The sequence below is a fragment of the Ranitomeya variabilis genome, chromosome 6, assembly GCF_051348905.1.
Source record: "Ranitomeya variabilis isolate aRanVar5 chromosome 6, aRanVar5.hap1, whole genome shotgun sequence".
Taxonomy (NCBI): Eukaryota; Metazoa; Chordata; class Amphibia; order Anura; family Dendrobatidae; genus Ranitomeya; species Ranitomeya variabilis.
This window is the reverse complement of record NC_135237.1, coordinates 45,250,587-45,322,675: the sequence shown is the minus strand read 5'-3', so window position 1 is coordinate 45,322,675 and position 72,089 is coordinate 45,250,587. Positions and strand designations below refer to the sequence as shown.

Genomic DNA, 72,089 nt, shown 5'->3' with positions numbered 1-72,089 from the left:
TCCATTAATACTGTAGGATACTGGTATCCATTAATACTGTAGGATACTGGTATCCATTATACTGTAGGATACTGGTATCCATTAATACTGTAGGATATTGGTATCCATTATACTGTAGGACACTGGTATCCATTAATACCGTAGGATACTGGTATCCATTAATACCGTAGGATACTGATATCCAATATTCTGTAGGATACTGGTATCTATTAATTCCGTAGGATAGTGGTATCCATTAATACTGTAGGATACTGGTATCCATTAATACTGTAGGATACTGGTATCCATTATACTGTAGGACACTGGTATCCATTAATACCGTAGGATACTGGTATCCATTAATACCGTAGGATACTGATATCCAATATTCTGTAGGATACTGGTATCTATTAATTCCGTAGGATAGTGGTATCCATTAATACTGTAGGATACTGGTATCCATTAATACTGTAGGATACTGGTATCCATTATACTGTAGGATACTGGTATCCATTAATACTGTAGGATATTGGTATCCATTAATACTGTAGGATACTGGTATCCATTATACTGTAGGATACTGGTATCCATTAATACTGTAGGATACTGGTATCCATTAATACTGTAGGACACTGGTATCCATTATACTGTAGGATACTGGTATCCATTATACTGTAGGATACTGGAATCCATTAACACTGTAGGATACTGGTATCTATTAATACCGTAGGATACTGATATCCAATATTCTGTAGGATACTGGTATCTATTAATTCCGTAGGATACTGGTATCCATTAATACTGTAGGATACTGGTATCCATTATACTGTAGGATACTGGTATCCATTAATACTGTAGGATATTGGTATCCATTATACTGTAGGACACTGGTATCCATTAATACCGTAGGATACTGGTATCCATTAATACCGTAGGATACTGATATCCAATATTCTGTAGGATACTGGTATCTATTAATTCCGTAGGATAGTGGTATCCATTAATACTGTAGGATACTGGTATCCATTAATACTGTAGGATACTGGTATCCATTAATACCGTAGGATACTGATATCCAATATTCTGTAGGATACTGGTATCTATTAATTCCGTAGGATAGTGGTATCCATTAATACTGTAGGATACTGGTATCCATTAATACTGTAGGATACTGGTATCCATTAATACCGTAGGATACTGATATCCAATATTCTGTAGGATACTGGTATCTATTAATTCCGTAGGATAGTGGTATCCATTATACTGTAGGACACTGGTATCCATTAATACCGTAGGATACTGGTATCCATTAATACCGTAGGATACTGATATCCAATATTCTGTAGGATACTGGTATCTATTAATTCCGTAGGATAGTGGTATCCATTAATACTGTAGGATACTGGTATCCATTAATACTGTAGGATACTGGTATCCATTATACTGTAGGATACTGGTATCCATTAATACTGTAGGATATTGGTATCCATTAATACTGTAGGATGCTGGTATCCATTATACTGTAGGATACTGGTATCCATTAATACTGTAGGATACTGGTATCCATTAATACTGTAGGATACTGGAATCCATTAATACTGTAGGATATTGGTATCTATTAATACTGTAGGATACTGGTATCCATTAATACTGTAGGATACTGGAATCCATTAATACTGTAGGATACTGGCATCCATTAATACTGTAGGATGCTGGTATCCAATATTCTGTAGGATACTGGTATCCATTAATACTGTAGGATACTGCTATCCATTATACTGTAGGATACTGGTATCCATTAATACTGTAGGACACTGGTATCCATTATACTGTAGGATACTGGTATCCATTAATACAGTAGGACACTTGTATCCATTATACTGTATGATACTGGCATCTATTAATACTGTAGGATGCTGGTATCCATTAATACTGTAGGATACTGGCATCCATTAATACTGTAGGATACTGGTATCCATTAATACTGTAGGATACTGGTATCCATTAATACTGTAGGATACTGGCATCCATTAATACTGTAGGATGCTGGCATCCATTAATACTGTAGGATACTGGTATCCATTAATACTGTAGGATACTAGTATCCATTAATACTGTAGGATACTGGCATCCATTAATACTGTAGGATACTGGCATCCATTAATACTGTAGGATACTGGTATCCATTAATACTGTAGGATACTGGCATCCATTAATACTGTAGGATACTGGTATCCATTAATACTGTAGGATACTGGTATCCATTAATACTGTAGGATACTGGCATCCATTAATACTGTAGGATACTGGCATCCATTAATACTGTAGGATACTGGTATCCATTAATACTGTAGGATACTGGCATCCATTAATAATGTAGGATACTGGCATCCATTAATACTGTAGGATACTGGCATCCATTAATACTGTAGGATACTGGTATCCATTAATACTGTAGGATACTGGCATCCATTAATACTGTAGGATACTGGTATCCATTAATACTGTAGGATGCTGGCATCCATTAATACTGTAGGATACTGGTATCCATTAATACTGTAGGATACTGGAATCCATTAATACTGTAGGATACTGGTATCCATTAATCCATTAATGCTGTAGGATACTGGAATCCATTAATACTGTAGGATACTGGTATCCATTAATACTGTAGGAAACTCGCATCCATTAATACTGTAGGATACTGGAATCCATTAATAATGTAGGATACTGGTATCCATTATACTGTAGGATACTGGCATCCATTAATAATGTAGGATACTGGTATCCATTAATAATGTAGGATATTGGCATCCATTGATACTGTAGGAAACTCGCATCCATTAATACTGTAGGATACTGGAATCCATTAATACTGTAGTATACTGGTATCCATTAATACTGTAGGATACTGGAATCCATTAATAATGTAGGACAGTGGCATCCATTAATACTGTAGGATACTGGAATCCATTAATAATGTAGGATACTGGCATCCATTAATACTGTAGGAAACTCGCATCCATTAATACTGTAGGATACTGGTATCCATTAATACTGTAGGATACTGGTATCCATTAATACTGTAGGATACTGGTATCCATTAATACCATAGGATACTGGCATCCATTAATATTTTAGGATTCTGGCATCCATTTATACTGTAGGATACTGGAATCCATTAATAATGTAGGAAACTCACATCCATTAATACTGTAGGATACTGGTATCCATTAATACCTTAAGATACTGGCATCCATTAATATTTTAGGATACTGGCATCCATTAATACTGTAGGATACTGGTATCCATTAATACTGTAGGATACTGGTATCCATTATACTGTAGGATACTGGCAACCATTAATTCTGTAGGATGCTGGTATCCATTAATACTTTAGGATACTGGCATCCATTAATATTTTAGGATACTGGCATCCATTAATACTGTAGGATACTGGTATCCATTAATACTGTAGGATACTGGTATCCATTAATACTGTAGGATACTGGAATCCATTAATACTGTAGGATACTGGCATCCATTAATACTGTAGGATACTGGAATCCATTAATACTGTAGGATACTGGTATCCATTAATACTGTAGGATACTGGTATCCATTATACTGTAGGATACTGGCATCCATTAATACTGTAGGATACTGGTATCCATTAATACTGTAGGATACTGGTATCCATTATACTGTAGGATACTGGCAACCATTAATTCTGTAGGATACTGGTATCCATTAATACTGTAGGATACTGGAATCCATTAATACTGTAGGATACTGGAATCCATTAATACTGTAGGATACTGGAATCCATTAATACTGTAGGATACTGGTATCCATTATACTGTAGGATACTGGAATCCATTAATACTGTAGGATACTGGTATCCATTAATACTGTAGGATACTGGTATCCATTATACTGTAGGATACTGGAATCCATTAATACTGTAGGATACTGGTATCCATTAATACTGTAGGATACTGGTATCCATTAATACTGTAGGATACTCACTCCACAAAAGCTTACCAATATATGCCTCTATTATTCTAGCAAATGTAACACACATTAATCCTGAAAGATTCTCACCCCACATAACTAATACTATTTTAAGCCTACCACACACAGAAATACTGCAAGATACTTCACAAAACTAAGATGACTACAACCTAACCACTGCCTGTATCATATCCTCACTCCACAAAAGTATTTACTGTAAGCTTATCAATTATATTCATCCATTATTCTAGCAAACTAAACACAAGACTCATCCATTAATACTGCAAGTTACTGACCCCACATGACTAATATTATTTCACATGCAGTACAGAGTAAAAAACATACTACAAAATACTCCTCCCACAAAACCATTAGTTCCACAAGTTAATCCCTGTCCTTATCTATGACTCCTAGAAGATACTCACCCCATGGTCACTACAAGCTGCTGGGTCCAAGTCCTTCAAGTTCTTACCCATCGATACTTCAAGCCAACACCTGCACTTAATCATTAATCCTAATATTATCATTCCAATGTACACATCCATCATTGAAGCGAGACATGGTACTGATACATTCACACTGCATTATACTCTCCCCACATAGCTGTCATTACTATGAGCTTCTTTCTCCAAGTCCTGAAACTCCTGGCTCATTAATGTATCAATGCTGTAACTTACTTCATGCAAACATTGTCCTACAATCCATTCCCAGCACTTAATTCTGCCAGGTACTGGCCTCACCGATGATTCCTCTTATTATCACTGCACATTTCTATCAATACTGTAAGCTATTATTATTATTATTTATTGTTATTTTTCGCCATTTATTCCATGGCCCTTTACATGTGAGGAGGGCTATACATAATAAAAACAAGTACAATACTCTTAAACAATACAAGTCATAACTGGTACAGTAGGAGAGAGGACCCTGCCCGCGAGGGCTCACAATCTACAAGGGATGGGTGAGAATACAGTAGGCGAGGATAGAGCTGGTCATGCAGCGGTTTGGTCGATCGGTGGTTACTGCAGGTTGTAGGCTTGTCGGAAGAGGTGGGTCTTCAGGTTCTTTTTGAAGATTTCGATGGTAGGCGAGAGTCTGATGTGTTGTGGTAGAGGGTTCCAGAGTAGGGGTGATACGCGAGAGAAATCTTGTATACGATTGTGGGAAGAGGAGATAAGAGGGGAGTAGAGAAGGAGATCTTGTGAGGATCGGAGGTTGCGTGTAGGTAAGTACCGGGAGACGAGGTCACAGATGTATGGAGGAGACAGGTTGTGGATGGCTTTGTACGTCACGGTTAGGGTTTTGTACTGGAGTCTCTGGGCAATGGGGAGCCAGTGAAGGGATTGACAGAGGGGAGAGGCCGGGGAATAGCGGGAGGACAGGTGGATTAGTCGGGCAGCAGAGTTTAGAATAAAACACAAACAAGAAAAAAACGGCTGTAAAGCGTCATGGAAGGTGCTGAACGCGCTCATTTTAAACAAAGAAGGCTGCCGGTTAACAGCGGTAAGGTGCAGGGGCCTCCGGACAGGTGAGTATATCAATATTTTTTATTTTAATTCTTTATTTTACACATTCATATGGATCCCAGGGCCTGAAGGAGAGTTTCCTCTCCTTCAGACCCTGGGAACCATCAGGAATACCGTCCGATACTTGGTGTCCCATTGACTTGCATGGGTATCGGGTATCGGAATCGGCGAGATCCGATACTTTGCCGGTATCGGCCGATACTATCCGATACCGATACTTTCAAGTATCGGACGGTATCGCTCAACACTACTTCTGGTTAGTAGGGAGGTGATATCTGGTCCAGAGGTGTAGATCTGTGTGTCATCAGCATAAAGGTGATTCTGAAAGCCATGAGATTCTATGAGCTGTCCCAGACCAAAGGTGTAAATGGAGAAGAGCAGGGGCCCAAGGACTGAACCTTGCGGGACCGACAGATAAGGGGCGAGTTGAGGAGGTGGTGTGTGAGTGGGAGACCCTGAATGTCCGGTCTGTTAGGTATGATGAGATCCAGGATAGGGCCAAGTCTGTGATGCCAAGGGATGAGAGGTTCTGTAATAATAGGGAATGGTCCACTGTGTCAAAGGCAGCTGACAGGTCGAGGAGGAGGAGGACAGAGTAGTGTCGCTTGCTCTTGGCGGTTAAGAGGTCGTTGGTGACCTTAGTTAGGGCAGTTTCAGTGGAATGGTGTGACCGGAAGCCAGATTGTAAGCGGTCAAAGAGGGAGCAAGAAGAGAGATTGGAGGACAGTTCAAGGTAAACGTGTTGTTCCAGTAGTTTGGAGGCATAAGGGAGAAGTGATATAGGGCAATAGCTAGATACAGAGGATGGGTCAAGAGAGGGCTTTTTGAGGATAGGTGTGATGGAGGCATGTTTAAAGCTTGAGGGGAAAACACCAGTTGTTAGTGATAGGTTGAAGAGATGGGTTAGGGTTGGGATGAAGACTGTGGTGAGGTTTGGGATGAGGTGGGATGGGAGCGGGTCAAGTGCACAGGTGGTGAGATGCGATCTTGAGAGTAGAGTGGAGAGTTGATCTTCTGTAATGGTGGAGAAGTTGGTTTTGGAGGTAGAGGGCTGGGAAGTCGGGAGGAAGGGCTCTGGGGGTTCTTGACCAAAACTGTCTCTGATGCTATCAATCTTCTGTTTGAAAATTGAGGCAAAGTCTTCAGCGGAGATAAGTGGGGAGGGAGGAGGTGCTGGGGGACGGAGGAGAGAATTGAAGCTGTTGAATAACTGTTTAGGGTTGTGAGACAGGGAGGATATGAGAGATGAGAAGTAGGTTTGTTTAGCTGTGGCAAGTGTGGTCTTGAAAGTAGTGAGGGACTGTTTGAATGCGATGAAGTGCTCATTGGAGTGGGATCTTTTCCATCTGCGCTCAGCAGCCCTGGAAGCTCGCCTCAGTTCTTTGGTCAGGCTGGTGTGCCAGGGCTGTCTGTTGATTTTGCGAGCTTTGGTATGTGTAAGTGGGGCAGCAGATTCCAAAGCTACAGCTATTGTGGTGTTATATACAGCGGCAGCGTCATCCACATTGTGTATGGAACTTATGTCTGTGAGAGGGAGGAGGGATTCAGAGAATGAATGTAGGTCAAGATGTTTAAGATTTCTGCGAGGGTGTGAAAGTTTGTGGGGTGGGGATTGTAGACATGGAGTGGAGAGAGATGAGAATGTGAGAAGGTTGTGGTCAGAGAGTGGAAGAGGTGAGTTAGAGAGGTTAGATAGGGAGCAGAGGCGGGTGAAGATGAGGTCCAGTGTGTGACCATCTTTGTGAGTGGCTGCAGAAGACCATTGAGTGAGGCCAAAGGAGAAAGTGAGAGATAGAAGTTTAGTGGCAGCTGAGAGGGAAGTGTCAATGGGGATGTTGAAATCGCCCATGATGATAGTGGGGATGTCCGCAGAAAGGAAATGAAGTAGCCAGGTGGTGAAGTGGTCAAAGAAGGTGGTGGCTGGCCCTGGGGGGCGGTAAATGGCAGCCAGTTGGAGGTTGGAGGGGGAGTAGATGCGCACAGAGTGCACCTCAAAGGAAGGGAGGGTAACAGAGGGTGGCAGTAGGATTGGGGTGAAGGAGCAGTTATCTGACAGGAGAAAACCAACTCCTCCGCCATGCTTGCTGCTGGGGCAGGGTGTGTGAGAAAGGTGGAAGCCACCGTAAGAGAGTGCAGCAGGGGAGGCTGTGTCAGAAGGGGTGAGCCAGGTTTCGGTGATGGCGAGGAATGAAAGTTTGGTAGTAACAAAAAGATCATGGATGTAGGAAAGCTTGTTGCAGACAGAGCGAGCGTTTCACAGAGCTCCTGTTAGTGGGACAGGGGAAGCGGTGGCTGGGCGAATGGGTATAAGGTTAGATTGGTTACGGAAGTTTGTGATGGAGCGTGGGTGGGAGGTAGAAATGACTGTGGGAATATGGTGAGGAGGACCAGGATTTGGAGAGATATCACCAGCAGTGAGAAGGAGCAGAGATAGTGTTAGCAGGTGGGAGCAGGAGAGGGCGTGAGGGGGCTGCCTGTGCTTTGAGACAGAGGATTGTATGTTAAGGAACAGTTCTGAGGAGGAGGTGAGATGGATGGGGAGGATTGAAGAGGAGATGAACAGTTCCTTACTTGGTGTGGGGATTGGGGGAGGTAGCAGAAAGTGAAAGATTATAGGGGTAAAAGTGAAAACAAACTGAAACATTGTTTGCAGTGACTGGCCAGTTCCCTTCAGGTTCAATTCAGGTTTTAATTCTAATGTAATCCACACTTTTAGAACACACTTCTAGGGATCACACTACAGACTAAAGTCATGCAGACTTTTGCTATGCAATATATGGAAAACTAAGTGCGTTCAGGTGTGAAGCAGAGAGGAGTGGTCTCTATTCGCTAGACTAAGGGTACTGTCACACAGTGCAATTTTGATCGCTACGATGGCACGATCCGTGACGTCGCAGCGTCGTATGATTATCGCTCCAGCGTCGTAGACTGCGGTCACACTTTGCAATCACGGCGCTGGAGCGATGCCGAAGTCCCCGGGTAACCAGGGTAAACATCGGGTTACTAAGCGCAGGGCCGCGCTTAGTAACCCGATGTTTACCCTGGTTACCAGCGTAAACGTAAAAAAACCAAACAGTACATACTTACATTCCGGTGTCTGTCCCCCGGCGTTCTGCTTCTCTGCACTGTGTAAGCACCATAGCCGGAAAGCAGAGCGGTGACGTCACCGCTGTGCTCGCTTTCCGGCCGGCAGGCGCTCACAGTGCAGAGAAGCTGAGACGCCGGAGGACAGACACCGGAATGTGAGTATGTACTGTTTGTTTTTTTTACTTTTACGCTGGTAACCACGGTAAACATCGGGTTACTAAGCGCGGCCCTGCGCTTAGTTACCCGATGTTTACCCTGGTTACAAGCGAACGCATCGCTGGATCGCTGTCACACACAACGATCCAGCGATGACAGCGGGTGATCAAGCGACGAAAGAAAGTTCCAAACGATCTGCTACGACGTACGATTCTCAGCAGGGTCCCTGATCGCTGCTGCGTGTCAGACTGTGATATCGTAACGATATCGCTAGAACGTCACGAATCGTACCGTCGTAGCGATCAAAATTGCACTGTGTGACAGTACCCTTAAGTATTATTCCTGAAACCTAAACTCTGAGCTCATCTATTATTTTACCAAACTAATTACTGTATTCACATTAATCCTGCAAGATATTCACAGCATCAATAAATCCTGTAGTGCTGTATTAATGGCTAAGTATTTTGGTTATGTTGCAGTATTAATTACTAAGTATTGTGGTTATCTTGAAGTATTAATTGCTGCTAGTTATTGTGGTTATGTTGCAGTATTAATTGCTAAGTATTGTGGTTATGTTGCAGCATTAATTGCTAAGTATTGTGGTTATGTTGCAGTATTAATTGCTAAGTATTGTGGTTATGTTGCAGTCAGGGCCGTTTCTTCAACAGGGCGGGCAGGGCGGCCACACGGGGCGCCGTGGGGCCGGGGGGCGCAGGAGAGGCCTCGGGCCCCGGTGGTCCCCTGCCCGCTGCTGCTGCTGTTTAAGGGCTGTCAGGGGCGCGGATGCCGCGCTCAGTGCTGAGCGCGGGCGCGCCCTGCCCGAACTCAGCTGCAAATCTGACAGCTGAGCGGTCAGATCATCGCCTCGCGTCGCCGCGCCCCCCCCCCCGCACCGCACATAATGGTTGCGGCCACCTCGGCGCCGCCACTCACCTCCGCTCCGCGCTGGTATGTGGAAACATTTAGCTCCTGCTGATTTCTACTTGGCACCAGGCGACAATGCAAAGGTGTCAGTGACAGCGACATGCCCCAGTTATCTGCCTCTTCTCTCAAAAGTGACTGCCCCGATATACTATGCCATTCACATGCCCCCCAATATACTGTACCATTCACTTGCCCCCAATATACCGTGCCGTTCACCTGCCCCCAATATACCTTGCTGTTCACCTGCCCCCCAAATTACTGTGCCATTCACCTGCCCCAATATACCGTGCCGTTCACCTGCCCCCAATATACCGTGCCGTTCACCTGCCCCCAATATACCGTGCCGTTCACCTGCCCCAATATACTGTGCCATTCACATGCCCCCAATATACCGTGCCGTTCACCTGCCCTAATATACTGTGCCATTCACCTGCCCCAATATACTGTGCCATTCACTTGCCCCCAATATACCGTGCCATTCACCTGCCCCAATATACCGTGCCGTTCACCTGCCCCCAATATACCGTGCCGTTCACCTGCCCCAATATACTGTGCCATTCACATGCCCCCAATATACCGTGCCGTTCACCTGCCCTAATATACTGTGCCATTCACATGCCCCCAATATACTGTGCCATTCACATACCCCCAATATACTGTGACGTTCACCTGCCCCCAATATACCGTGCCGTTCACCTGCCCCAATATACTGTGCCATTCACATGCCCCCAATATACCGTGCCGTTCACCTGCCCTAATATACTGTGCCATTCACATGCCCTAATATACTGTGCCATTCACCTGCCCCAATATACCGTGCCATTCACCTGCCCCAATATACCGTGCCGTTCACCTGCCCCCAATATACCGTGCCGTTCACCTGCCCCAATATACTGTGCCATTCACATGCCCCCAATATACCGTGCCGTTCACCTGCCCAAATATACTGTGCCATTCACATGCCCCCAATATACTGTGCCATTCACATACCCCCAATATACTGTGACGTTCACCTGCCCCCAATATACTGTGCCGTTCACCTGCCCCAATATACTGTGCCATTCACATGCCCCCAATATACCGTGCCGTTCACCTGCCCTAATATACTGTGCCATTCACGTGCCCCAATATACTGTGCCATTCACCTGCCCCCAGTATACCGTGCCATTCACCTGCCCCAATATACCGTGCCATTCACCTGCCCCCCAATACACTGTGCCATTCACCTGCCCTAATATACCATGCCGTTCACCTGCCCCCAATATACGGTGCCATTCACATACCCCCAATATACCGTGCTGTTCACCTGCCCCCAATAATAATTATAATTTATTAAAAAAAGGGAAGATACAAGCCTGCTCTCTATTTATTACTCAAGCCCACAAAAATAATGTTTATTATTTTCGGTGCCGGGGGGGGGGGGGGGGGGGGGAGAAATTTCCTACTCTCGCCCTGTGTCATTTTTGGGCTAGAAACTGCCCTGGTTGCAGTATCAATTGCTAAGTATTGTGGTTATCTTGCAATATCAATTGCTAAGTATTTTGGTTATGTTGCAGTATTAATTGCTAAGTATTGTGGTTATGTTGCAGTATTAATTGCTAAGTATTGTGGCTATGTTGTAGTATTAATTACTAAGTATTGTGGTTATGTTGCAGTATTGCTAAGTATTGTGGTTATCTTTTAGTATTAATTGCTAAGTATTTTGGTTATGTTGCAGTATTAATTGCTAAGTATTGTGGTTATGTTGCAGTATTAATTACTAAGTATTGTGGTTATATTGCAGTATTAATTGCTAAGTATTGTGGTTATCTTGCAGTATTAATTGATTGTGGTTATGTTGCAGTATTAATTGCTAAGTATTTTGGTTATGTTGCAGTATTAATTGCTACATATTGTGGTTATCTTGTAGTATTAATTACTAAGTATTGTGGTTATGTTGCAGTATTAATTACTAAGTATTGTGGTTATGTTGCAGTATTAATTGCTAAGTATTGTGGTTATCTTGTAGTATTAATTACTAAGTATTGTGGTTATGTTGCAGTATTAATTACTAAGTATTGTGGTTATGTTGCAGTATTAATTGCTAAGTATTGTGGTTATCTTGCAGTATTAATTGCTAAGTATTTTGGTTATGTTGCAGTATTAATTGCTAAGTATTGTGGTTATGTTGCAGTATTAATTGCTAAGTATTGTGGTTATGTTGCAGTATTAATTACTAAGTATTGTGGTTATGTTGCAGTATTAATTGCTAAGTATTGTGGTTATGTTGCAGTATTAATTGCTAAGTATTTTGGTTATGTTGCAGTATTAATTACTAAGTATTGTGGTTATGTTGCAGTATTAATTACTAAGTATTGTGGTTATGTTGCAGTATTAATTGCTAAGTATTGTGGTTATGTTGCAGTATTAATTACTAAGTATTGTGGTTATGTTGCAGTATTAATTGCTAAGTATTGTGGTTATGTTGCAGTATTAATTGCTAAGTATTTTGGTTATGTTGCAGTATTAATTACTAAGTATTTTGGTTATCTTGCAATATTAATTACTAAGTATTGTGGTTATGTTGCAGTATCAATTGCTAAGTATTGTGGTTATGTTGCAGTATTAATTGCTAAGTATTGTGGTTATGTTGCAGTATTAATTACTAAGTATTGTGGTTATGTTGCAGTATTAATTGCTAAGTATTTTGGTTATGTTGCAGTATTAATTACTAAGTATTGTGGTTATGTTGCAGTATTAATTACTAAGTATTGTGGTTATGTTGCAGTATTAATTGCTAAGTATTGTGGTTATGTTGCAGTATTAATTACTAAGTATTGTGGTTATGTTGCAGTATTAATTGCTAAGTATTGTGGTTATGTTGCAGTATTAATTGCTAAGTATTTTGGTTATGTTGCAGTATTAATTACTAAGTATTGTGGTTATGTTGCAGTATTAATTACTAAGTATTTTGGTTATCTTGCAATATTAATTACTAAGTATTGTGGTTATGTTGCAGTATCAATTGCTAAGTATTGTGGTTATGTTGCAGTATTAATTGCTAAGTATTGTGGTTATGTTGCAGTATTAATTACTAAGTATTGTGGTTATGTTGCAGTATTAATTGCTAAGTATTGTGGTTATCTTGCAGTATTAATTGCTAAGTATTTTGGTTATGTTGCAGTATTAATTGCTAAGTATTTTGGTTATGTTGCAGTATTAATTACTAAGTATTGTGGTTATGTTGCAGTATTAATTACTAAGTATTGTGGTTATGTTGCAGTATTAATTGCTAAGTATTGTGGTTATCTTGTAGTATTAATTACTAAGTATTGTGGTTATGTTGCAGTATTAATTACTAAGTATTGTGGTTATGTTGCAGTATTAATTACTAAGTATTGTGGTTATCTTGCAGTATTAATTGCTAAGTATTTTGGTTATGTTGCAGTATTAATTGCTAAGTATTGTGGTTATGTTGCAGTATTAATTACTAAGTATTGTGGTTATGTTGCAGTATTAATTACTAAGTATTGTGGTTATGTTGCAGTATTAATTGCTAAGTATTGTGGTTATCTTGCAGTATTAATTGCTAAGTATTTTGGTTATGTTGCAGTATTAATTGCTAAGTATTGTGGTTATGTTGCAGTATTAATTACTAAGTATTGTGGTTATGTTGCAGTATTAATTACTAAGTATTGTGGTTATGTTGCAGTATTAATTGCTAAGTATTGTGGTTATCTTGCAGTATTAATTGCTAAGTATTTTGGTTATGTTGCAGTATTAATTGCTAAGTATTTTGGTTATGTTGCAGTATTAATTGCTAAGTATTTTGGTTATGTTGCAGTATTAATTACTAAGTATTGTGGTTATGTTGCAGTATTAATTACTAAGTATTGTGGTTATGTTGCAGTATTAATTACTAAGTATTGTGGTTATGTTGCAGTATTAATTACTAAGTATTGTGGTTATGTTGCAGTATTAATTGCTAAGTATTGTGGTTATGTTGCAGTATTAATTGCTAAGTATTTTGGTTATGTTGCAGTATTAATTGCTAAGTATTGTGGTTATGTTGCAGTATTAATTGCTAAGTATTTTGGTTATGTTGCAGTATTAATTGCTACATATTGTGGTTATCTTGCAGTATTAATTGCTAAGTATTGTGGCTATGTTGCAGTATTAATTACTAAGTATTGTGGTTATGTTGCAGTATTAATTACTAAGTATTGTGGTTATGTTGCAGTATTAATTACTAAGTATTGTGGTTATGTTGCAGTATTAATTACTAAGTATTGTGGTTATGTTGCAGTATTAATTGCTAAGTATTGTGGTTATGTTGCAGTATTAATTGCTAAGTATTTTGGTTATGTTGCAGTATTAATTACTAAGTATTGTGGTTATGTTGCAGTATTAATTACTAAGTATTTTGGTTATCTTGCAATATTAATTACTAAGTATTGTGGTTATGTTGCAGTATTAATTGCTAAGTATTTTGGTTATGTTGCAGTATTAATTACTAAGTATTGTGGTTATGTTGCAGTATTAATTACTAAGTATTTTGGTTATCTTGCAATATTAATTACTAAGTATTGTGGTTATGTTGCAGTATCAATTGCTAAGTATTGTGGTTATGTTGCAGTATTAATTGCTAAGTATTGTGGTTATCTTGCAGTATTAATTGCTAAGTATTTTGGTTATGTTGCAGTATTAATTGCTAAGTATTTTGGTTATGTTGCAGTATTAATTGCTAAGTATTGTGGTTATGTTGCAGTATTAATTGCTAAGTATTGTGGTTATGTTGCAGTATTAATTACTAAGTATTGTGGTTATGTTGCAGTATCAATTTGCAAGATAGCTACTATACCTCTATGATAACAGCGCAGCTTCTCTACCCACATCAGCACTATAAGGTAATTACTGATAGCTCCTGCCAGCTCCTCGTGATACATATCTGCCAGTACTACACATGAAGCATTGCACTCATGTATTATCCCAGGGAGCTAATCTCTGTCCTCTTTCATAAACCCTTTGTAGTCATCATCAGTGCAAGATACATATTCCCCCAATAAGTCTTTCTAGTGTATGGCTTTAGTCACACGTTGTGTTTTTGCTGCGTTTTATTTCAGCAGGCAAAACCTGCTCTCTTGGCAGTAAAGAAGTGCCTTACAGAAAGCAGGTTTTCTTCATTTTTTTGTTTTGCTGCACATTTGCTGCGTTTTTGTTGTTTCTTGTGCTTGCTGATAAAGTTTAGTGGCCCCCAAAAATTATGATACAACTTTCTTAAGGTTTTTTGCACCAAAAACGCAGCAAAACCTGATACCTGATACTTTCTATGGGTGAAAAATGCTGAAAAAAATGCTTAAAAAAAAGCTGAATGAAGTGAAATGCTGCAGTTTGCAAAATCGCAGAAGTTTTCAGAATCAGTCAGAAAAAAACCCCAATTTGCGTGCATGAGATTTCTGCTTTTGCTGGTACTGTAAAACGAAGCATACAATTTGCACGCAAAAAAAGCAACGTGTGAACATAGCCTATCATTGTACTTAAATATCGCAGTCCACTATCTGCTCCACGTGCCTTATGCTGCTGGACTTGCTTCACTCATCAGCCACACATCAAACTTTCAGCGAATTCAACCGCACATCCGATCATTGCTCTCATTAATGTACTGACTGGAGCGAACAGTTTAGCCCTGCATAATAATCACTATGTGTCCCTAAACATGCATGATAATGACTATCCATAGTCCATCCATATCCATCCATCCATCCATCAGTACTGCAATGGTCCATCAATCCTACACACTAAATCCTACTCTCACCGATCCATACTTTGAGCTTATCACTGCACTGCTCTCATCCATCACTGCTGCCAGCTATTCACTGTACTCCTCCATTAGTGCAGCAGCCTACCCACTACACATAGCCTCCCACTGCACTGATCTAACATTGCTGCAAGCTCCTCATTACACACAAATAGCTGCTAATTATTGCACTCATCCATCAATACTGCAGACTAATCAGTGAAACCACATCAATCAAAGCAGTGCACTCACCCAGCAGTGCTGCCAGCTACTTACTGCAGCCATCTATCAGTGCACCAAGTTACTCACTGCACTGGATCTATAAGGTCCCACATTCAGCACCTCTATAAGCGCTGCAGCTAAATTACTGGACATTTCCAAAACTGCAAGCTAATTAGCATCCATATGTATCAGTTCTGCAAACTCATGATCTATCAGTGCCACAAAGTAATCATTGCAGTCACCCAGCAAAAAATAGAAGCTTAATGAATCCTATTCATAAGATAAATGTATCAGATGTTCAACACAAAAATATGCAGTGGAAAGAAACACAGTATTTACGCTATGTGGGAACATACCTTAAGGCCTCTTTCACAGATCCTGATATTTCTGATACTAGAAAAACCAGTACCGGAGTTATTCGTGTCCGTGTGTGACATACGTGTGGCATGCGTGTGCCCGTCAGTGTGACACATACCGGCGTCTGGGAAAATAGGTACAGTTCAGAGGCACCAGGTACTAAAGACAACTCGGATCATTGCCTCCTGGTCCCTATGAGATCAGCGAGACCAGGAGACAATGATGGGAGTTATATTCAGCACCTGCTGTGTACATCGTGTGTAAAATAAATAATTTTAAAAAAAGGATGACGTGGGCGCCCATGCAATTTTCATAACCAGCAGAGTGAAAGCCCACAGCTGGGGGCTGATGTTACTAATCTGGGAAGGATAGAGTCAAAAATGCCAATAGTTACAAAAGTAATTTGAAACTTTATTGAATAACTTATACAACCTTACTTATACAAGCAGCCTAACAAAGGTATTTACCCATATCGTGACACAGACCGGCACCACCGTGCTCTCTCCCCAACGATATGGGTAAATACCTTTGTTAGGCTGCTTGTACTCTGCATGATCTTTCTGATTCAGCATTTGGGGGATCATTTTGTGACTACTATGGGTTGGTTAGAGTCCTCGGACCATTATTAACTAGTTGGCTGCTACAGGTGTTAGGCAACCAATAGGAGTTGCTGACTCTTATACTCTCTTTGGCTGCAGTGTGTCCAACATTATATTATCCACCACCCTTTTGTGGCGCCCTATATATATCAAATGCTATAGTCTAGATTCATCTATATATAAACAAGCCAAATGTTTACCATGACCCATGTGTGCTGACTAGGTGCACCGTGCCTCATTTATCTTGGAATGTCATATCTAGTACTTTATGGTGTTACAATATTTATTATATTGCTCATGGCTTTGTGCACATTGTGTGCACTATATTGATTTTATGGTTGTATAAGTTATTCAATAAAGTTTCAAATTATTTTTGTAACTATTGGCATTTTTGACTCTATTTTCTCCGGTTTTGCAATTCATTGTTTGAGTCGTTTTTTGCCTTATACTCTAAAAATGCAATTTAGCATTAATATGCAATTACATGCATGGTAAAAGTTGTACTATAATTATGTTTTGGGGACTATTTGTATAATCTGGGAAGGAGGACAGTATCCCAAAAGGTTCCCAGACTATTAATAACAGCTCAAAGCTGTTTGCTTAGCCTTTACTGGTGAGTTTACGGGGACCTCAGAAAAATAATTACGTAGTCTCCCCCTATAAATTGTAACCAGAAAAGGCTGAAGAGACACCTGTGGGCTGATATTAATTGCCTGGTAAGGGGTCAGGGATATTGGCCCCCTCCCAGGCTAACAATATCAGCCCTCGACCACCCCAGAAATGACGCATTCATAAGATGCGTCAAGTCTGGGGCTTAGCTTCGCTCTTCCCACTTACCCTGGTGTAGTGGCAAGTGAGGTAAAAGGGCTGGGGTTGATGTCAGCTGTTTTATGGCTGCTGACATCAAGCCCATGGGTTCGTAATGGAGAGGCATCTATAAGACGCCCCATTACTAAGGCTAAGTTCACATTAGCGTTCGGGGGCTTTGCGGAGCGCTGCGTACATCCTCAGCTAAGCCCCACATACTTCTGCATGCGTCCTGCGTACCTATCTTTAACATTGGGTATACAGGACATGCGGATGTATGCAGATGCATTGCTTTGACGCTCCCGCCAACCACATGGGAACACAAGTGTACGCATCCTCATACATCCACAAACATCCGCATGTCCTGCGTACCCAATGTTAAGGATAGGTACGCAGGATGCATGCAGAAGTATGCGGAAGTAGGCGGGGCTTAGCAGAGGACGTACGCAGCCCTCCGCAAAGCCCCCTAACACTAATGTGAACCCAGCTTTACTTCATAGTCATATAGCAAAAAATACACAGCCAGATTAAAGTCCTTTTATTGAAAGACACAGACTCCTTTTATTTCTCACCTGTCCAACGACAATCCATTAGTCCCACGAAGAACTCGAGCTCTGCTACATCTGGACTACTTGGCTAAGCAGTGGCATGATGGGACTACTCAGCCATGAATTCAGGACACACTGAGCTGAGCTTGGAGCGCAGCTTTAGTGACGAGCATAGAGGTTACCGCCGGTAACTGCCAGCTGTTCCCACGCTCAGTTCAATGTGAGTCGATCGATGAACTACGGTAATCTTCATTACATCACCGCTAGCACCGTGATAAATTTCTCACAGTAGTTATAGGACAACCCCTTTAATAATTTTCCATTATAAAACAATTATGAATTTGATACTGTCCCAAAACATTCCTGTTAGCAAACAATATAACATTTTAATTACTCCCTTATGTGTTTTCCAATATATTATATTGTCAAAATATTAAAGACTATTTAAGAATATAAAAAAGCTGTGATTTCATTAGCCAGTATGTTACTTCACACTTTATGAAACTTATTCAATGTTGCTACTCATTTCTTATTGTTATCATGATAGAGCTTAATACAGTGAGGATGGATTTCCCTTTGGTGAAGTTCCCACAATGATTTTTCTCTGGTGATCACCAGTGACATTATACACAGGAGCTCTGTACACAGTATATAGTGTAAGTATATTGGTAATACAGTGTACACCAGTGATATTATACACAGGAGCTCTGTATATAGTGTTAGTGTACAGGTAATACAGGGTTTCCCAGTGACATTATATACAGGAGTTCTGTATATAGTGTACAGGTAATACAGGGATCACCAGTGTCATTATACACAGGATCTCTGTATGTAGTGTCAGCAGGTAATACAGTGATCACAGGTGACATGATACACAGGAGCTCTGTATATAGTGTCAGTGTACATTTAATACAGGGTTCACCAGTGACATGATATACAAGAGCTCTGTATATAGTGTATAAGTAATACAGTGATCACCAGTGACATTATACTCAGGAGCTCTGTATGTAGTGTCAGTGTACAGGTAATACGGCAATCACGAGTGACTATACACAGGAGCTCTGTATATAGTGTATAGTGTACAGGTAATGCAGTGATCACCGTGATCACCAGTGAAATTATACACAGGAGCTCTGTACACAGTATATAGTGTATAATGTCAGTGTACAGATAACACACTGACTCACTGGTCACGTCTATAGTTGAAGTCCTTCATCCTCGCTTTTCTCCTTCATCCAGCGCAGACCGCCATCACTTCTTTCAGCCAGGACTCATCTCTACATAAAATAACAGTTATCTAGAGCACCACTTCCAGAGCACATTCCCCAATTTCTTCACTTCGCAGCTGAATACAGACATGCACCTACCATTAATATATAAATAGTTATTATTCAACCCACCATTCCAAAAATAAATTGTACTCTACCACTGTACCCTCACTAACTATACATAGCCACTTTCCCCAACCAATATATAAATTCATTAGAACCCTCAATTTATTACCAGTCACACTCCATCATCCTCAACCCCCCGCTCTGTACCTACCACTCCCCCAATTCATTATATTTACATGCACCCGTTTGCCCCAATTCATTATGTTATGTCCACTCTCTTCCACACTCACCCTCTTTTCATCCTCAATTACTCTCCCTCACTCCCAATTCATCATCATTTGTTGTCTTCCACCCTCAATTCATCATTTGCTTTTTTCCCCACACTCAATTCATTATCATTTGCTCTCCACCCACCCTCAATTCATCACATGCTTTTTACCCACCCTCAATTCATTATTATTTGCTCTCCCACCACCCTCAATTCATTATCATTTGCTCTCCCCCACCCTCAATCCATTATCATGTGCTCTCCCTTACCCTCAATTCATTATAATTTGCTCTCCCTCACCCTCAATTCATTATCATTTACTCCCCCCCACCCTCAATTCATTATCATTTGCTTTCCTTGCCCCATCATCAATTCATCATTTGCTGTCCCCCACCCTCAATTCATCATTTGCTCTCCCCACTCCCACTCCCAATTCATCATTTGCTTCCCCCCACTCCCAATTCATAACTTGCTCTCCCCTCTCCCAATTCATCATTTGCTCTCACCCTTTCCAATTCATCATTTGCTGTTCCCACTCCCAACTCATCATTTGCTCTCTCCCCCGCTCCCAATTTATAATTTGCTCCCCCCCACTCACAATTCATCACTTGCTGTCCCCCAAGACCATTTATTTAATTTCATTAAAAAAATAAAGTATTCTATACTTACCTCTCAAACGCTCCCCTGAAGCTCCACTTCTGGACTGGTATCCAAGTTCTGACATTATTACATGACGTCGCGTACGTGATAAGTCATTACATATGCGCCATCAGCAGCGCATCACAGAGGAGGCAGAGGGACTTCTTTGGAACTGCATGGTCGTCATAGCCTTGAGAGCTCCAAGCCTCCCTTCGCAGAGATGATACCCTAGAGCCCGGTGAGGAGAAGCACAAGAGGGAGGCCCAGACCGGGTCCGGGCCACCACTCTTTACTTTTGTTCACTGTGGCCCATACAGCAGTAAGGGCAATAATGTCCTGATGGCAGTCCTGGATGCAGCTGACAGTAAAGTAGAACTTGTTTTTATGGACAGTTAGACTTTCCTGTTTGTGGGGTCGTGGGAATCACGGCCACACTAAGTGTGGTGGGCAGAGGAGTTAGGAAGTGTCTACAGTAACAACAGCAAGACACTCTGGAAACAGACCCAGTTTTTCTGTAATGTGCAGGGGTGTCGGACACATGACACTCGCCTCCTGCTACCGCCTCGGGCATGTTTACATGTGAAAATTACCAACATTTGGGAAAGTGTGCTGAAATCCCAGAGTGAGTAAAACAAACCACAAAAAACGAAATAAAGGACTAAGTATGTACTGTTAGAGAATATGCTGCCTACTTCCTAAAAAGAAATGGAAGATATGTGCAGGGTAAAGAACTTAAATAGCAGAGAGAAAAACCATAGCTGGTTATTTATTGACAGTCTTATACTACAGCAGCATGGCTGGACATCCTGCTGAGACTATCACCAGCAGGAAATACCGGCGGGGAAAAGGTATATAAAGCAGCACCCCAAAGGCGAAAGAGAAGACAAATGAGTAAATGAATGAGTAAATGAAAGCACTAGTTACCCTAAGAAGACTGAAGCAGGGATAACAGAAACCGAGTGCATCTAGCTTCAGAAGGTCTCTGCATTTGGCTTTGCAGACACCTTCTTAAGCCTTCTGACTCTTTGACCCAGTGGCAACCTTTCTCCAGCTGTAATTGACAAACCTGGACATGGGTGTTTATAGACTCCCAGCCTGCTGCTGGGAATTGCCGGTGATAATTCCATTTCCCCTGTTGAGGCTGGGAGCTATTGCAGTCGGCTATCCTCCTCTTTGGTGTTGCTGGAGGATGTCTGTGTTACATCTCTGAGTCTAGTCAAGATACGTGTTCCCGTTGTTTGTCTATCCCAGCTGTCTTTAGCAGTAGTGGGGATTGACTAGAGGTCACCCCATCCTTCCTTAAGCAGGGCTTATTGCCAGGGTCAGGCAGGGATTAGGTTACTGCTTGGCGATAGGTGCAGAACCTAAATAGGGACATTTAAAGCAGACAGGGTGACTTTAGATCTGCCTAGGGGTCTCCACTCCCCCCTTCCCCTCATCCCTTTGTGTTGCACTTAGTCTTTCCTATCCTGTGCATGACATTATCACTGGCCATGCATATTTAAGGGAAAAAAAACTGACACTTTTTTTGTGTGTGTTTTCTTTATCCTTTTCTCCCTTGATATGTATCCGGTCACAGGGCTGACAGAGCAGCTATGCTGTCTGTCTCTGGAGGTGAATGACCTCCGATATGAGGTTCAGCAGCAGCGAAAGCGACTGCAGGTCGTTGATGTTGGGGTCTCTGCAGGTGGGCCGGTCCAACCTGAACCCAATTATGCCCTCCCAGACATGTTTTTTGGAGGAAAAGACAAGTTTTTTGTGTTTAAGGAAGCTTGCAAACTTTTATTTAAACTATATCCTCACTCCTCCGTAAATGAAGAGCAACGAGTCGGTATTGTGATGTCTCTACTACAGGGAGATCCACAGTCATTGGGCTTTCTCTTATCCACAGGATTCGGTTTGTCTCCAGTCTGTGTAGGGATTTTTTTTGGCTACAGCTCTTATCGATGATGACCCTGACCGAGCCGCCTAGGCTGAGTCTAGGTTGCGTCACCTTCAACAGGGAAATCGGTCAGTGGAGACGTATAGCTACGAATTCCACAGGTGGGCAACTGATACTAAGTGGAATGACCCGGCTCTCTGAAGCCAATTTCTTCACGGTCTCAGTGAAAGGTTGAAAGATGCCTTGGCGGTATATGAAACCCCTGAGTCCTTGGAGGCCGTTATGTCGTTGGCTATACATGTTGACAGACGCCTTCGGGATAGGTGGGTGTAACGGGGTCTACCGTGCTGGAGTACCTCTTTCAGTATCACCCCGTGTTTCAGGAGGTCCACTCTGCTTTGGCTGGAGTCTGAATGAAGGACGATGGCTGGAATTGCTTGGTTACATGGGCGCATATAAAAGATCACTGCTTCTCCACGTATTTCCAGTGTGACAACAATTTACTCACAGGACACAGAATATATCACACAGATACAGAGGGCGGGCCAATTGAAAAGCAGCAGGCCAGACATACATTACAATAGCCGCAGGTGGCCGGAGCCTGCCGATATTTACTGTGGGAATTACAAAGGTGGGGGAGGTCAGAAGGGGGATATCTTGTCCCCTCTGCCCAGGGGCGCAGCCTGTGGGCTGATGCATTAGGGACATGCATCTCACATGGAACCTATTTTACATACATATAACTGCACAACATATTCTGGGTGCTGGAGGGTTCTGTAACATGGCTCCCCTTTTCAGCGACGTGATCGGCATACACAGTCTGATCCTTAACGGATCGGTTTGGGGATGACCGAAGTTTATGGGGTTGGTACAAGTTCCGTTTGTCGACTTAGTCCATTGGCGTTACCGTTTTGTTTGCCGGGTCTGTAGTGGATGGTGAAGTCCAGAGGTTGTAGGGCTAAACTCCACCACAGTAATCTGGCGTTGTCTCTGGAGACCCGATTAAGCCAGACTAGGGGATTATGGTCCGTTAGGAGGGAAAACTGTCATCCATACAAATATGGTTGCAACTTTTTGAGTGCCCATACTACCGCCAGGCACTCCTTCTCGATGGCCGCATAGCTTACTTCACGGGGCAGTAGTTTCCGACTTAGGTAAGCTACCGGGTGTTCTTGGCCGTCCGGCCTGACTTGGCTCAGTACTGCCCCCAATCCAAACATAGAAGTGTCTGTGTGAACAAGGAAACGTTTAGTTGGATCGGGTGCGGCCAATACAGGGGTATTGGTGAGGGCGTCCTTTAGCTGGCGGAAGGCTTCCTCACACTCTGGGGTCCAGGTTACCTGGCGGGGTTGGTTCTTACGGGTCAGATCAGTGAGGGGCTTGGCTACGCTGCTGTAATTGGGAACGAATTTCCTGTAATACCCCGCTGTCCCTAGAAACGCCATGACCTGGGTTTTAGTGCGTGGGGTGGGCAATTTGGCTATGGCCTCAATCTTGGCTGGTTCTGGTCGCTGTTTCCCACTTCCCACCCAATGCCCTAAATACTGAACCTCTGCTTTGCCCACGTGACACTTGTTTGGGTTCAGGGTGATTCCGGCCTTGTGGATCCTGTCCAATACTGTCTCTAGGTGATTTAGATGCTCTTCCCATGTCGCGCTGTAGATGGCGATGTCATCCAGGTAGGCACAAGCATAGTCCTGGAGACCATCCAGAAGCCGGTCAGCCAGCCTCTGGAAGGTCGCCGGGGCATTCTTCATCCCGAATGGCATAACTCGAAACTGGAATAAGCCGAACGGGGTGACAAATGCCGACTTGGGAATAGAGTCAGGACTAAGGGGAATCTGCCAGTAGCCTTTGCATAGATCGATGGTGGTCAAATACTTTGCCCCCGCCAGCCGGTCTAACAACTCATCCACACGCGGCATGGGATACGCATCCGTCACCGTTTTCTCATTGAGCTTACGATAGTCTACACAAAACCGTGTAGTCCCATCCTTCTTGGGCACTAACACTATGGGGGATGCCCAGGGACTATCTGACTCTTCAATGACCCCTAAACGCAACATCTCTTGTCGCATCCCTTCTCGTACAGACTCAGGGATGCGGAAGGGGGGTTGTCACAGGGGGGTCTGATCCTGGTCTCAACCTTGTGTTGTGCCAGGCGAGTGTACCCTGGTCTCCCTGAAAACATCCTCTTTCGCTGCCTCAACAACGCCTCCACCTGCTGTCTCTCCCGGGGACTTAGGTCTTCACCCAAGTGTACTTGGTCCCATGTTTTAGACTGAGTCCTTTCCCCTAAGACATCAGGCAAGGGGAGTCCAGCTAAATCCTCTGCCTCAGGTGCACAGATGTCCACTACCTCTTCAGGGCGCTCCCGGTAGGGCTTCAGCATATTCATGTGGAACATGCGGATAACCCTGGAGTCATCACAATTGGCGACATTATAGGTGGTGTCGGCTATTTTCCCCACTACCTGGTAGGGCCCCTGCCATGCAGCTTGGAACTTGTTCTGCCTAGTGGGCTCTAACACCAGGACCTTCTGTCCTATTTCCAAGGTGCGTTCTCTGGCCCTCCGATCGTACCATACGCGCTGGCGCCGCTGGGCCACCTGCATGTTCCCATGTACAGCCTGGGTCAGCTCCTGTAGGCGGTCCCGGAATTCCAGCACATAGGGTACAATAGGGACCCCTTCTATGATGCCCTCCCCTTCCCAGTGTTCTAGCACTAAGTCTAGGGGTCCCCTTACCCGCCTCCCGTATACCAGTTCGAATGGGGAGAACCCCGTGGATTCTTGGGGCACCTCCCGATAGGCAAACAGGAGGTGTGGCAATAATTTCTCCCAGTCCCTGTAGGACCTGGTAAAAGTCCCAATGAGTTGTTTTAACGTCCCGTTAAAGTGTTCACACAACCCATTGGTTTGCGGGTGGTATGGGGCGCTTCTAATGGACTTTACACCGCTCAGCTTCCACAGTTGGTTGGTCACCTCTGCTGTAAACTGGGTACCCTGGTCCGAGATAATCTCCCGGGGAAATCCAACCCGTGAGAAAACCTGGAGCAGGGCAGCCGCCACCGTCTCTGCCAGTATGTTAGGTAACGCAACCGCCTCTGGATACCATGTAGCATAATCTACCACTGTCAATGTATACCTTTTCCCTGACGGACTGGGTTTGGCTAACGGCCCTATCAGATCGACCGCTACTCGGCTAAATGGTTCCTCCACAATGGGGAGGGGGCGTAATTTGGCCTTGCATCGATCTCCCCTCTTGCCAATGGGCTGGCAACTGTCACAGGTCTGGCAGTACTGACAAACAACATAGGTTACCCCCGGCCAAAAGAAGTTTTGTGTCAGACGATGCCTGGTGCGACTGACGCCGAAGTGCCCGGCCAAGGGTATGTCATGAGAGATTTGCAGTAACTCCTGCCTCTACTTCTTGGGAACTACCAGCTGTCGTTTTATAATGGGGCTCGTCCCTGTGTGGCGCTGCTCTGTGATCCGGTAGAGGAGTCCCTGCTTCCATACAAACTGTTCCCCTTCCAGTACTACTCTCCCCTCCTGTGCCTTCCCACGATATCCCTCCAATGAAGGATCCTCAAGTAACTCCCTCTTAAATTCAGCTGGGGTGGCCCAAGAAATGTGTCTGGCTATGGGAATACGTGTAGGGCTGGGATGTCTTACCTGGGCCTCCTCTGAGTGTGATTCCGCCTCCGCAGCTCGAACTTGTCTCCGGGTGGTCACAGGATATGTTTCAGCCAGAGGGGCAACCGAGAAGGCAGACAATATGGGCCCCAAGTCATTTCCCAGCAAGACGTCTGCAGGCAAATCCTCCATCAAGCCGACCTCAACAAGGCCATCCCTGACTCCCCAGTTCAGGTGAATCCTGGCAGTGGGCAGTCGATGTATGGCTCCCCCTGCTACACGGACTGCCACTGTCCGGTCCTTCTTCTCTTGGTCCCGGACGAGATGAGGCTTCACAAGGGTCAAAGTTGCCCCGGAATCTCTTAGTCCCTGCATACGTTTCCCATTAACCTACATGACCTGTCGATGCTGTTGTCGATTATCTGCCTGGGCTGCCTGCACGGGGTTTATTTCATGCAGCACTTCCTCCATCTCTTCCACCCCCCTGGTTAGTCGTAGCCCCCAATGCCGGGTCAGCTTTGCCTTGGTAGCAGTGTACAGCGGCCCGGGTGAAGGTAGCTGTTCCCGCCTTTGGCCACTGGGTATGCTGAGTCCGGTTGGGACTTTGTCTTTGCAGGTGGCCCAGCTGATGGCAGGTGTGGCATCGCGCCCCAGGGGGACTGTGGTAGGCCGGGTTTTTAGCTGGTGTCCCTACAATCTTCTGTGGTTTGGGGGCCTCCAGGTCCATGGGCGGACCCCTAGTGACCATCTTTGATCCGGACAACTGAGGCCTCCTGGCATCATGATGTTCATCGGCCAGACGAGCGGCCTCCTCAAGAGTCGTTGGCCGCCTGTCCCGAAGCCATTCCTGTGTCTCGGGGGTTAGTCCATTAAAGAATCGTTCTAACAAGAAGAGCTGGAGGACGTTCTCCTTAGTGGTTGCTTGGCTCCCTTGTACCCACTGTAGCAGTGACCGCCGTAATTTACAGGCCCATTCAGCGTGGGTATCGGTTACTCGTTTTATAAGACCGCGGAACTTTTGGCGGTATGCCTCTGGTGTCAGAGCATACCGGGCCAAGATCACTTCTTTGATCCGCTCATAGTCCATACAGTCCTCATCAGGTACCGTGCGATAGGAGTCCGCTGCCCGGCCTGTCAGCTTGCTGGCCAGAATCTGAACCCGTTCCTCCGGCTTCACTTGATGAAGGGCACACTGCCGCTCAAAGTCCTGCAGAAAGCCATCAATGTCTTCCTCTGCCTCCCCAACTGTCGTAAGCCATTATACTGGATCTTTTTGTGGCTTACTGTTGAAGGTACCTGGGCGGAGGCCAGAGCTCCCCCTGCTCGCTGACTCTCCATCTTGGCCAGCTGCACTTTGGTCCGCTCTGCCAACTCCATCTTGGCTAGCTCTATCCTGGTCCGCTCGGCCATCTTTTCCTTCAGATCAGTACGCACATCAGCCATCACCTCTTGAATGATCTCTACTGCAGGGTTTGGGCCATAGAACGCCAGTCTGTTCTTTACCTCCCTCTGGAATTCAGTCTCCTCTACGTTCACATTGGGGGGCGCTGCACTGTCGTGTTCCATGATGGCTGCTATCAAATCCGCTTTTGTTTTGTTGCTGGCGAATAACCCTCGGGCTTCCACCAGTTCTTTTAATGTAGTCCTCTTTAACTTCTGGTAGTTGTTTTCCATTCATTCCTTTCCTCCAGTAGACGGGGTATCACATCCCGCTGTCTGCCACCAGTGTAACGGGGTCTACCGTGCTGGAGCACCTCTTTCAGTACCACCCCGTGTTTCAGGAGGTCCACTCTGCTTTGGCTGGAGTCTGAATGAAGGACGTTGGCTGGAATTGTTTGGTTACATGGGCGCATATAAAAGATAACTGCTTCTCCACGTATTTCCAGTGTGACAACACTTTACTCACAGGACACAGAATATATCACACAGATACAGAGGGCGGGCCGATTGAAAAGCAGCAGGCCAGACATACATTATAATAGCCGCAGGTGGCCGGAGCCTGCCGATATTTACTGTGGGAATTACAAAGGTGGGGGAGGTCAGAAGGGGGATATCTTGTCCCCTCTGCCCAGGGGCGCAGCCTGTGGGCTGATGCATTAGGGTCATGCATCTCACATGGAACATAATATACATACATATAACTGCACAACATATTCTGGGTGCTGGGGGGTTTCGTAACAGTGGGTAAGACCAACCTCTCTGGGGCCTCTTTTTTGGGGTAATGCCACTCTGCCAGGGGAGCAGTCTAGCAGTGAACCCATATGGAAGAGGGTGGAGTAACCCATGCAGTTAGGGGGTGCCTCTGCATTGTACATTTCCCAGAATGTTCGCAAAAAAAGGGTGTGTTTTTATGTGGTAAAAAGGGACATTTTATTGGGCCTGTCCTTTAATGCCTAAACAAAAGGAGACTTGTTTAACTATTGGTGGTCCTAGAGTGAACTAAGCAATGGGTGCATCTATCGTCAACCTGCAGATCCCGGTTTGTCCTGACAGCAGAGGTGGTGCTGGAGAGCAAAACTTAGGAGATTTCTGTGTTTGTTGACAGTGGAGCTGAAGCCAATATGGTTGATGCTGAGTTTGCCAGGACTCACGGGCTGGTTTGCTGTGCTTTAGCTAAGCCCATTCCCATCTTCTCCATCGACTCAGCGACACTTGCACAAAAAGCTCTGATTCAGATTGTACAGAATAGAAGACTGAGGGTGGGGTCGGTTCAATCTGAAATAAATCCTTGCTATGTCCAGGATGGTCTTCCCACCCCAATTGTATTGGGTCTTCCCTGGTTGGTGAAACATAATCCGTTGGTGGATTTGCATGCCAGGGAGATCATTGCATGAAGGATTTAATTGCAGAAAGTCTGGAGAAGGGACACATCAGACCCTCATCTTTGCCTGTGGCGGCAGTGTTCTTCTTCGTGAAGAAAAAGATGGCGATCTACATCCCTGTTTAAATTTCCAGGAATTTAATCAAATTACCATCCGAGATCCATATCCTCTTTTTCTGATTCCTGATTTGTTCAGCCAGGTTGTGGGAGCTAAGGTGTTCTACAAGTTGGATTTAAAGGGAACCTGTCACCCCTCCAGGGCCTATTAAAGTAAAAGAGACACCTTCAGCAGCACTAAGGCTGCATTCTGTGAAGGTGGCTCTTATGTTTACTTCATCAATGATATTTTCCATCATTTGGTGGGTAGGTTTGTGGTGGTCTGTCTAGATGATATTTTGGTTTACTCTCCTGATTTGGAGACACATTGAAGCATGTTAAACAGGTGCTGCAAATATTAAGAGATAACAAATCATATGCAAACTAGAAAAATGTGTTTTTACCCTCCAGGTAGTGCAGTTTTTGGGGTACCTGTTGTCATCTTCAGGTTTTCGGATGGATCCGGAGAAGATCCGTGCTGTCTTTGATTGGGACTGTCCTGAGAACTTGAAGGTCCTACAACATTTTTTGGGCTTTACTAATTTTTACCGGAAATTCATCCAGAATTATTCAGCAATTGTGAAACCCCTTACTGACATGACAAGGAAGGAGTTGGACTTTTCCAAATGGTCGGGTTTTTTCCTCCCTTAAGAGCTGTTTTACCACGGCTCTTATACTTAGTCAACCCGAGGTTTCCCAGCCCTTTGTTTTGATGGTTGATGCTTCGGAGGTGGGGGTTGGGGCTCTTGTCTCAGGGTCCATCCCCTGGTAAATGGCATCCACGCCCCTTCTTTTTTAAAAAAATTTCTTCGGCTGAGAGAAATTATTGCATGGGTAATAGGGAGCTTTTGGCAATTACATTGGCATTTGAAGAATGATGACATTGGTTAGAGGGGGCTGTCCATCCTATTACTGTTATCACTGACCATAAGATCTTGTCATATCTCAACTCTATGCAAGCTATATGGTTCCTGTTTTTTACTAGGTTCAATTTTGTGGTCACTTTCTGTCCAGGTTTAAAAAATGTCATGTGGTGGTGACCATGAGGACCCTGTTTCGATTTTGCAGAAGGGGTAGTCATTTCAGCATTGTACCCTGAGCTGGAGGGTGAGGTGTTGAAGGCTAAGGAGGAAGCCACGGCCTCCTACCCTCCAGGAAGGTTATTTGTGCCACCAAATCTGTGCCGCAAAGTAATTGGGGAACATCACAACTCTGTGCTTGCTGGTAATCCAGGTGGTAAGGCAACCGTGGACCTCCTTTCTCATCATTTTTGGTGGCCGTGGTTGCATCGGGATGTGGTTGGACAAGTAGCTGCTTGTAGTACCTGTGCATGTTCTAAAGTATCGCATACTCGTCCATCTGGTACTCTTCTTCCGCTACCTATTCCTTGCAGATCATGGACACACTTGTCCATGGATCTTATTACTGACCTACCGGTATCTGCAGGCAATACTGTGGTTTTGGTGGTTGTAGAGAGGTTCAGTAAAATGGTTTACTTTGTCGCATTACCGGCACTTCCAAATGCCAACACTCTTCTCAGGTGTTTATAAATGAGAACGTGAAGCTTCATGGGGTTCCCTCCGATGCGGTGTCAGATGGGGGAACCCAGTTTGTTTCCAAGTCCTGGAGGGTGTTTAATTCTCGACGGGGGATGCACCTATTCTTTTCCTCTACCTTCCATCGCTAGTCGAATGGACAGACCGAGCGCGTTAACCAGAATTTGGAGACCTAACTCAGGTGTTTTGTCACTGAAAATCAGGAGGATTGGGCATCCTACTAACTGCTGGCAGAATTTGCTATCAATAATCACCGTCAAGAATCTACCGGCAGGTCATCGTTCTTTGGTGCATACGGTTACCATCCGCAGTTTGGTACTTTTAGCAGGGGAGGGGCTTCGGGAGTTCCGGAAGAGGAACATTTTGCTTCGTCGCTCTCCTCAGTGTGGCGGGGGTTCTGAGTAATTTGAAGATTATGGGAGACTGGTACAAATGTATGGCTGACAGAAAACGCTTGCCAGGTCCAGACCTGAATGCGAATGACTTTGTGTGGTTGTCTACTAGGATTATCAGGTTGAAGGTTCCTTAATGGAAGTTGAGACCTAGATTTATTGGTCCCTATAAAATAATCACCGTCATTAATCCAGCAGCGTTTCGTCTTGAGCTACCACAGGCTCTTAAGATCCACAATGTCTTCCATAGGTATTTGCTCAAGAAGTATGTGAAACCTCTTGAGCCCTCACCCCTACCGCCGCCCCCAATAATGGTTGATGGAAATCCCAAGTGTCAGATTTTGAGGATTGTAGATTCTCGCCTCCAATGTCGTTCCCTGCAATCCTTGGTGCACTGAAAGGGTTACAGGCCAGAGGAAAGGAAGTGGGTCTCGGCATCAGAGGTGAATGCCCCCAGGCTGGTTCATTCATTTCACACCTCTTTTCCCTAGAAACCTGGTCTGGAGTGTCCGGAGGCCACTCATAGAAGGGGGGTACTGCCAAGGGTATGTCATATGCTGCAGACAGTCACGCTGCATTTAGCTACAGAAGGTATCTGCGTATGGCTTTGCAGACACCTTCTTAACCCTTCTGACTCTTTAACCCAGTGGCAACCTTTCTCCAGCTCTAATTGACACACCTGATCCTGGGTGTTTCTAAACTCCCAGCCTGCTGCTGGAAATTGGCAGTGATATTTCCATTTTCCCCTGTTGAGGCTTGGAGCTATAGCAGTCAGCTATCTTCCTCTTTGGTGTTGCTGGAGGACGTCTGTGTTACATCTCTGAGTCTTCTCAAGATAAGTGTTCTCCTTATTTGTCTATCCCAACGTCTTTAGCGGTAGTGGGGAACTACTAGTACTCACCCTGTCCTTCCTTAAAGGGAACCTGTCACCCCCAAAATCGAAGGTGAGCTAAGCCCACCAGCATCAGGGGCTTATCTACAGCATTCTGTAATGCTGTAGATAATCCTCCGATGTATCCATAAAGATTAGAAAAAGAGGTTAGATTATACTCACCCAGGGGCGGTCCCGGTACGGTTCTGGTCCAATGGGCATCGCGGTCTGGTCCGGGGCCTCCTATCTTCTTACGATGACGTCCTCTTCTTGTATTCACGCTGCGGCTCCGGCGCAGGCGTACTTTGTCTGCCCTGTTGAGGGCAGAGCAAAGTACTGCAGTGCACAGGCACCGGGCCTCTCTGACCTTTCCCGGTGCCTGCGCCTGCACCTCTCCCCCCTTCCCTAGTGTTAGGCTCCCTTCCTCTTATCCCTTTGTGTTGATCTGACAGGTAACCTTTATAATGTCTCATCTTGGAGGAGATTGTGGGAAAGAAATGTGATAGTCTTGAATCTGAAAACCTTCCTGGAGACATTCTGCAAACTATTTGATGAACCAGGCCGTCTCACTTTTGCAGCCTCATCCGACCTCAGACTTCATCAGGCCAGTCTGTCTGCAGGCCAATACCTAGTCAGTTTCCACACTCTAGTTTCTGAACTCAGCTGGATTAATGAGGCACTGGTAGCCTTCTTTTGCGAGGGATTGTCCGGAAAGGATTAAGGGTGAACTAGCAGGTCGAGACATTCCTACTACATTGGACAACTTAGTTTCCCTGGCCATCAGAATTGACCTCCGGTTCCATGAGTGCTCCCGAGAGATGGTGCTGGAGAGAAAACCTCTCCGCCTGGCCCCGTCCTTCCAAAGGTCGGTTTCTCCTCAGCATCCGCAACATCTTTTGAACCTATGCAAGTTGACAATGTCGGTCTGATTGAGCAACGGCTGGAGATTCGTCAGGCCAAAGAATTTTGCCTCTATAGTGGAGAATTCAGTCATTTCATTTGTGCTTGTCCCAATAAACCTGAAAACTCCTAAGCCTAGAGCTGTTGGAAGAGGCTTCCCTGGGCAAGAATAATTCCTTTGCCATTGATCTTGTCAGTATCCGTGACTTGTGAAGGTTGCCGGTTCATTGAGACAGCGTATCTAGATTCCGATGAAGCAGGGAGCTTCATAAGGAAAGCAATGGTAGGTCGCTAGCAAATTCTCATTCACTCCAAGATCCGTTGATGATGTCATCTGACAATGGAAGCCCCTATCTGAAGTCGTTTAGCAGGTCATCAAGTAAGTAGAACTCCAGATAGGAATGCTACATACTGAGAGGATCGCCTTTTATGTGCTTTCTTGCATGTCTCATAAACTTCTGGGCCTTCTGAGGCTCTGCATGCATGAACCCATCCTGGACTGGAGATCTGGAGAGGTGCTTTGTTGGGGTCAGTATTGTCATGAGAAGTATCTTGTACCTGTACGACCAGTCTGGCCACCGGTGGCACCTTCTTCTCTATCGGAATTACCATTTGCCTACTGGTCATATACCGACGTCTTTGACAAAAAAAGAGGCTGAGACGTTACCTCCACATAGGCCATACGACTGCCCTATATCCGCTTCCAGGATACTTACATCCACAAGGCCGTATTTACCCTCCGTCCCAAGCAGAGACTTTAACCATGTCCGAGTATGTCACAGAGAATTTATCTAGGGGTTTCATTAAAAAATCCTCTTCTCCAGCTGTAACCAAATTTCTCTTTGTAAAGAAAAAGGATGGGACCCTCCAACCTTACATCAATTATAGGAGCCGCAACCCGATCACAGTGAAGATCAAGTATCCATTGCCGTTGATTCTGGAGCTGTCTCACCACCTCAGAGGTGCTAGAATCTTTACCAAACTGGATCTGCATAGTACATACAATCTTAACCGGATTCATCGAGGAGATGAATGGAACACAGCTTTCAACACCTCGGACGGTCATTATGAATTCTCAGTTATGCCATTCGGGCTCAGCAATGCCCCAGCTGTCTTCCAAGAATTTGTGAAAAATATCTTTCAAAATCTTCTCTACACTTGTGTCGTGGTCTACTTTGGAACGATCTTTTGATCCTCTCCACAGACCTGTCGTCTGTCAAGCCCTGCAATGACTCAGAGAGAACGGCCTATATGCTAAATTTATGAAATGTGTCTTTGAACAATCTTCTCTCCCTTTCCTAGGTTATATCATCTTGGACACAGACCTGGAGATGGATCCGGTGTCGATGGAGCAGGTGTCTTCCATCCTCGAGTGGCCTCATCTTGAGTCTCCGGATGGCACTAAAGCTATCCAGGGATTCCTGGGATTTGCCAACTACTATCGGCAATTCATTCCGCTTTTCTCTTCTCGGACCCCTCTCATCTCTGCCATGATCTGTAAGGATACTGATCTGAAGGTATGGACTCCAGAAGCTGAGAACACTTTTCACCCTTTAAAGCAGGACTTCTCTTCCGCTCCAGTATTATGTCGACCTGAAGTGAACAAACAGTTCTTTCTGGTGGTAGACACTTCATCTTCTGGGGCTGGAGCCGATCTTACCCAGAGATCTCCTTCCGTCCGTATGGTGACCTGTAGTTTCTTCTCCAATGACTTCTCTGTCCCAAAACGCAACTATTCAATTGGCGACCAAGAATTGTTAGCAATTAAGATGGCTCTTGAGGAGTGGCAGTAGCTTCTCAAGGGAACAGTTCATCCTGTCATCATTTTTTACCGACCACAAGATCTTGGCCGATCTGCAACCCAGGTCAAGCTCGGTGGTGTCACGCCAAGACAGGCAGAGCGAGGCTAGTGAATACACTTGACAACAGAGGACGCTGTGGAAGCTGAACCCAAGGAACCACCCAGACAAGGATGTCAGATGAATTGCATTGGAAGGCTTTATTTAGACTCTTAGACAGGAGAACCTACAAGGGAGAACCCTCAGGATCGAAACACCGAATTGTCCAAGGGAGCGCCGGCAAGCGAACCCTTATAATAGGGATTGACCCGGAACAACCAGTGAGGCTCAAGTGTAACAGCTCCAAGACCAGAGGATCAGGAGAAAGTGAACCAGAAGATCCAGAGGGTACCGTCAGAGTCCGCAGGTGGATGGAAGGTATGCAGAACCCCGGCACTAGAGGAAAACACCAACATAGAACAAAACACAAAGTTGCCCAGGCACCTCCCAAAGGAAGTGAGGACCTTAAGTATAGACAGGCCTCTCAGTGATTGACTGAGAGGTGATTACAGGAAAAAGGAAGGACAGGTCCTTTAAATAATTTGACAGCCGCTTGGCGCATCCTATGCGCGCTCCCCTGCCACCCGGAAGTGAGGTGGCGGAGGAGACACATCGGGAAGACGCCGCAGCCTGAGGGAACATCACGGGAGCGTGGACAAAGTAAGAAAGATTGCGGGAAACAGATGAATGCCTGCGGTCAGACGGAGCCTGGTCTCCCGCCGACTGGGCCGTTACAAGTGGTCGCTATTTTCTGCCTATTTTGATTTCATTATGCATTTTCAGGCTGCTGACGAGAACATCAATGCTGATGCACTGTCCCGTCTCCATCCTGCTGCCTATCAAGAGGAAGAACCTCAACTCATCAATCCGATGCTACTGTACATGTGCCGGCAGCGCAATCTTGGTGGAGCCATTTTTTTTTCTCTAGCAAGATAGCACCGTCGGCACATGTGCAGTAGCATCTATAGGATTGCCAATTGATGCTAGTGTGCAGGCATGGCCGGTGCCATTTTGAGAGATAATTTTTTTTTCTGAATTTATTTATCCCAGCAAATGAAATAATTAAATGCACATTATACATGCGTTTATGTAAAATAGGGGAAAAGGTCACTGAGAGATCAGTGACCTATCAGAAGCCATCAGTATAAATAGCTAAGCAGAGAACCACATGAAGACCCCACCACCCCATCCCACAGACCCGCCCCAGAGTACGAGCATATCATTAACTGAAAACTGAAAATAAACATTAAACAACAACCACAAGTCAGATTTCATCAACCAAGGTATCATTGTAATCAGTATAACGGCGCCAACCTGACACTGTCTGTAGGTTACTCAGCACAATCTTGCTGACAGGTTCCCTTCAACCCCTACAGTTAATGCTATAAAAAAAACACTTGGCAAAAGACTTTTTTTATCATACCACAGAAAAAAAAGTAGAATAAAACACAAATATAGATAAAAATGGTATAACTGAAAACGTCATCTTGTCCTGCAAAAAAAACAAGTCACCATACAGCTCCATCAGTGGAAAAATAAAAAAGTTATAGCTCTCAGAATGTATATTGTTTTTATTGTGTAGAAGTGACAAAACAGAAATAAATGATTAAAAAATGTGGTATCACTGTAATCGTACTGATCCAAAGAAGAAAGCTGCCTTAACACTTTTACCACACGGTGAACAGCATTTTGGTTCATTCTGCCTGCCAAAAATCGGAATAGAAAACGATAAAAAATGCTATGTGGCCGAAAATGGTACCGATAAAAACATAAAAAACAAGCCCTCACATGACTTTGTCAGCAGAAATATAAAAAATATAGCTCTCAAAATATTGCGATGCAAAAATTTGTTTTTGGAAAAAAAAGTGTGTCATAGCATCCAAGCATTAAAGAAAACTGTCTAAATCTGGTATCGCTGTAATCGCACTGACTCGAAGAATTAAGTCGTCTAATCACTAATACTGCACGAGAAACTGCATAAAAAATAAATAAAATCAATTCTTGATCTGCTGTTGATTTGTTAATTATGTCTCCCAAAGATCGCAGTAAAGCTTGGCGCACATTTATCCTGCGCACTACACTGAGCGCTTACACCGGTGTTTCTGTGTAAATCTCTGAAATATGTGATTCAGACAGAACCGCCGGCAGAAGATTCCCTATAATGAGGCAGATGGAAACACTCTTAACATTGTCTAGGCACCTATGATCCGGCGGTGCCTATTGATAGGCATATTTGATAGATGTGCATAAAAGCGTGGTATATAACAGCTTTGTGCACCTCTGAAAAGCTGGATACCACCAAACAGTGCTCCTTCACTCCCGAGTCTCGCTGTGTGGCCAAAGAGTACTATACATCCACATATGGGGTATTGCTATGCCATGTTCATGAGTAATTGTATAACAAACTATGCGATCATTTTGACCTGTTTTATGTTGAGAAAATGTAAAATTTGGGGCTACAACAACATTATAGTAGTAAAAATTTCATTTTTTTTCTTCACCGCTCAATGGTATAAAAGTTTGTGAAACTCATGTGGTGTCAATATGCTCACTCCACCCCTAGATGATTTCCGTAAGAGGTGTAATTTATAAAATGGAGTCACTTACGGAGAACTGCTGTCCTGACCCCTCAGAGGCTCTGCCAAAGTGACGTGGCTCCCTCAAACCATTCCAGGCAAATCTGCACTTCAATATGGCGCTCCTTCCTTTCTGAGCTTTACATTTTGATTAAAAATTAGTTTTTAACCACATATTTGGAATTACCATACCCAGGAGACATTGCGTAACAAATTTTGTGGTCCATTTTCTCCCATTATCCCTTTCAAAAATTAAAAACTTGGGACTAAAACAACATTTTAGAGGAAAAAAATGTAACTTTTCATTTTCACAGCCCAATGGTATACAATTCTGTAAAATATCTGTGAGTTTAAAATTCTCACTACATCCCTAGAGGAATTCTTCAAATGGTCGTGGTGTAGTTTCCAAAATGGGGTTATTTGTGGGGGTTTCTGCTGTTCTGGAACCTTGGTTTCATGGTGTTCACAGTTTATTCTTCCAGGTAATTTTGCAGTCCAAAAATAAAATAGTGCTCCTTCCCTTCCGCTCCCTGCCGTGTACCCAAACAAGAGTTTCTGAGCACATATGGGGTATCCCTTTAATCAGGAGATATTGCACAACAAATTGTGTGGTTCATTTTCTCCTGTTACCTTTGTGAAAATTAAAAATTTGAGGCTGAAATGAAAATCTGCCGGTAAAGCAATATTTTTATGGGAAAATGAATTTTTTTTAATAAATGTATCTTTTTTGAAAAGGGAGTACAAATACATATTGGAAAATGTAGTTTTTCATTTTCACAGCTCAACGTTACTAAATTCTGTGAAGCACCTGTGGGCTCAAGGTTCTCACCACACCTCTATATAAGTTCCTTGAGGGGTGTAGTTTTCAAAATAGTGTCACTTGTGGGGGCTTTCCACTGTGCACATGTTTGCCCTTCTGTGCGCCCAAACAGTAGTTTTCCACCACATATAGGGTATCGGTGTACTCAGGAGAAATTGGAAAACAAATTCTATGGTCCATTTTCTCCCGTTACCCTTGTAAAAATGAAAATTTTGGAGCTGAAGCAACATTTTTGTGTAAAAAAAATAATTTTTCCATCCACATTGTTGGAATTCCATTGATGCATCTAAAGGGTTAATAAACTTCTTGAATGTGCTCTTGAGCACCTCCAGGGCTACATGTTCTTGAAATGGTGTCACTTTTGGATATTTTCTGTCAAAATCATTTCAAATGTGCTGTGGTCCCTAAAGAAATAGGTTTTGTACATTTTATTGGAAAAATTGAAAATTGATGATACACTTTTAACCCTTCTAAAAAAAAATTTTTAAAATGACACTATTATAAAGTAGATATGTGAGAAATATCATTTATTAACTATTTTGATTTAAGGGAACAAAAATTCACATTTTTTAAATTGCTATATTTTCACATTTTTTGTAAAGTTTTCTCTATTTTCATAAATAAATACAAATCATATCAACCAAAATGTAACACTAAATTAAATACAGTGCGCCATGAAAAACAAGCTTGGAACCACTGGGATACATTGAGCGTTACAGAGTTATTACAACATAAAGTGACACTAGTCAGATTTTAAGAAGAAAGACAATGGGGGCACCACGGTCAGTGGGATTCAACCCAGGCCTTAAAAAGTACCAAGCATATAGTAAGAGGAGAAAGGTAGGCCTTATAAATGGGAATCACCACCCAGTAAATAACAAATCACAGCTTTATTAAACAAAAATACATACAAAAGGCAAAACACATTTAAAAACATTTAAAACAAGGGGATATGGAATAACCCCATAATCACAAAAGCCCAAAATAAGGCCAAAAGACCCGCACAGACCCAAACAGAGTGAAATACACATGCCCATTAATAAGAATGACAGCGTGCTGGCAAATTAAATGTAATAACTATAACCAGCCCAATCAACCCCATGTAGTCACTCACATAAATGGACGTGATGAAAACCTGGGGATTAACATGACCTAACTGCACCATATGATAACGTGCCATGGTGTCCACAAATGAAGCGGTTAGGCAAAACACATGAAACTGTCCATATAACTGGTAAGGGCAAGGCTCAAAATGCAAATGCAAATACAGGTGAATAAACTGTCCAATACCCACCAAAATTAAGACCAAGCACCTAGAAAGAGTAAGAAAATACAATGCATAGGTAGCCAAATCCTGTGGACACCGGTCACGGGCAAGGCCAAGAGGCCATGTGTACCCTGAAAAGGAGAGTGCGGGCTGCAGACACCCAACGCGTGTCAGATTTTAAAAATGAGGCTCGGCCATTAACTTGCAAAGTGGCGTCGTCCTTAAGGGGTTAAATGGCCACCGATCCGTAACTATTTACTAATTGGCACTTACTTAATGCTGCAAAGTTGGCTGATGGAAACACATCTTTAAAGGGACTCTGTCACCTGAATTTGGCAGTCTATGTAAATGCCATGTGTCCGGTCCGATGGGTGGTGTTTCTTCTTTTTGCCTCCACCCCATCCTTCCCCGCTGTCCGCAATATTTTCCAGAATTGGAGTAGATGTCCTCCATAGTTCGCACGTGCGCAATGAAATCTTGTCTCGCGCCCGCACAGTATGCTTTGCCCATCTGCGGGCAAATCCGAAAAGCATTACTGCGCATGCGCAGGCACACTATGTCCCGGAACGCAGAGAAATACTTCCGGAACATAGTGCAACGGCGCATGCGCAGTAATGCTTTTTGGCTTTGCCCACAGATGGGCAAAGCATACTGCGCGTGCGCGAGACAAGATTGCATTGTGCACGTGAGAACTATGGAGGACGCCTACTCCAATTTCGGAAAATATTGCGGACAGCGGGAAAGGATGGGGTGGAGGTAAAAAGAAGAAACACCACCCATCGGACCGGACACATGGCATTTACATAGCCTGCCAATGTAAACAATGGATCACACCAGTTAATGTGCTGTTCATGTGCAGTTTGTGGGCACACACAGCAAAAACGCAGTCTCATCTGTAGTAAAATGAAGCAAAAGAGATTTTCAGGGCTAAGGTCCAGCGGAAACATCGCTAGTTGTAACCCCCAGACCAGAGTCCTATGAAACTGATCCACATTTGCTGATATTGCCAACACTCTTTCTAACTAGTAACCCCAACCCGGCATCATGTGTATGTGGCGCCCCTGAGGTCCGGTCGCCACAGAGGTACTGCACTTCATCCAGAGGTGTGGTATCCCACTCTCAGGTAAGGAGGGGGCACTACCCAGGACTCTAACACCAGTATCCAACACCGCTCCAGTCAGGGCACCTGGGCGTACCCTATGTGAGGATGGTCTCATCCCAGTCTGGAGGGGGTTACTAGGTAGAGGGTGTGGGTGGAGCACGTAGTTAGGGGAAGAGCAGGTGAAAAGTCAGTCAGTGAGAGGAAGGAAATGGAGAGAGATGTGCAGAGAGGAGCTCCCAGAGAGAGGCAGCTAGAGAATGGAGAAGCTACAGAAAGAAGAAAAAGAAGGGATTCTAAGGGCACGGGTAGAGAGGAATCCACCCGTGGGGCCCGCATCCACGCCGATCATAGTTGGGTGGAGGGACCAGGTCTCAGTGGGGGAAAAGGCCCCCAAGACTAGTGGAGAACTACAAGGCTCAGCTAACCAACCGGAGGCTGTGGTATCCGTACGTGCCACAGCCACAACCACACACATTCGCAGCCACATAGGACCCAGGGGACTAGAGAGACATCGCCCGACAAGATATGGGGCTGCTGGCTTGGGACACTGTGTTTGAAGGCGCAAGGCAGGAGAGGTGAGAACCAGAGCAGTGAGATGGCCAGGAAAGGAACATAAGAGAGTAGTCCTGGAGAAGTGTACCCCAAATCATCCGGGGGTTGGCTGGACCACAGACCCGGAGGACATAGCACACGGCTGGAGACAGTAATCTGCAGAACTGTGAGTAAAGCGTTGAAAACTGCACCCAGCTGTGTCCTCTGAATTATTCCTGCATCACTTGCCCTGCACTACAACTACCACAACCACCGTCATCACAATTAACACCTATATCTGCCCTGGGGACTAGCTCTGCCTGTGGAGAGCTGAAACATCCTTGCTGCGTCACCAACTGTCCCAGTGGATCTGAACTACAGCGTCGGCCATATTGACCGAACACCACGGGTAGCGTCCAAACAATTCCCCTTTTCTCCCATAAACTTTATTTTCCCATTTAATGAACATTTTTCATTGGGCATCCAGGGCCACGGACCAGGTCACTGCTGCCGTGACAGATCCCTTTAAGAACCGGTCCAGTACTGAGTATCCCCACGACCCTAGCGGGTGCTCCATGTGCGTCACGCTGCAATGATGATGTTGCATCTTGCCTACTAATCAAAAGAAGCAGTGAGGAATTCTGGCAGGTAGGAAACGGCTCCGGTCTCTGGTGCAGCGGCCACGAGCTACCGACATGGCCATTGGACCAAGGTCCTACAAATCATTTTACTCAACTCTTATACGAAGCTTTTATCCAACTTCAATAATGTCCCATTGTAAACACTGTCTACAGGGGCCACGATAAGAGAAATAATTCAAGAGCAGAGGGGAATGAGGGGTAAAGGAATAAAGAGAAATACACAATAAGAGAAATGTTTCTAGAACATTCATCATAGAATTGTTTCCTTGACAAAAACTGGAAATTCAGTATTTAACTAAAATTCGGGATCTCTTCAGACCACGAAAGGTCCAGTATTGTTCAGGGATCCTCCTCTTTTCCTATTTCAAGTCACATTGGAGTGTACGTGTGCGTGTGCCTGTGTGCATGTGTGTCTGTGTGTGTGTGTCTGTGTGCATGTGTGTGTCTGTGTGGATGTGTGTCTGTATGTGCATGTGTGTGTCTGTGCATGTGCATATGTGTGTGCATGTGTGTGTGTGTCTGTATGTGCATGTGTGCATGTGTGTGTGTCTGTGTGTATCTGTGTGCATGTGTGTCTGTGTGCGTGTCTGTGTGCGTGTCTGTGTCACTGTGTGTGCATGTATGTGGGTTTGTGTGTGTGTCTGTGTGTGCATATGTGTGTGTGTGTGCGTGTATGTGTGCATGTGTGTGTCTGTATGCATGTCTGTATGTGTGCCTGTGTGTGTGCATATGTGTATATTCATATGTGTGTGTGCATGTGTGTGGGTTTGTGTGTGTCTGTGTGTGTGCATATGTGTGTGTGTGTGTGTGTGTGCGTGCGTGCATGTATGTGTGTGTCTGTGTGTGTTTGTGTGTCTGTGTTTTTGTGTGTGTGTGTGTGTGTATGTGTGTGTGCATGCGTGTCCGTGAGTGCGTGTCTGTGTGTTTGTGTGTCTGTCTGTGTTTTTCTGTGTCTGTGTGCGTGTCTGTGTGTGCGTGTCTGTGTGACTGTGTTTTTTTGTGTATTTGTTGAACCACAAAATATGGGGGCCCAGCAGCTCAGACATTAACCACCCAGGAAGTTGACGTTATACTTCTGTTCCAGTTTTCAGCTTTTTCAAAAACTGTGAGATTTTTGCTACTTCTGTACTTTCTTGAAAACAGTTGTTCTCATTGAACAGGGCCGTGTCAGTAAGTTTCCATTCACCCTAAGCAGAGATGTTGAAAATTACAGGAAATTAAAAAAAAGCATAGACTCTAGAACTGATTAATAAATATCAATAACTACATTTCAGTAATTATGCTCAGTCTATGTTCACACTTCTGTTTGGCTTTTGTGAAACAGATAAACGGTATTATTGGGCAATTGGATCCGCTGCATAACTGAAGCAAAAGAAGCAGAGGGGCCGACTGATTAATATAGTGACTGTCGGGGGTTATGGGTTTTTTTTTTCCTTTTTTAGAACAGAAAAATAAGTGCACCATGCCAAACTTTTTTTTCTGTTCGTAAAATGGACAAATTATGGAAACAATATTAATCAATCAGTCTCTTCTGTCTGCACTAGTGCAGCGTATCAGCTTTGGCATTAATACCATTTGTCTATTCCTCAAAACAGAGGAGATGAATGGATTGCCTGAGCCGAAGTATGAACAGTGCCTTAAAGGGGTTGTCCAGGTTTGGGAGAAAAGTCTGCAGACACTCTATGTTACTGCAGACTAATGAGTATTGGTATTCCTGATGCAATTGAACTATCACGTGACCACGTTTGTGATTTGTATCCTTAGGCCGGAGACACACTGGTGCGAGATACGGCCGAGTCTCGCTGGTTAAAAGCAAGCTGTGGCACCTGCACTCCGGAGCGGAGCGTGCGGCTCCATGTATTGCTATGCGGCTGCACGCTCCGCTCCGGACTACAGGTGCCACAGCTTGTTTTTAACCAGCGAGACTCGGCCGTATCTCGCACCAGTGTGTCTCCGGCCTTATAGTCACATGCTGACTAGACTCACCAGTGTCTCTCTATTCACTTGTATTGAGAGAAGCTGTACAAGTCTAGTTGGCATGTGACCACAAGTATGCAAATTGCATAAATACCGTCACTTGAATACATGCACCTAGCATACTGGGAAATCGTGACAATGTGCTCACCACACTCTCTTATAATCTGCAATTACATACAGTAATTTTAGTCTTTTGTCCCAAGCCCGAACAACCCCTTTAATCAATGACTGGACAAACCCTTTAAGTCTCCTGCACAAGATGCTTTTATTTTGTTATTTTTCCCCTTTCCACTTTCCTGTGTTTTTCAGCTTTTCAAACTTTTTTGCTACTTTTTTTTTTATATACACACATGCATTTTTTTCCTATAGAGAAATTTATGTAAAATTTTGTTTAAAAACCCCATCGCTAAATTCCAGAAAAAGTGTGATAATCCCCACCGAAAAAATGCAATTTGTATCGTGTTTCATATTTTCTTATTCATTTACAGGTAAGTCCTGGATGTAGTGTTTTCGCTGTCAAGAAGTTGCATTTTTGCAAAAAAATCATGTGAAACCATCCTTGACACTACTAGAAACAGCGGGAGCTACAGCCTCAAATACCAGTTTAAAGGGGTTGTCAACTACTTTTACATTCATGGCATTTTGTGACATAACCTTAGGATAGGTCATCAATAGCAGATGGGTGACGGTCCATCACCGGCACTGCCGCCGATCAACTGTTATCAGGATGTAACAAGTGTATGGAGCACAACAGGACAGCGCCACATACTGTGTAGTAGTAGATATAGCGTGCACTCTGTCAGAGGTTTGGGGTGCAGGTGTAACGGACCAGATGGTCACGTAAACAGCTAAATATAAATTTCACCGCACTCTCACAGGGAATATAATGCAACATTTTTACAAATTTATTCAATATGTTCTGGGAGCATAACAGAATATTTTAACAAAGCGACAAGAGAGATAGAGCGTATAGGGAAGATAGGGATAAGGATCCCGGTGATGCTGTAGGAGATTTAAAAAGTACATTAGTACTGAGAAGAAGAGAGCCAAGGAAAGGAGAGGGTTAAATGGAGCAGGGATTGAATAAAATACCTATGGTTACGTGGTGCCCAGGCGTAGTAGCGCAATTTGGGAATCGCTGTGGATCTGTAATAACAGATATATCGTGATGTAGGTATGTAAAGAAGAATAGGGCTGTACAGAAGATGCGCACATGTGGTCGCAGGAATATTTACCTGTGTAAGGCCGGTTTCACACGTCAGTGGCTCCGGTACGTGAGGTGACAGTTTCCTCACGTACCGGAGCCACTGACACACGTAGACCCATAAAAATCAATGCATCTGTTCAGATGTCATTGATTTTTTGCGGACCGTGTCTCCGTGTGCCAAACACGGAGACATGTCAGTGTTCGTGGGAGCGCGCGGATTACACGGACCCAATAGAGTCAATGGGTCCGTGTAAAACACGGACCTCACACGGACGTTCTCCGTCTGGGGTCCGTGTGCGTGCAGGAGACAGCGCTACAGTAAGCGCTGTCCCCCCCACATGGTGCTGAAGCCGCGATTCATATGTTCCCTGCAGCAGCGTTTGCTGCAGAGAAAATATGAATAATAGTGTTTAAAATAAAGATCTATGTGTCCCCCGCCCTCCCACCCCCTGTGCGCCCCCCCACCCCCTGTGCGCCCCCCCCGCTGTTCTGAAAATACTCACCCGCTCCCACGTTGGCTGTCACTCCTTCCTCTCTGCCCCGTGCCTCCTACTGTATGCGGTCACGTGGGGCCGCTCATTTACAATCATGAATAGTCGGCTCCGCCCCTATGGGAGGTGGAGCCACATATTCATGACTGTAAATGATCGGCCCCACGTGACCGCATACACTAGAAGCCGCGGCCAGACCAGGAAGCAGCGAGGGAGGCGGGTAAGTATTTTCAGAACAGCGGGGGGGGGCGCACAGGGGGGGGAGGGCGGCGGACACATAGATCTTTATTTTAAACACTGTTATTCATATTTTCTCTGCAACAAACGCTGCTGCAGGGAACATATGAATCGCGGCTTCAGCACGATGCAGGGTACCACACGCATGGGTACCACACGCTCCGTGTGGTACCCACTCGCCATACGGGTGGCACACGTGTGCCGCACGTATGGCCTACGTGAGTTCCCAGGCACATGGACACGGATAACTCCGGTACCGATTTATTCCGGTACCGGAATTATCTGGACGTGTGGGACAGCCCTAAGTAACGTGGATAGCGGCGCTCCCGTGCCTAGCTGCGGTGATGAATGCCTATCTGCCTCCAGTGCGGCGTTATGTAGCGCGGGACCGGAAGTAACCGGTCAAAACCGGAAGTGACATATCGCTATGCTTAAATGCGAACTGCGCATGCGCTGGCTGTTGTTAGGGAAACTGAACTGCCTGTCTGAAGCCAATCATGGCCGTGGAGGGAGTAACAGCGATATGCAATCCTGGTCTAATAAAGCTATGGTATAAAGCAAGTGATATGTAACTCAGTATGGATAGGAATAGAGCGCTATGAAATGGGCAACTATTATGAGCTAACGGAAAAGGAAAATAACGGTAAAAATAAGAAAAATTATAAAAATAAAATAAAAGTGGAAAAAATTGAAAAAATGCAAAAAAATAATGCAAAAAAATTAAATAAATAGCAAGATGAGATGAATATTATGAAAAAATTGCAAACAGAGGATGAAAAAATGAAAAGATGAAAATAAAAATAAAATAATAAAGGTGAAAAATAACAATTAAAAAGAAAAATAGGAAAGAAAAAAATTGAAAAAAATAAAAAAAATTGAAAAAATAAGAATAAAACAAAAAAGTAAAAATAAAAATAATGATAAAAATAAAAATGATAAAAATAAAATAAATATAAAAATAAAAATAAAATGAAGTCAGACATGGAGCAAGAGCAAAACTCACCTAGAGTCACGGTATATTAGCGAGTCCGGAAAACAACAGAGAGAAACATTAACAAGTATTCACAGGAGCCAATCAACTTCCCTATTAAGTCCCTTTGGTGCCATTGTATCCAATTTGTGGATCCAGTATGTTTCACGTGATTTAAGTAGTCTAATGTGGTCCCCTCCCCTTCTGGGGCGAGGAACATGTTCAATGATTTGAAATTTTAGCTGCGCCACTGTGTGTCTGAAGTTGATGAAATGGTCCGGCAGGGGTAGCCAGGTTTTACCACACCTAATGGTTGATTTGTGGCTAGCAATACGATCTTTAATATGTTGTGTGGTTTCTCCCACATAGAGGAGGCCACATGGACACTTAACTAAGTAGACCACAAAATTAGAGTTACAGGTAAAGAAACCATGTACTGGGTAGGATCGACCGGTCCTCGGGTGGGTGATATTTTCTGACTTGATCACATTAGAACAAGCAGCACAACTGAGGCAGGGGAACGTACCGTTACGTCGGGAGGATAATAGTTTCTGTGTGGTATTGGGGCGCGTGTTCCCAATGTCAGCTCTTACCAATTTGTCCTTTATATTAGGTGGTCTTTTGGTACACATTAGTACTGGTTCCCCGAATGTCTGAATGTTGGGATAAGCTTTGGATAAAAGGGGCCAATGTTTTCTGATTATAGAGTGCACCTTGGGCATGAGCGGGTGGTATGTGTGTATGAACGGAACTCTCTTGATCGTATGTCTCGGGGGAGGGGGAGATTGTGGTACTGAGGCATGTATTTTCTCTTCTTGGAGCAACCGAGTTGGATAATGTCTTTCCTGAAATCTCTGAGCAATCGTGTCCAATCTGTCCTTGCGGGTTGTTGGGTCAGAAACAATGCGTGCAACTCTGTTAAATTGACAACGTGGTAAGCTGTTTTTCATGGATCTTGGGTGGCAACTAGTGTAATGCAGTAAACTATTGCAATCTGTTGGTTTGCAGTAAAGGTCTGTAGTAAGGTGCCCCTGGGTATCTAAGAGAACTCTGGTGTCTAAGAATGGTACAGATTTTTTGTCTTGATGAATGGTGAATTGGAGCTCAGGGAGAATAGAATTAAGTTGAGAAAGAAAAGACATCAGTGAATCTGTTGTACCTGTCCAAATGAAGAAGATATCATCTATATAGCGATGATATCCCAAAATATGCTGCCGAAACAAGTCATTGGTGTATACATGCGTGATTTCAAAAAAATTCATAAAGGCATTAGCGTAAGCTGGCGCGACGTTCGAGCCCATTGCTGTGCCGCACCTCTGGACATAGAACGTGTCGCCCCAAAGAAAATAGTTCTCATAGAGTACTATGTGTAGGAGATCTAGGCAAAATTGGATGGCATTATTGGACATATTAGATAATTGTAATAGATACTTCGTGGCTTCCATACCCTTATTGTGTTGGATCGAGGTGTAAAGACTGTTGACATCTAGTGTAACCAGGGTACTGTCAAGGGGTACTGCGTCTAGGTGTCTGATAAGGCTGAGAAAATGTCCGGTATCCAGGAGAAAAGTTTGGGTATTTTTGATAAGTGGCGTTAGAATTTTCTCAAGGAAAGTGGAGAGAGGAGACAAAACAGAGTCTGTAGAAGCCACGATGGGTCTGCCTGGGGGATTATGGAGTGACTTGTGGATTTTGGGTAACACATAAAAGACAGGTGTAATAGGATGAGGATTGATCAGATAGGTTGCGGTTTTTCGATCAATGACATGTTGCGCAAGGTATGTGTCTACCAGATTATGGATCTTAGTATTGATGGTAGTGACCGGATCTCTTGGTAAAATGCCGTAGGTATTGGTGTCAGATAATTGGCAGGTTATTTCATCCATGTATTGTGTCCGATTCATTACCACAATAGCTCCCCCCTTATCGGCTGGTTTTACAATAATAGTTTTGTTAACCTGTAGGGATGTAAGAGCTTGCGTTTCAGTGGACGAAAGATTAGAATGTGAGGGAAAGAATCCCACCTGTTGTTGATGCGAAAGAGAGTTGATCTCGCGATCAATCAAGGAGATGAACGTTTCAGAGGCACATACTGTGTAGTGGCCGCTGCCGAGTACTGCAGATTGTCTCCTATTGAAGAGAGTAATACTTTTTTTTCCTTTTTTTACTAGAGGAATTGCCTGTATTTGGGGTCTCATTACCTATCTAGCTAAAGCAGTAGACCTTTGAGCAGTACTTGTTATTGGATCACTAGCAATCACCTTAATAACAATCACCTGCATTATAACAGATTTTCTTCTTCTGCAGAGCTTTGTTTGCCATGCAGCAGTGCTGTGTTTGTCACTAGGCAAACCTCAGTGATATTGCAATGTGCACAGGTAAAATCTAGTGAATTCTAGTATTTTAACCTGTTATTATGATGAACAGTTACATGACAACTTAAGCTCTGCTACATTATTATTATTATGATTATTATTATTACATCTACATTTACTACATCTGTAAATGCTCATTTACCTACCAATCAATGAATATATTCAATAGAAATATTAATGAGTTGAACATCACAGGGGGATGGAATAATTTTCCCCCCTCATTTCATATATTCACCAAACCCCAAAAGTATTCATAGTATATTCTCCAGTGCAGTCAAAGCCCAGAACTATCCCCTTACTGGTTATATTGCAGTATCCACTCACTGAATCCAACACATGCTAGAATATCATTAAAAAAACATATTTATTCAATAAGAAAGAAGTATCAAAAAAATAAATTATTGTAATTTCCCCAAATGATCAGCGTCTTGTGCTTTTTGCATATGTCACATTAAATTAAATATAAATTATACATTCATTTCCCAGTCCTTCCCATCCAATTATAATAAATATATAAATATAAAGATGATTGCCAGATCAGGTGTACATATATTATAAATTACATTGCACGTGTCATCAGTTATGTACAGGGATATATACAGTCATGTGTGTACAAGGTAGGGGGGTCAGGAAGTGCAGATTCACATTATATGTCCAGGCACAGAGCCAGGGGGGGCTCGTTTTCTATGTCATTGAGGGATGATTTGCTTAGTTTCCTGGGGTCCTCAGGGGTCCACACTTTGGCGGTTCTTACAATGTTCTGATCTCTGAGCTGCTTCTCATCAGTCCAGGAAAGGGAATGGCCAGCAAGAGGGGGGAGCCCATAATCTGGGTCACTGGGAGATGGAGATCCTGAGTGGGGAAAACAAATCCACATTAGTTACTGAAGCCTAATAATCCCATGTCATCTATGGCGAAGCCCCATCTATGCATTACATCTGCCAGATAGCCAATAGATTTCACTGTCTTAGTCTGTGTACTTATATATTGTATATACATCTATACATCAATGTCTACATGTTTTATAGACATTATAGTCATTATATTCTGTATATTTCATATTATTTGTGCTTATATATACCTTATAGTCTATATACCTCACAGGCTATACATTAACATATTTTATATACATCAATGTCTACATGTTATATACTGTATATATAATAGTCATTATATTCTCTATGCTTCACAGTCTATGTACTTATATATGTTGTATATAGCTAATTATATCTAAATGTTCTATATACCTCATACCCTATATGTTTACTTATTATATATACATCAATGTCTACATGTTCTATATATCTCAGTCATTATATTACATATATTTTTATAAATGCATTCTACATTCTATGTAGCCTATATATTTTATATACATAAATCTATATGTTAGATATTATACACCTTCTAACCTTAAAGCTATATATTCCATATATCTCATTGTCTATCGCATAGGCTAAGCTTCATATCCCCTATATTCTATATATCTCATGTTAAAGAACTAGATGCCTATACTTAAATATATTCTATACACTCTATAGCATATATGCATATATTTTCCCTATTCCTCATAGCTATTTATAATGTTCTATATACCGCATCACCTATGACTCTATATACAGCCTTTCCTATATACTTATATATCCATGATCTATATATATACTCTAACCTATATACCAATGCATTATACAGTATAATCATACACTATGTATCTATATATTAAATATACATTATAGCAGTTTCTAACTGTTAAATAAAGCCAAAGACCAGATGTCCTGTTAATTCTGAATGTTAATTATCCACTTTTCTATAATATATTATTATTTTTATTATTTTTATTAAAAATAATAATTACTAGTATTTATTATTTTTAATATTATTTTTTTCTTCCATATGGTCAATTTAGGTATATTTAACACCAAACTCAAGAGTTGCAAGGTTTGCATTGTGTTGTAGCCCCTAGTATGCCTTGGGCAGCAGTTTCTCTGATGTTGCATGCCCCTCATGCCCCTCATGCCCTCAGCTCTGCTACTTACTTGTGCCTCTGTGACAGATGATGACTTTCTTGGGTTGCAAGGAGCTTTCAGTGTTAGAGTTCCTCAGTGGAAGATCTGATTGCACCAGCTCGCTGAGAAAGTTAATGTAACCTATGGCCAAGCGCAGGGTGTCCACCTTGGAGAGCCTTTTTTCATAAGGAAGAGTTGGGATGTGCGATCTCAATCCCTCAAAGGCATCATTGATGGACTGCATCCTCCTGCGCTCCCTGACGTTGGCTGCTTGTCTCAGCTGCTGCATCTCCATCTCAGACCTGATCCTTCTCCTCCTCTTCGCAGCCGAGCTGCTCCCCTTCATTCCTGGAGACAAGTCGCAGCCTCCATCCCCACAGTCATAGGGGAATCCTCCAGAGGAGGAGGAGGAGAAGGAGAAGTTGCCAGCATCACAGTAGTCTTCTCCATGGACTATCCTGCTGTCCTTATAGTACTCCTGGATCTGACCAGTTAAGAAGTCCACATCATCTTCTAAGAAGTCATCTGCATCTAAGTGGTCCCTGGAAGACTGGTCAGTGAAGAAGTCTTCTTCATCAAAGTAAGGGGAGGGGAAGGACTCCAGTCCTGTGAACTGCTCCAGCACTGTGTCCATGGTGGCCTGTTGTTGCACAGCAGTGGTCTGGTCCCTGGTGTCCTCTGGAGGTTCAGGACTTGCTGCTCTACAGAGCAGACACGCGAGGATTCTTATAAGAACATCCCAGGACGCGTGCCTTCACCCCAAGCCCAGAGCCAATCAGAGTGGGCAAGCCTTTCCCCCACCTCTCTGGTCATTAAACACCTACATGTGCTGGGAGGGCAGTGCCCACCCAGACCCCCTCCTCTAGCCACCCACCCACTCATGGACACAGGTAGCTGCCTGGACGACCAGCTGCTCCCTCCCTTCTATCTCATCCCAGCAGAAGAGGACGAGGTCAAGAGGAAAGAAAACAGCCAGCGACTGCTTGTATGGAGCACAATGAGCACCCTGGGACTGCACAAGTCATATTGTCACCAGATAAAGGCTCCTCCAGCTCTGGACTGCAAGCACCAGCAGGTTCTGGAGAGGGACACACTCTATAGCATTGTCCACCATAGGACCTTTAAGAGTTCACTTGATTTAACCTCCCCAGAAGAATATCTGAGAACATTGAGGTGACCTGGAGAGGTGCCCAGTAACCTAAAACTATCTAAAACTCAGATATAGGAAGCCAAGAGGTTACCCACCCAGGGGGTCCATAATGGATCACATGGAAAAGATGCTAAAACACCATTTATTTATTTGTCTATACTAGATAATGGAAGATGGAGAATAATCAAACTGAATACAGCTGTGGTTGCCATGTGTGATAATGGTGGGATATTGTCAGCAAACTACAGAATAATAGTATATATTACATAGCACATGTATATGGTGTAACCTGCTAACCTGTAGTGCTGCCCTGCAATGCAACTCAATAGTGTGAATATGGCAGTGAGTTGCAGCAGTCAGGGAATGCTGAGAGCTGTAGTCCACATAACACCACAGTCACACACACCATCTTATATACTGTGTACAGGGCCATGGAGTGATGCAGCTAAAACACCAGACAGGGCTTTAGCTTTAGCCGATCATTTATGCAAATAAATACTATATATATATATATATATATATATATATATATATATATATATATATATATATATATATATATATATATATATATATATATACACTCACTGGCCACTTTATTAGGTACACCTGTCCAACTTCTTGTTAACACTTAATTTCTAATCAGCCAATCACATGGCGGCAACTCAGTGCATTTAGGCATGTAGACATGGTCAAGACAATCTCCTGCAGTTCAAACCGAGCATCAGTATGGGGAAGAAAGGTGATTTGAGTGCCTTTGAACGTGGCATGGTTGTTGGTGCCAGAAGGGCTGGTCTGAGTATTTCAGAAACTGCTGATCTACTGGGATTTTCACGCACAACCATCTCTAGGGTTTACAGAGAATGGTCCGAAAAAGAAAAAAAATCCAGTGAGCGGCAGTTCTGTGGGCGGAAATGCCTTGTTGATGCCAGAGGTCAGAGGAGAATGGGCAGACTGGTTCGAGCTGATAGAAAGGCAACAGTGACTCAAATCGCCACCCGTTACAACCAAGGTAGGCCTAAGAGCATCTCTGAACGCACAGTGCGTCGAACTTTGAGGCAGATGGGCTACAGCAGCAGAAGACCACACCGGGTACCACTCCTTTCAGCTAAGAACAGGAAACTGAGGCTACAATTTGTACAAGCTCATCGAAATTGGACAGTAGAAGATTGGAAAAACGTTGCTTGGTCTGATGAGTCTCGATTTCTGCTGAGACATTCGGATGGTAGGGTCAGAATTTGGCGTAAACAACATGAAAGCATGGATCCATCCTGCCTTGTATGGAGCATCTTTGGGATGTGCAGCCGACAAATCTGCGGCAACTGTGTGATGCCATCATGTCAATATGGACCAAAATCTCTGAGGAATGCTTCCAGCACCTTGTTGAATCTATGCCACAAAGAATTGAGGCAGTTCTGAAGGCAAAAGGGGTCCAACCCGTTACTAGCATGGTGTACCTAATAAAGTGGCCGGTGAGTGTATATATATATATATACACACACACATCACAAACCCACGTAAATATATGTCTCAGCCTCTCAGGTCGTATTCAGATAAATTTCTATTGCACCAAACCTTCTGTTTTAACTGCTGAGACTTGTATTAGTAAAGAGTTCATTTATGTGATGCTATAACTTGTAGCACAACTAGAAATAGATAGAAAGACTAGATAGATAGATAGAAAGATAATAGATAGATAATAGATAAATAATAGAGATAGATAGATAGATAGATAGATAGATAGATAGAAAGATAATAGATAGATAATAGATAAATAATAGAGATAGATACATAGATAGATAGATAGATAGATAGATAGATAGAAAGATAATAGATAGATAATAGATAAATAATAGAGATAGATAGATAGATAGATAGATAGATAGATGATAGATAGAAAGATAAATAATAGATGATAGATTGATAAATGATAGCTATATAGACTGTAATAAGTAGTGTTCAAGACACGATGACCCCTAATTAACTACAATGCTGAGACCACCTTATTAGCCTCTTCTCTGTCTAGCTATCCGAGATTTGTCCACAATTAACCCTAATGATTGTCCCCATCTTCAGTGGATTAGATAAAGGATACAGGGACCTCATCAATCAACAAGTGGAGAGAGTTGTGGTGTCAGGACTGGGGGCTCTGGCTGGGATGTGGGCAGCAGGGGCTACTGTGACAAGGACATTATCTGAAGATGACCTCTGTCCTGGAGGGGCCCTGCTGCTGCTAGGTGGCACTATGATTAACCCCCTGCATGCCAGACAGGGACTCCTGTCACAACACCCATAATTTATGAGAATTGCATCACTACAGAAGAAGTAAAAAAAAATCATTTCTACAGAGACTATGAAATATATATATTCACTTACACTTATACACTGTAACATACATGCAAAATACAAAAATAAAGTACTGTAGTAATTACATTGTTAAAGAAATAATTTATTATTATTGTTATTATCATAAATACTAGAGGTAATATTACTAGTATTTGCAGGATTAATATAATTGTTAGTAATAGTATGAATATTAGTATTATAGGTAGTAGTAATAATTAGTAATAGTAGTGTTATAATTACTGGAATTACAGTTTTATAATTAGTAGTAGGCAGTAGTAATGGTGATATTAGAATTATTATCATTATTGTTGCTAATAGTTGTAATACCAGCTGCAGTATTATAAGTAATAGCATTATTATTACTATTAGCAGTAGTTGCATCTCCATTATTTTTATGACCACTAGTTTTATATTATGTTATTATACAGATGATGATAATATTAATCACAATAATTACATGACATTGTCTCCTGCTGCTTTCTGGGTTACGTTTGTTCTTGCCGCTTGTTACTGTAGTCATTGGTTTACTCTTTATTAATGATTATCTATATGACCTTGTCGGTGCTGATGTCATAGGAGGTAATGGTGTTAATCAGCTGCTGATATTATATATGTGTGATGGAAATATATACCAAAGCAATGTGTCAGATTGTTCGCACAGGTGAGACAGTAATCCAGGAGTAATCATTAGCGCAAATTGCATAGTTCAAAAACTCATTGATATTAATGTAGATAGATAAATAATTAGGAAATAGATAAATAGATGGTTAGATGATACATCAATAAATAGGTGGATATGAGATAGATAGATAGATAGATAGATAGATAGATAGATAGATAGATAATAGATATATAATACATAGATAGATATGAGATAGATTTATAGATTATAGATAGATAGATAATATATAGATAGATAGATAGATAGATAGATATGAGATAGATAGATAGATAGATAGATAGATAGATAGATAGATAGATAGATGATAGATAGATAGACAGACAGATAGATAATAGATAGATATGGAATAGATAGATAGATAGATAGATAGATAGATAGATAGATAGATAGATAGATAGATAGATATTAGGATGGATAATAGATAGATAATAGATATATAATAGATAGATAGATAGATAGATAGATAGATAGATAGATAATAGATATGGAACAGAGACAGATAGATAATAGATAGATATACTCCCTATATATGCAGGTTCTGACTGTGGAACCACATAAACAAAAATAATCTATCTCCAATCCAAGTGCACTTAACAAAATATCGATATGTGCCCCCTGTAGCCTGGAGGGACACAAGCCCGCTAATAAGCAGCCACCATTTGTCTCCGACCATTGCCCCAGAAGCTGGCTCTGCTCTGCTCTGCTCTGCTCTCCTCTGGGTCATTTAGGGCAATTGTCGGATATTTGTCGGAGTATCGGGGGCTGCTGCAGCGCATCTGCTGGCTGCGGAGGGATGAGCCGCCTGTGGGGTACACGCTCACTTGGTTCGGGGATGGTGTTTGCACAGTGATGTCCCTGTTGCCCCCATTTGTGGCCCTGAGAGGCACCTGCAGCGCAGGCGGCTGTGTACACGGAGCTGGTACCTGTGCGCCTTACTGGTAATGCACCATAAAAAGCTCCTTTCATGTGAAGCTGGGGGAGGTCAGTGTGTGCCCCCCCGGGGACGGGAGCAGCGCAAGCTGCAGAGCCGGCCCGTCCATGGGAATCCAACCACTTGTGCTCCTCTCCCCCCAGCCCCAGCCGGGGGAACAAATGAGGAGCCATCGATCTGCAGCCCACTGACAAACGACATGACAGCTCAACATGGCGGCCTGCCCCAGCCTCAGCCACTGCAGGCACCCACAGCAGTCACCAGCATTATCACCGCTCTGTGGATGGGAACACAACCCTGCACATCCCATAATGTCACCTGCTCCGCTCCCATAATGCACATCCCATAATGTCACCTGCTCCGCTCCCCCCACACCCTGCACATCCCATAATGTCACCTGCTCCGCTCCCCCCACACCCTGCACATCCCATAATGTCACCTGCTCTGCACCCCCAAATCCTGCACATCCCATAATGTCACCTGCTCCGCTCCCCCACCACTATGTGACAGCGACATGGGGTCGGGGATAGCTACAGCAATTATATGTCTCCAGACCAAATATAAGCAGATTTGCTAAACAGCCATCTATCATCATGACATATCAGACATATCTATCTACTAAGCTATATAATTTTCTTTTTCTTTCTTTCTTTCTTTCTTTCTTTCTTTCTTTCTTTCTTTCTTTCTTTCTTTCTTTCTTTCTTTCCCATTTATTTATTTCTCTCTTTCTTTCCCATTTCTTTCTTTCTCTCTTCTTTCCCATTAATTTTTCTTTCTCTTTCCTTCCTTCCTTCTTTCTCTCTCCCATTTCTTTCTCTCTTTCTTTTCCTTCCTTCCTTCCTTCTCTCTCTCCCATTTCTTTCTCTCTTTCTTTCCCATTTCTTTCTTTCTCTTTCTTTCCCATTAATTTTTCGTTCTCCTTCCTTCCTTCCCTCCTTCCTTCCTTCCTTCCTTCCTTCCTTCCTTCCTTCCTTCTCTCTCTCCCATTTCTTTCTCTCTTTCTTTTCCTTCCTTCTCTCTCTCCCATTTCTTTCTCTCTTTCTTTTCCTTCCTTCCTTCCTTCCTTCCTTCTCTCTCTCCCATTTCTTTCTCTCTTTCTTTTCCTTCCTTCCTTCCTTCTCTCTCTCCCATTTCTTTCTCTCTTTATTTTCCTTCCTTCCTTCTCTCTCTCCCATTTCTTTCTTTCTTTCTCTTTCTTTCTTTCTTTCTTTCTTTCTTTCTTTCTTTTCCTTCCTTCTTTCTCTCTCTCCCATTGCTTTCTCTCTTTCTTTTCCTTCCTTCCTTCCTTCTTTCTCTCTCTCCCATTTCTTTCTCTCTTTCTTTTCCTTCCTTCCTTCTCTCTCTCCCATTTCTTTCTCTCTTTCATTTCCTTCCTTCCTTCTCTCTCCCATTTCTTTCTCTCTTTCTTTTCCTTCCTTCCTTCCTTCCTTCTTTCTCTCTCTCCCATTTCTTTCTCTCTTTCTTTTCCTTCCTTCCTTCCTTCTTTCTCTCTCTCCCATTTCTTTCTCTCTTTATTTTCCTTCCTTCCTTCTCTCTCTCCCATTTCTTTCTTTCTTTCTTTCTTTCTTTCTTTCTTTCTTTCTTTCTTTCTTTCTTTTCCTTCCTTCCTTCCTTCTTTCTCTCTCTCCCATTGCTTTCTCTCTTTCTTTTCCTTCCTTCCTTCTTTCTCTCTCTCCCATTTCTTTCTCTCTTTCTTTTCCTTCCTTCCTTCTTTCTCTCTCTCCCATTTCTTTCTCTCTTTCTTTTCATTCCTTCCTTCTCTCTCCCATTTCTTTCTCTCTTTCTTTTCCTTCCTTCCTTCTTTCTCTCTCTCCCATTTCTTTCTCTTTCTTTTCCTTCCTTCCTTCTCTCTCTCCCATTTCTTTCTCTCTTTCTTTTCCTTCCTTCCTTCTTTCTCTCTCTCCCATTGCTTTCTCTCTTTCTTTTCCTTCCTTCCTTCTTTCTCTCTCTCCCATTTCTTTCTCTCTTTCTTTTCCTTCCTTCTTTCTCTCTCCCCTATTTCTCTCTCTCTTTTCCTTCCTTCTTTCTCTCTCCCCTATTTCTCTCTCTCTTTATTTTCCTTCCTTCCTTCTTTCTCTCTCTCCCATTTCTCTCTCTTTCTTTTCCTTCCTTCCTTCTTTCTCTCTCTCCCATTTCTTTCTTTCTCTTTCTTTTCCTTCCTTCCTTCCTTCTTTCTCTCTCCCCCATTTCTTTCTCTCTTTCTTTTCCTTCCTTCCTTCTTTCTCTCCCATTTCTTTCTCTCTTTCTTTTCCTTCCTTCCTCCCTTCCTTCCTTCCTTTATCATTTATCTAGTCTCTAATGGAAACATTAAGTAGAAAATTACTAGAGTTTATTAACCCATGTAGATTTTCCTGTTCACTATCCAAACCTTTTCCATTCCTTTTTTTTTTTTAATGAAGAGGTTTGGAATATACTTTGATGGTCTGACACGCTGTATTTATCTATCTATCTATTATCTATCCATCTATCTATTATCTGTCTATTATCTATCTATCTATCTATCTATCTATCTATCTATCTATCTATCTATCTATCTATCCATCTATCTATTATATATCTATCTATTATCTATCTATCTATCTAATATCTATCTATCTATTATCTATCTGTCTATCCATCCATCGATCTATCCCACACATAGGTAGTAGTACAGTTAGGAGGCCAATTAATCATGGCCATTGTGCTAACACTTCCCATCCCTGAATGTGCCCAGTCCCCTTTGCTCAGTGCCTGCATCATGTCACCCCACAATGTTGGCATCAATGGCTCCTCTAGGGATCTGAGGTCGAGATGTCCTCTGTCTACAAAGTGAATGCTTCTTCCCCCATAACCCAGAGTCATTCTAGTGCAGAACAATTAGGAGCACTCTGGGGTTAGGAAGTGAACACTTAGAAGTCAGCAGCAATGACTTAATGAGGCTTCCAAAGCGACACCTGCAGGACGGCCGGTGGTGAATGGCGCTGGCAGTGAGGGATGGAGCTTGTACCTGGTCTCGCCCCCAGCGGCAGCAGCAGACACAAGGCTTCCAAGGCGCCGGTGCTCAGGCTGTCACCCTGCTGGAGAGCGCCCTGCCCCGAGCCAACTGCACGATGGGCCGATCCATGGGAATCTCGCCACTTGTGCGCAGCAGCCCGGAGGGGGCTCAGCTTCCCTTTCACCGACGCACACAATTAAAGCAAAATGCTCAATGAGCGTTATAAATGGGGAGCAATCGCTGTGCACATTGCCCGGCAAATCAAATGATATGGTCACTTATGGACGGTTATCATGCACTTTACAAGGGGAACAGGTAATCTCTGACTTGGTGAATGGCATAGATTTATTGGGGAGCACGCATGGAGGAGGCAGGGGGGCCCTGGCATTATTCTCCCAGGGGCCACTGACAAGGCTCTTTATTGCTCTTTTCTCAGCCTTGCTGTTAGTTTGCTTTTACTACACAACAGGGCTCACGTTAGACACCTGCTCAGCAGGACAGGAGAGGAGCCACAGGTCTTTCTTGCCCAGGCTGGGAACCAGCAGGACACAAGCCAGAGTGCTAATACATGGCAGTGTGAGCTAGTGCAGAGAGCTAGACAGGCCTTGTGGGACTACAAGTCACAGCATGCATAGGGGGAGCAGGCAAGGCTGGGGGACCAGGACGTTATACATTTATGGGAAGTAGATTAAATACTGCATTGGTTTGGATAAAGCTACATTAATCAGATATAAGTAAGCAAGAGATAAGAGGGTCCGCATCCACCCGCAAGGCAGCGAGCAGACAAATTGTGGTGGTCTACATTTAAAAAAGAAATGCAAGTGACCTACTGATATTACACAATATGGAGCTGAGGATTCCTAGTGCACAGAACTGATGTATCACACAGAATTTGTTTTACAAATAAATGTTTACATTGTTAGGTTTAATGTGAAGAATTAAGTAAAGTTCTAAAGACCAGAATAACACACAATATGTCTAGTCTGTTTATTAAAACAAAAGATCCCGAGTTCTGTAGATTCCTACAACAAAGCTCCCACAATGAGTTGTTGATGACATTTTCTTTATTCCGTTTATTCCATTTTTTTATTGCGTTGTTTTACATGCGTTTTTATCACGGTTTTCACTGCGCATTTTGTGTCTCTTGTTGGTGTCATGTTTTAAATTTAGCTGCTTTGGTTTTGATATTTTCTGGCATTTAGCTTTATTCATACAGTCATGTTCTGATCACATGCTATTTTAGTGCGTCTCCACAGCAGAAATGCATTAAAATAGCTTGTGGGGTTTTTAACCTGTGGAAAGTCCGCACATAAATCTATTGATACTTGTAAGAAAAATTAACATTTTTAATATTTAAAAAATGCACTGCAGGTCAGTGCATGTAGCGTAATAATTGTATCTTTGCAGCTTTTGGAGTCCTGGGTGTAAATCCCACCAAGGACAATATCTGAAAAGAGTTTGTATGTTCTTCCCATGATTGAGTGAGTTTCCTCCGGGTTCTCCGGTTTCCTCTCACAATCCAAAGACTTTTACTGATAGAGAATCTAGATTGTGAGCCCCAATGGGGACAGCGATGATGATGATGATGTCTGTAAAGTGCTGTGGAGTATGATAGTGCTATAAAAAAGAAAATCATAGTAAATAAATAATATAATAAATCCCATACACTTTGTTGGAACTGTAAAAAGCTGCATTTTCTGCACAGCGAAAATATGCATCAAAAACTAATTTTGGGATCTTAGCCTCATTGTTAGGCTCAATTTTTCTCTTTTTTGGATTATATATTTACCTAGTGAGCAATAGGAATAGAAGCACATTTATTTCCACTGTGGAGAAATACACACTTTAGACTTCTCTTTGAGCTGTCAGTAAAAAGCCTCCATTCCTCTCTTATATTTTCAAATCCCATTGACTCAATTAGTCCTTTGACATCAATGCAGTACATAAGTTGATCGTACATATGGAAATATTTCTCTCCGCTCCGTACCAGTCTGTCATTGTAAAATTTGTTTACTGTAAACGATATCTATAACTGTGCATGTAACCCCTTTCTCATGTACAGCACCATGGAATTAATGGTGCTATATAAATAAATAATAATTATAATTTCAAAAGATATTATTTTATCGCGATACATGAATGAGGTAGCAAAATACCACCAGGATTTTGTGCAAAAAACAGGATCTGACCAAAATAAATGGATGTGAGAATTTGGATCCATATACTGTTCTCACACAGGGCCTTCTTCTGTATCCTCCCCTGATCTTACCTAAAATACAGTGTAAATCAGAACTATTAGTCTCAGCATGCTCTGCCATGTATAGACTAAGAACATAGCTTCACAGGAGAACTTGAGGTAATTTCAATATAGCCCCTTATTTAATGTCACCCTGCACACCCCTCATTTTATAACAACTTGCACACTCCTTCATTTTATGCCTCCTCCTTACAGCCCCTCATTTTATGCCCCCTTGCTAAGCCATTCATTTCATGCCCCCTCATGCACAGCCCCTCATTTCATGCCCCCTCATGCACAGCCCCTCATTTCATGCCCCCCATGCACAGCCCCTCATTTCATGCTCCTGCTGCACAATCCCACATTTTATGCCCCACTGCACAGTCCCTCATTTGATGTCCTCCCTGCACAGCCCCTCATTTTATGCCCTATTGCACAGCCCCTTATTTTATGCCACCAGCACAGCCCCTCATTTTATGCCCCACTGCACAGCCCCTCATTTGATGTCCTCCCTGCACAGCCCCTCATTTCATGTCCCCATGCACAGCCCCTCATTTTATGCCCTATTGCACAGCCCCTTATTATATGCCATGAGCACAGCCCCTCATTTTATGCCACCAGCACAGCCCCTCATTTTAATCCTTCCCTGCACAGACCGGCGTTTTATGCCCTCTGCACAGCACTTCATTTTATGCCCCCCTGCACAGCTCCTCATTTTATGGCCAAGTAATATAATAATAATAATAATAATAACTAGATGGGCATTTCCTGAAGGAAATACATGGTGCTTGAACAGCGCTGCCAGCTTTACAGCAGCACTATTCACACACGGGACCAGGGGGGCCACTTACTTTTCCACACCCGGGACCAGGGGAGCACTTACTTTTCCACACCCAGGACCGGGGCGCACTTACTTTTCCACACCCGGGACCGGGGCGCACTTACTTTTGCACACGGGGCCTGGGGCGCACTTACTTTTGCACACGGGGCCGGGGGCGCACTTACTTTTGCACACGGGGCCGGGGGCGCACTTACTTTTGCACACGGGGCCGGGGGCGCACTTACTTTTGCACACGGGGCCGGGGGCGCACTTACTTTTGCACACGGGGCCGGGGGCGCACTTACTTTTGCACACGGGGCCGGGGGCGCACTTACTTTTGCACACGGGGCCGGGGGCGCACTTACTTTTGCACACGGGGCCGGGGGCGCACTTACTTTTGCACACGGGGCCGGGGGCGCACTTACTTTTGCACACAGGGCCGAGGGCGCACTTACTTTTGCACACGGGGCCGGGGGCGCACTTACTTTTGCACACGGGGCCGGGGGCGCACTTACTTTTGCACACGGGCCGGGGGCGCACTTACTTTTGCACACGGGGCCGGGGGCGCACTTATTTTTGCACACGGGGCCGGGGGCGCACTTACTTTTGCACACGGGGCCGGGGGCGCACTTACTTTTGCACACGGGGCCGGGGGCGCACTTACTTTTGCACACGGGGCCGGGGGCGCACTTACTTTTGCACACGGGGCCGGGGGCGCACTTACTTTTGCACACGGGGCCGGGGGGGCACTTACTTTTGACACACGGGGCCGGGGGGGCACTTACTTTTGACACACGGGGCCGGGGGGCACTTACTTTTCACACACGGGGCCGGGGGGCACTTACTTTTCACACACGGGGCCGGAGGGGCACTTACTTTTCACACACGGGGCCGGGGGGGCACTTACTTTTCACACACGGGGCCGGAGGGGCACTTACTTTGCACACACGGGACGAGAGGGTGTCATAGTCACTTTATTCAGATGTTTGACTTTGATAAATGATCATGTCCTAAAATGGACACCGTACATTTGCATAGCTGCCATCTTTGGAAGGTCAAGTTCGGGGTAATGGAAAGTTCGCCATTATTTCCTATGGGAAATTTTTTTTTTTAAATGCGATTTAAATAAAATCTACATATCGGATCGACTATAAAAGTCATAGCACACCTGTCCCCACCGAGGCCTTCGAAACGCCGCCTGAACGGGGTCTCTGCGCCGAGCGGTTCGGGCCGCATTAATTGCGGAAAACGCGGAGAAGAATAATAAGAAGAAGAAAATATAAGAAATCGGATTACAATATGTTGCTTGAACCTAGGAGGTTCAAGCACCATAATAATAAAAAAAAGCTTATACTCACCTAATCCACTTATATGAAGTGCAGCAGTGGGTGCTTGACAGCATGATGACATCACTGTATTGCGCCATTCAATGTCCCCTGCGTTCGCCATCTCCAACAAGGCACAGGCCGGAAGTGGCCTCTGTCTAAAGCTAGGTTCACATTTGCGTTCAGGAGGGCTGCGGATGGCTGCGTACTTCCTCCCTTCTTCCTCCCTGAAGCTCTGCCTACACTCTGCCTACTTTTTATGCATCCTGCATTTCCCTGCGTACCTATCTTTAACATTGGGTACACAGGGACATGCGTTGTATGCGGATGCGTCCTCATATGGCAGTTTGACGTGTGCGGCGTCCGCACGAAAACACAAAATTTACAATGTTTACAATTATTAATATAGGAAACTGTATTTGATCATCTACATTTTAAAATATTAATGTATAAAAACAGATGTCACATGGATGTAAAAAAAAATGTGCCAAAAATAATGTGCTTCAAAATTTGCAACCTCTTGATGCCTGGAAACTAGGGGAAGTGATGAATTCCTCTCTTTTTGTGATTTGCTTTTTTAGCCACTTTTTGAAAATAGCTGCCAAATAAAATGAAGCAAATTTAATATACATTGTGCATCAGTTTGACAAATTTGTCTCCAAATAAATGGCAAGAAAAGCAAAAGGCAAGTCAGAAAATGACACCAAATAATCCCTCCATGAAAAATCTCAATACAGATAAAAATGGCCCAAGTTTTCTGAATGAAGATTAGATGATTTTTCATTTACTCGTCTGAATCTGGCCAGAGACTACAGGGAGAGATCAGACGGTGCTGTTCTTTGCTGGCTTCTCCCCGCACCAGCTCTAGTTGATAGACAGAAGATTGGAGAAGGACAAATGTTGTCTCTATCTTTAAAAAAAGAAAGAAGATGGAGTTAGAAAATTACAGGCCAGTAAACCTTACTTTTATACCAGGAAATATCTTTGAACAAATTATTAAACAGCATGTATGTAAGTACTTGGATAAGAATACATTAATTAACCAGAGCCAGCGTTTGTAGCAAACAAGTCAGGCCAGACTAATCTCATTTCCTTCTATGATGGAATCACTGACTGGGTGGATCAAGGAAATGCAGTAGATATAGTACAGTGGGTACGGAAAATATTCAAACCCCTTTACATTTTTAACTCTTTGTTTCATTGCAACCATTTGGTAAATTTAAAAAGGTTATTTTTTTTCTCATTAATGTACACTCTGCACCCCATCTTGACTAAAAAACAGAAATGTAGACATTTTTACAAATGTATTAAAAAGAAAAACTGAAATATCACATGGTCATAAGTATTCAGACCCTTTGTTCAGACACTCATATTTAAGTGACATGCTGTGCATTTCCTTGTGATCCTCCTTGAGATGGTTCTACTCTCTCATTGGAGTCCAGCTGTGTTTAATTAAACTGATAGGACTTGATTTGGAAAGGCGCACACCTGTCTATATAAGACCTCACAGCTCACAGTGCATGTTAGACCAAATGAGAATCATGAGATCAAAGGAACTGGCCAATGAGCTCAGAGACAGAATTGTGGCAAGGCACAGATCTGGCCAAGATTACAAAAGAATTTCTGCAGTACTCAAGGTTCCTAGGAGCACAGTGGCCTCCACAATCCTTAAATGGAAGAAGTTTAGGACCACCAGGAGTCTTCCTAGACCTGGCCGTCCAGCCAAACTGAGCAATCGTGGGAGAAGAGCCTTGGTGAGAGAGGTAAAGAAGAACCCCAAGATCACTGTGGCTGAAACATCTTTTGAGGTAATACAGCCATGAGTCTTCTTGGGAATGATGCAACAAGTTTTTCACACCTGAATTTGGGGATCCTCTGCCATTCTTCCTTGCAGATCCTCTCCAGTTCCATCAGGTTAGATGGTGAACGTTGGTGGACAGCCATTTTCAGATCTCTCCAGAGATGCTCAATTGGGTTTAGGTCAGGTTCTCTCTGGGCCAGTCAAGAATGGTCACAGAGTTGTTCTGAAGCAAGTCCTTTGCTATTTTAGCTGTGTGCTTAGGGTCATTGTCTTGTTGGAAGGTGAATCTTCGGCCAAGTCTGAGGTCCAGAGCAGTCTGGAAGAAGTTTTCATCCAGGATATCTCTGCACTTGGCCACACTCAAGTTTCCTTCAATGACAACCAGTCCTCCTGTACCTGCAGCTGAAAAACACCCCATAGCATGATGCTGCCACCACCATGTTTCACTGTTGGGATTATATTGGGCAGGTGATGAGCAGTGCCTGGCTTTCTCCACACATACCGCTTAGAATTATCATCAAAAAGGTCTATCTTCGTCTCATCAGACCAGAGAATCTTATTTCTGATAGTCTGGGAGTCCTTCATGTGTTTTTTAGCAACCTCTATGCGGGCTTTCTTATGTCTTGCACTGAGGAGAGGCTTCCATCTGGCCACTCTGCCATAAAGGCCCGACTGGTGGAGGGCTGCAGTGATAGTTGACTATGTGGAACTTTCTCCCATCTCTATACTGCATCTCTGAAGCTCAGCCGTCCGCTTCCTGCTCTGACTGAGATCCGGCCGTACAGTGAGAGCAGAGCGCAGCAGTGACGTCACCGCTGCGCTCTGCTCTCACTGTACGGCGGCACTCAGTCAGAGCAGGAAGCGGACGGCAAGGGACCTGACGGACATCAGATGGTGAGTATGTACTGTTTGTTTTTTTTGGTAACCAGGGTAAACATCGGGTTACTAAGCGCGGCCCTGCACTTAGTAACCCGATGTTTACCCTGGTTACCCGGGTGCTGCAGGGGGACTTCGGCATCGTTGAAGACAGTTTCAACGATGCCGAAGTCGTTCCCCTGATCGTTGGAGAGAGCTGTCTGTGTGACAGCTCCCCAGCGACCACACAACGACTTACCAACGATCACGGCCAGGTCGTATCGCTGGTCGTGATCGTTGGTAAATCGCTATGTGTGACGGGGCCTTAACACTAAAGAAAGAGAAAGGATTCAAAAGGATCAAGATAAGCTTGACCAATGGGCAGCAACTAATAGAATGGTATTTAACAGGAGGAAATGCAAGATTCTACATCTGGGCAAGAAAAACGAAAATTATATCTATAGAATGGGAGGAATAGAACTAAGCAACAGCACGTGTGAAAAAAGACTTGAGTATACTAACAGATCACAGACTGCACATGAGTCAACAGTGTGATGCAGCAGCAAATAAATCAAACATAGTTGTGGGATGTATTAAGAGAAGCATAGAGTCTAGATCACGTGAAGTAATTATCCCCCTCTACTCCTCCTTGGTCAGGCCTCATCTGGAATACTGTGTCCAGTTCTGTGCACCACATTTTAAAAAAGACATAAAAGAACTGGAGCAAGTTCAGAGAAGAGCTACCAGGATGGTGAACGGGCTGCAAAGTATGTCCTACAAGGAACGGTTAAAGGATCTGGGAATGTTTAGCTTGCAAAAAAGAAGGCTAAGAGGAGACTTAATAGCTATCTACAAATGCATGAAGGGATGTCAGTATAGAGGAATCAACCTAATTCTCTTTTGCACATGGAAACATGAGTGGAACAGGCGGCCATGAGAGGTGGTGAGTTCTCCTTCAATGGAAGTCTTCAAACAGAGACTGAACAGACATCTGTCTGAGATGGGTTAGTGAATCCTGCATTGAGCAGGGGGTTGGACACGATGACCCTGGAGATCCCTTCCAACTCTAACATTCTATGATTTTATGATAAGTCTCTTCCTATGTCCACACATTGGTAGCATGAATCTAGTGACCAATTCCTTTTAATAAAAATGGCACATACCAAAAAACTTCTCTGCCCTTATAGATTACAATGTATCAGCGTATCACAAAGGGTTCTCCAGACTGAAAACAATTGTAGCAACCAATGAGAATTATTTAGCTTTATAATAATTATAATAATAATAATAATAATCTTTATTTTTTATTTTTGCTTTCAGCTTTTAGATATGAACAAAAATGTTCCTATTTCTTGAGAGTAAGCAGATATCCTGAAAATGGTAAGGAATGTAAATATCAGTTACAGAACTTTTATTACAGAGTTGTTCAGCTTTCCAATCATCAAACTATTGTAATTTTAGCAAAATTATTTACAAAATTGTGACAGATATTGAGGAATTTTAGGTCTTATTTAAATGTCAGTTTTTTCACAAAAGCGGACTGGGTTTGGTCAGTGTTTTTCATCAGAGAGTCATCCGAGTTTTATCAGAGTAGAACACGCCTACGTAAGGCAATCTTGCCTTGCGCACGCGCAGTATGCTTTGCCCAACTGTGGGCAGGCGTGTTCTATGAAGGAAAGCGAATGAACTTCAAGACGATATTGCGGCCAGCGGGAAAGGAAGGGGTGAATAAAACACCCGAAAACACCGCCCATCAGACCGAAAAAAGGGCCCGCCAAATTCAGGCGACAGGTTCCCTTTAAACACACCACATAATACACATGTTAGTTTATGACACTTTGGATTTTTTGAGTCCCTGGTGATTTTTTAAATTATTTTAAGCCCCAGTGATGCAGCCTATTTTCACCTTCATGACCAGACCACATTTTACAATTCTGACCAGAGTCAACTTCTGAGTTAATAACTCTGGAATGTTTCAATGGATCTCAGTGATTTTGAGACTGTTTTCTTATGACATATTGTACTTCATAACAGTGATAAAATTTCTTCAATATGACTTGCTTTTATTTGTGAAAAAAAAAAAACGGAAATTTGGTGAAAATGTTTGCAATTTTCAAACTTTTATTTTTTGTGCCCTTAAATCAGAGAATTATGTAACACAAAATAGTTAAAAAATAAAATTTCCCACATGTCTACTTTACATTAACCCAATTTTTTAAACAGATTTTTTTTTTTGGTTAGGAAGTCATAAGGGTTAAAAGTTGACTAGTAAATTCTCATTTTTTCAACAAAATTTACAAAACCATTTTTTTAGGGACCACATCGCATTTGAAGTGACTTTGAGGGGCCTATGTGATAGACAATACCCAATAGTGACACCATTCTAAAAACTGCACCCCTCAAGGTGCTCAAAACCACATTCAAGAAGTTTATTAACCCTTTAACGACCGCCGATACGCCTTTTAACGGCGGCCGCTAAGGGTACTTAAACCACAGCGCCGTTAATTAACGGCGCTGTGGAAAAAGTGAATAGCGCCCCCCAGAGTCGGATTTTCTCTGGGGTCTCGGTTGCCGAGGGTAGCCGAGACCCCAGAGAACATGATTCGGGGGGTTTTTACCGACCCCCGAGTTGCGATCGCCGGTAATTAACCGTTTACCAGCGGTCGCAACAAAAAAAAACAAAACGCGATTTGCCGTTTAATTTCTCTGTCCTCCGATGTGATCGCACATCGGAGGACAGAGAAATGTGGTCCCCGATGGCCCCCAATAGCCCCCCAATACTTACCTACCTCCCCCGGTGCTCCTCGTGTCTCCCCATGGGCGCCGCCATCTTTTTTCCGGGAAAAAATGGCGGGCGCACGCGCAGTGCGCCCGCCGCCCGGCACCCGGATGTTCTTTGGGGTCTCGGCTGCCGGGGGTAGCCGAGACCCCAAAGAACATGATCGGGGTCGATTTGCACCGACCCCTGCTTTGCGATCGCCGGTAATTAACAGTTTACCGGCGACCGCAAAAAAAAAAAAAAAAAAAAAAGCGATCAGTTATTTCTCTGTCCTCTGATGTGATCGCACATCAGAGGACAGAGAAATAGGGGGATTCGGGGACCCTATCATACTCACCCGGGGTCCCTGGGTCCTCTTCTGTCTTCTCCTGCCAGCCGGCTTTTTCATCATGGCGGGCGCATGCGCAGTGCGCCCGCCATCTGCTGCCATCTGCCGGCCGGCAGGAGAAGACAAGTTGGGGCTAAAATTAGGGTTAGGGTTAGGGTTAGGGTTAGAGTTAGGGTTAGGGTTAGAGTTAGGGTTAGGGTTGGGGCTAAATTTAGGGTTAGGGTTAGGGCTAGGGTTAGGGTTAGGCTACTTTCACACTAGCGTTTTTTGGCTTCCGTCGCAATGCGTCGTTGGAGAAAAAACGCATCCTGCAAAAGTGCTTGCAGGATGCGTTTTTTCTCCATTGGCTTGCATTAGCGACGCATTGCGACGGATTGCCACATGTCGCATCCGTCGTGCGACGGATGCGTCGTGCTTCGGCGGACCGTCGACAAAAAAACTACATGTAACTTTTTTGTGCGACGTGTCCCACATATTTCAGTGCCACGTGCCACGTATTTAAGTGACACGTGCCACGTATCAAAGTGCCACGTGCCACATATTTCAGTGCCACGTATCAAAGTGCCACGTGCCACGTATCAAAGTGCCACGTGCCACGTATCAAAGTGCCACGTGCCACGTATCAAAGTGCCACGTGCCACATATTTCAGTGCCACGTGCCACGTATCAAAGTGCCACGTGCCACGTATCAAAGTGCCACGTGCCACGTATTTAAGAGACACGTGCCACGTATCAAAGTGACACGTGCCACATATTTCAGTGCCACGTGCCACGTATTTAAGTGACACGTGCCACGTATCAAAGTGCCACGTATCACGTATTTCAGTGCCACGTATTTAAGTGACACGTATCACGTATAAGTGCCACATGTCACGTATTTAATTGCCACATATTTAAGTGCCACGTATAAAGATTTTCCATGGAGAACAGACACATCCAGAGACATGTCTGCTCTCCACGGCTGCAGCAACACACTGACAGGAGCCATAGTTCCTGTCGGTGTGTCACTGCGCATGCGCGAGCGAGTTTACCGGCGGTCATTGACCCCGGCACTCTCGCTTAACGGCAGTGCTGCGTGGGAAAGTTCAACGCAGCTGTACTGCTGTTAACCGAGACGCCGGAGTCATTGAACTCCGGAACAGTACGCGATACACTGTTAGGAGCTTCGCTCCTGGCAGTGTATCGCCGGAGAGCAGCCGATCGGCGTGGGACACTCGTTTTATGGATTCTGCGGACAGGGAGTATGAATTTGGTTTATTATTTTTGGATTTTTTCCTGGAGGATCGAGGGCTTCGCCTACAAGTGTGCTGTTGGTGAGTATATACTCTGTGTTATATGTTGTATGTACTGTGTGTCATGTATGTGTATTGTGTGTAGGTGTTTTGTGTAACTTTACAATTGTGCTAAGTCGCCGGACACAGGGACAACTCTCCCATCCTAATACCGGATGGGAGTAGTAGTCCCATACGGCGACTTAGCACAATGGTGGCACTAGCGTCGCATGGGGACACACACACGCACACACACGCACACACACGCACACACACGCACGCACACAGAAGGACTCCATGCTGCTTCACTGGGGGGCGGGGGCTTCCCTCTTCCTGTCCGACGTCACGTCCGGTCCTGGGTGTCAACCCCTCCGTACAAAGACGCCGACACCCAGGACAAAGGCGCTGTGTGTGGAAGGTAATATGGGGCCCTAGGGGGATACGCAGACACGCCGCTGCGTAAAGAATTGACATGTCAATTCTTTTTACGCCGGCGTGTTTGCAGACAAAAGCGCCGCGTTTTTTTGCGGTGTGTCTGAACGGCAAAGTGAATTTCTCATTCACTTTGCCGGCAGACGAAAATGACATTGCGCATTTTTGAAAAGCGCCCGCAAAATAGCGCTCAAAAATGCGCTATGTCTGAAAGTAGCCTAAGGCTTCTTTCACACTTGCGTCGGTACGGGGCGGTCGCAATGCGTCGGCCCGATGTACCGACGCACGTTGTGAAAATTGTGCACAACGTGGGCAGCGGATGCAGTTTTTCAACGCATCCGCTGCCCAGTCTATGTCCTGGGGAGGAGGGGGCAGAGTTACGGCCACGCATCCGCGGAAATGGCGGACGCGACGTACAAAAAAAAGGTTACATTGAACTTTTTTTGTGACGACGGGGGCTAAAGTTATGGTTAGGGTTGGGGCTAAAGTTAGGGTTGGGGCTAAAGTTAGGGTTAGAGTTGGGATTAGGGTTAGGGTTTGGATTAGGGTTGGGATTAGTGTTACGTTTGGGATTAGGGTTGGGATTAGGGTTAGGGTTGGGATTAGGGTTAGGGGTGTGTTGGATTTAGGGTTTTGATTAGGGTTATGGTTAGGGTTGAGATTAGGGCTGTTTTGGGGTTAGGGTTGTGATTATCGTTAGGGTTGTGATTAGGATTATGGATCGGGTTGAGATTAGGGTTAGGGCTGTGTTGGGGTTAGGGTTGGAGTTAGAATTGGGGGGTTTCCACTGTTTAGGTACATCAGGGGGTCTCCAAACACGACAGCCAATTTTGCGCTAAAAAAGTCAAATGGTACTCCCTCCCTTCTGAGCTCTGCCGTGCGCCCAAACAGTGGTTTACCCCCACATATGGGGCATCAGCGTACTCGGGATAAATTGGACAACAACTTTTGGGGTCCAATTTCTCCTGTTACCCTTGTGAAAATAAAAACTTGGGGGCTAAAAATCTTTTTTGTTGGAAAAAAATATATTTTTTTATTTTCACTACTCTGCATTATAAATTTCTGTGAAGCACTTGAGCTTTCAAAGTTCTCACCACATATCTAGATAAGTTCCTTAGGGGGTCTAGTTTCCAAAATTTGGTCACTTGTGGGGGTTTCTACTGTTTAGGTACATTAGGGGTCTGCAAACGCAACATAACGCCCGCAGACAATTCTATCAAAGTCTGCATTGCAAAATGGCGCTCCTTCCCTTCCGAGCTCTGCCGTGCGCCCAAACAGTGGTTTACCCCCACATATGGGGTACCAGCATACTCAGGACAAATTGGACAACAACTTTTGGTGTCCAATTTCTCTTGTTACCCTTGTGAAAATAAAAATTTGGGAGCTAAAAAAATCTTTTTTGTGGGAAAAAAAATATTTTTTATTTTCACTACTCTGCATTATAAACTTCTGTGAAGCACTTGGGCATTCAAAGTTCTCACCACATATCTAGATAAGTTCCTTGGGGGGTCTATTTTCCAAAATGGGGTCACTTGTTGGGGGTTTCTACTGTTTAGGTACATTAGGGGTCTGCAAAGGCAACATAACGCCCGCAGACAATTCTATCAAAGTCTGCATTCCAAAATGGCACTCCTTCCCTTCCGAGCTCTGCCATGCGCCCAAACAGTGGTTTACCCCCACATATGGGGTACCAGCATACTCAGGACAAATTGGACAACAACTTTTGGGGT

At 43.7% G+C, this 72,089-nt stretch overlaps 1 protein-coding gene across 1 annotated transcript; it reads right to left on the bottom strand.

The window, feature by feature from the left end:
• Positions 1 to 49,062: 49,062 nt before the first annotated feature.
• Positions 49,063 to 51,117, bottom strand: PTF1A (pancreas associated transcription factor 1a). Its single transcript, XM_077271822.1, has 2 exons — positions 50,460 to 51,117; positions 49,063 to 49,275 (listed from the first exon to the last, which is right to left on the bottom strand). Exons 1-2 carry the CDS (start codon positions 51,061 to 51,063, stop codon positions 49,070 to 49,072), a joined length of 810 nt encoding a protein of 269 aa, XP_077127937.1. The 5' UTR covers positions 51,064 to 51,117; the 3' UTR covers positions 49,063 to 49,069.
• Positions 51,118 to 72,089: the final 20,972 nt, after the last annotated feature.

Coding starts and splice junctions, on each gene's coding strand:
- PTF1A (XM_077271822.1), bottom strand. CDS start 51,063: ATGGACACAGTGCTGGAGCAGTTCACAGGACTGGAGTCCTTCCCCTCC. Junction 49,276..50,459: donor CATCTGTCACAGAGGCACAA/GTAAGTAGCAGA, acceptor TTCCCCACTCAG/GATCTCCATCTCCCAGTGAC.